The sequence below is a fragment of the Talpa europaea genome (genome assembly GCF_964194135.1).
Source record: "Talpa europaea genome assembly, chromosome: 7".
Classification (NCBI taxonomy): Eukaryota; Metazoa; Chordata; class Mammalia; order Eulipotyphla; family Talpidae; genus Talpa; species Talpa europaea.
The window spans coordinates 62,896,632-62,968,720 of record NC_140074.1 but is presented as its reverse complement, the minus strand read 5'-3'; the positions used below and the strand labels follow the sequence as shown (position 1 = coordinate 62,968,720).

The 72,089-nt window shown below is 36.1% G+C and overlaps 2 protein-coding genes across 5 annotated transcripts; one reads left to right on the top strand and one right to left on the bottom strand.

The window, feature by feature from the left end:
- The first annotated feature begins 19,168 nt into the window (after positions 1–19,168).
- Positions 19,169–70,194, top strand: PTBP3 (polypyrimidine tract binding protein 3). 4 transcript variants are annotated; one of them, XM_084238599.1, is made up of 13 exons: positions 19,169–19,205; positions 34,389–34,558; positions 37,645–37,791; positions 45,763–45,927; positions 51,011–51,121; positions 52,536–52,710; positions 59,819–59,896; positions 62,214–62,353; positions 63,259–63,292; positions 65,784–65,876; positions 66,699–66,915; positions 69,811–69,888; positions 70,044–70,194. In XM_084238599.1, the coding sequence occupies exons 1-13, from the start codon at positions 19,184–19,186 to the stop codon at positions 70,174–70,176; spliced, it is 1,563 nt and encodes a 520-aa protein (XP_084094725.1). In that variant the 5' UTR covers positions 19,169–19,183; the 3' UTR covers positions 70,177–70,194. The 4 variants fall into 4 exon arrangements, with proteins under 4 accessions (XP_084094725.1, XP_084094726.1, XP_084094724.1 ...); XM_084238600.1 differs by having other exon boundaries at positions 19,169–19,214; positions 62,223–62,353; XM_084238598.1 differs by having other exon boundaries at positions 19,169–19,214.
- Positions 24,192–25,145, bottom strand: LOC311173403 (C1GALT1-specific chaperone 1-like; the record flags this gene model as incomplete). Its single annotated transcript, XM_084237339.1, has 1 exon — positions 24,192–25,145. One exon carries the CDS (start codon positions 25,143–25,145, stop codon positions 24,192–24,194), a length of 954 nt encoding a protein of 317 aa, XP_084093465.1.
- Positions 70,195–72,089: the final 1,895 nt, after the last annotated feature.

Genomic DNA, 72,089 nt, shown 5'->3' with positions numbered 1-72,089 from the left:
AGATGTAAGTTTAAGGAAGACTGTAATTGGTTTCTAATAATTATCATGCTTGTCACTTATAGGAAAATACATTTCTGTGTATTTAAATTAATTTTGAAGATCGACTTTGAATTTTTTTGACCCAGGGGTTAGCAAACTACAGCCTATGGACCAAATCCAGTTTGCTGCCTCATTTTGTAAATAGTTTTATTGGCATACAGCCATGCTCCTTCATTTCCATATTGTCTGGCTATTTTCATGATACAATGAAAGAGTTGAGTGGTTGTAACAAAGATCATGTGACCAGAGTACAAAATATTTACTATCTGGTACTTTGCAGAAAGTTTGCCTACTGCTGTGCTTGAACTGTGGGGAAAATAGAAAGCCTTTGTGGAAATTTTTTTTTTCTTTTAATCTGAACTGTAATTTACATATAGGATATGAACAGTCTGAAGGGTGTGATGCAAATAGATTTTGACAAATGTATGCACTTGTGTTTCTTACTTACAAATCAAGACAACAGTACACAACTCCAGAAAATTCCCTACTACCTTTTTCCAGACTTGAGTTAGGCAACTGTTGTGAGTTGCTTCTCCACAGATTAATTTTGCTTGTTTCTAAACCTCATATATACACATACAGAATAAGCTCTCTGATGCCTGACTTTTACCCAGCAAGAGGATTTTTAATTGACCCATGTTGTATGTATCAATAGTTTGTTCCTTTTTATTTCTGAGAGTATTCCATTGTGTGAACACATCACAATATTTTAAAATCTATTCTCTTATTGATGGACATTGGATTCTTCCCATATTTGGGCTGTTATGAATAAAGCTACTATAAATGTTTGTGTATGTTTTGGATTGGATGTATCTTTCATCCTACGTCAGACCTAGAGGTAGAATTAGATATGGATATGTTTAACTCTTGTAAAAAAATCCCTCAAACTGTTTTTGCAAAAAATGTACTGTTTTACACTGACCAGTTTTTCATTAAGGTTCAGCTTGTGTGCTTGCAGCACTTGGTGTTGCCAGTCTTTACTTTTAACCATTCTATTAGAGTAACTCGAATTGCTTGTATCATAGTTTTAATATACTGGGCTGACAGCTAGTGGTGGTGTGTGCCCTTTCATGTGCTTATTAGCTATTCATTCATCAATTTTGTTAAGTGTCTGGTTTTGGTATTTTTTTTTTTTTTTAGTTTTTTTTTTTATAGAGGCATGTTTTTATTTATTTATTTATTTTATTTGTTTGTTTTGTTTATACATGCACTGGGTACAGTCAGAAGTGCGGGAGGGTGAGAGAATTCACCAGAGCCAGAGTGGGGAGCAGAGCAGGCAGAAGGACTGAAGTACACTGCTGAGGGGAGCAGCGGGCGGCAGGAGAGGTCTGCGCGCCATGTGGGACCCTCCTCCGTGGCCTGGGAGCAGCCGGGGATCGAACCGGCGCCGCAGAGGCCGCGGGCAGCTTCACAACCCAGCGCTCAACCGCTGCGCCACCTGGGAGGCCCCTGGTTTTGGTATTTTTTTTATAGTGGGATTCTTATAGATAATATAAGGCTAATTTATTGGTGTTTTTTTTAATCCACTCTGACAAAAGTGCTCTTTTAATTGGTGTATATAATAAACCATTCATACTTCATGGTATGATTAATTTAGCTGGATTAATGTTCATCTTGTTTATAACTGTTTCCTATGCATCAACTTGTTTCTTTTTTCTTCCTTTAATTTTTTGCCTTCTGATTTTATTTTTTTATTTTAAAGATTCATTCACCTATACAAGAACCAGGGTATAGGCCAGATGTGCGGGAGGGTGAGAGGGTTCACCAGAGACAGAGCGGGGAACAGAACAGGCAGACTGATGAAATACACTGCTGAGGGGAGCAGTGGACGAGACAGGAGAGGTCCACCAGGCCATGCGGGCTGCTGCGCGGCTGGCAGGGATCGAACCAGCACTGCAGAGGCTGCGGACAGCTCCACAGCGTGGCGCTCAACCGCCTGCGCCACCAGGGAGGCCCTGATTTTATTTGAGCATTTTATAGGATTCCATTTATTTCCTTTCTTAGCATGTTAATTATTCTCCCTTTAAATTTTTTTTAGTACTTGCAATATAAAATTACAACTCATTTAAATCCACCAACAAAGAAGACAAAAGAAAAAAAAAGAAAGACAAATACACCTTCAGATAACAATATATTGCATCATATGTAGTACAGGTTTTGAGAGAGAGACTACATTTATATAGCTTTTATTATAGCATATAATTGTATCTTATTAGTTATAGTTGTTAATATCTTATTGTGCCTTTTTCATGGGTTTGTATGTTTAGAAAAAACATAGTATGTAGGGGCCTCCCTGGTGGCACAAGGGGTTAAGACAACCTATGAAGCTATCTGCAGCAACTGAAGCACAACTTCGATCCCCAGCCAGGGAGCTACACACATGGGGCAGTAGACCTCTCCTGACTCACCGTTTGCTCCCCTCAGCAGTGTATTTCAGTCAATCTGCCTGTTCTGTTCCTCACTCTGTTTCTGTTGAATCCTCTCACCCCCCCACACCTCTGGCCTGTACCCCAGTTCTTTTATGCATAAATAAATAAATCTTTAAAAAAATAGTATGTATAGGAACTGACACTATCCATCACTTCAGGCATTCACAGGGGTAGGGGGTGTGGATATATCCTCTGCTGAAATAGGGACACCAATTTATTCTGTTGTGAGAATAAAGTCACTAGGTAAAGATGTAAGGAGGTTGTAATATCTGGTCATAAATATTAGGAGATGGGGATCATTGGGGAACATCAGCCATCTACTTATTTCCACACCAGAAGAAAAATTGCTGGGTGTTAGTATAATGCACATGTTCAGTGTTAGAATATAATTCCAGATTACTGTCAGTGTATGAAAGTTACTAATATTACAAATTCTCACCAGTGCTTGGTATTTTGATCTGATATATTTTATTGTAACAATTTAATGCTATAAATTTCCCTCTTGGTATAGCTTTAGCTGTATCACAAGTGTATGATTTGTTCTGTTTTCATTTTTATTTAGAGTAAGGTGAATCCCAAGAAAGTAGAAGGACGGAAATAAGTAATTTATTATTTTTTAAATAATTTTTAAAAGATTTATTTATTTATGCAAGCACTGGGTACAGTCAGAAGCGCGGGAGGGTGAAAGAATTCACCGGAGCCAGAGCTGGGAACAGAGCAGACAGATTGACAAAATACACTGCTGAGGGGAGCAGCAGGCGCAGCAGGAGAGGTCTGTCCTGCCAGGTGGGACCCTCGCTGGAGGCCAGGGATCGAACCGGCGCTGCAGAGGCTGTGGGCAGCTTCACAACCCAGCACTCAACCGTTGCGTCACTGGGGGAGGCCCGAAATAACTAATTTAGATGAAATGTCCAAATTCCTTTGACAGGGTATTAGGTGACCAAAACTGACATGAATTGGAAAGTATTGCCTCCCCCTTTTATTATGTTTTTTTTTTCCATTTACTTTCACCTCACCCCCCCCATTTTAATTGTATTAACTATGGTTTACAATATTGTCTAAGATTTAAGGGACTAGAATCATGCCTCCTCAGATATAGATCACCACATTTAGCACCAAAGCACGCATCGTCCTTTGTGCTTTACTCTTTATGTAGACCACTAGGCCCCTTCCATCGTTTCTTCCCAACTCTCCCCTTTCTCCTCCTTTAAAAAAAAAAAGATTATATAAGATTGGTATTAGTTCTTCATTAAACGTTTGATAGAATTCATCAGTATTGCTATTTGTAGGTGCATATTTTTTGTGGGAAGATTTTTAATTATGAAATGCTGGGGTGTTTTTTTTTTTCACTCTGGTCAAAATTCTAATCTTTCTGTGATTTCTCTTTTGACCCATGATTATTTATAAGTGCGTGACTTAATTTCTTATTATTTTGGGTTGTTTCAGTTATCTTTTGTTACTATTTTTTTTTTAATAGAGGCATGCTTTATTTTTTTATTTATTTGTTTGTTTTTTTGTTTATACATGCACTGGGTACAGTCAGAAGCGCAGGAGGGTGAGAGAATTCACCAGAGCCAGAGTGGGGAGCAGAGCAGGCAGAAGGACCAAAGTACACTGCTGAGGGGAGCAGCGGGCGGCAGGAGAGGTCGCCATGTGGGACCCTCCTCCGGTGGCCTGGGAGCAGCCGGGGGATCAAACCAGCACCACAGATGCTGCGGGCAGCTTCGCAACCCAGCGCTCAACTGCTGCGCCACCGGGGAGGCCCTTTTGTTACTATTTTTTAAGGAAACATACTTTGTATCATTTCAGTTCTTTTATACTTCCTGAGATTTTTAAAAGTTTTTTTTATTTATGCATACAAGAGCCAGGGGTACAGGCCTGAGGTGCGGGGGATGAGAGGATTCACCAGAGACAGGATGAGAAACAGAATGGGCAGATCAACTGAATTACACTGCTGAGGGGAGCAGTGGGAGAGACAGGAGAGGTCTGCTGAGCCATGTGGGTTGCTCCCTGACCGGTCCGGGATAGAACTCATGCTGCAGAGGCTGTGGACAGCATCACAGGCTGCGTCTTAACCCCTTGTGCCATCAGGGAGCCCCTGGTAAAATCCATTTTTAATATTTTGAGAAACCTCTATAATGTTTTCCACAGAGACTGGACAGTGCACATTCCCACCAACAGTGTACAAGGGTTCCTTTTTTCCACATCCTTGCCAACACTTGCTGGCTTTGGTCTTTTTTTTGATATGAACCATTTTCACAGGTATGAGGTGGTTATCATTGTGCTTTTGATTTTCATTTCCTTCATGATAAGTCATGTTAGTATTTATTAAAATGCCTGTTGGCCTTCCGTTGTCTTCTTAGAAGTGCCTGTTTAGCTCCTCTGCCCATTTTTGATTGGTTTGGGATTTTTTGGTTGAATTTTATGGGTCTTATATATTAGCTCCTTGTCGAATATAATTTGTGCAAATACTTTTATTCAGTAGGGAATCTGTTTCAGTGATAGTTTCTTTTACTGTGCAGAAGCTTTTTAGTTTTATGTTACCTCAATTGTTTATGTTCTCTTGCTTTCCTCACTATTGGAGATGAAGCCACAATGACATCTCTGATGCCTGTTGTGGAGTATTTTGCCTATATTTTCTTCCATGTGTTTTATGGTTCCTGGTCTTATAGGGACTGATATTTTAAAAATCTGTAAGTCTGCAAAGACTTTGAGTATCCACTCCTTCATAACTAGATTTAGGTTGTATAATTTGGGCAGGAATAACAGAAGTAGATGCTGTCTTCTCAGTATATTTTATCAGAAGGCAAAAGATGTTTATTTGTCTTGATACGTGTAGATTAACTTTGATCACTTGGTTAGAGTTGTGCTTTTCAGGTTCTCCACAGTAAATTTACTTTTTTCCCCTTTTAATAAGTATTTTGTGGAGTTATACTTTGAAAGCATGTTAATACTATTTTAATTCTCAAATTTTTACCTATTAGTTTTAGTGTCCATTAATGAGTCTTGCCACAATTAGTTAACTATTATGATAGCTGCAAAGTGGTGAATTTCTGGATTTGTTTGTGGCATCCACATTAATCTCTTAAAATGATTTCAGTAGCTCCTTATTTTCTTGTTTTTTTAAAAAAAAGATTTATTTATTTATGCATACAAGAACTGAGTGAGGTACAGGCCAGAGGTGTGGGGGTGAGAGAATTCACCAGAGACAGAAAGAGGAGCAGAACAAGAGGGTCTACTGAAATGCACTGCTGAGGGGAGCAAAGGGTGAGTCAGGAGGGTCTTCTGCGCCATGTGGGTCCCCTCCCTGACTGAAGTGCTATAGTGGCTGCAGGTAGTTTCACAGTGCTGTATCATAACTCCTTGCACCACCAGTGGTTATGATATGTTTTTATATCTCTTTTATTCTCTCTTGGATTTGTTTTTTAATTCATTTGAAAACTTTTTCCCCAAAAAGTCTATAATATGTATCTTTGTGTGTCAAATTTGATGAGACTTTTTATCACTGAGAATATTTTTAGACAAGAATACAATCAGAAGAGATTTCATACACCATATCTCCTTAATGAAACTACTGTATCATCAGTAGCAGTTTGTAGTCACTCACCTACTTCATCCTCCACCCCCCAATATACCAGTTTAGGTTAGCCTTCCACTTTCTTGGGGTTTTTAATCTCAAAATTTTTTTTTAAACTGAAATCTATATTCTAGCTTCTATAGTTCCTTCATGGTTGATTTTGGAGATAGGCGCTTACAATTCATGTTACTTTTCAGGTTCCATACCAATCTATGTATTACCTTGAACACTGAGTACAAAATACCATCACCTGTTGTGTTATTGTGAAATTTTAAAATTCCATGGATGAAGAGATTATTCTGAAAGTTTCCAGGGAAGGAAAAAAACAAGTAAACATCAAAGAAATGAATGTCAGACTGGCATCTTAAGTAGTTCATCTATGTGGTAGATGAAAAAGAGACAGTGTTTATAATTTTCTGAGGAAAAAGTCCTTAACCCAGAATTCTTTACTAAGTCAAATGATCACTTTTGAGAGTGCAATTATGAGGATAGAATTTTCAGACATGTATGAACCCAGAAAATTTATCTCTGTTTATCATACTTAGGTAGTTATTTAAGGATGTAATCTAAGGAAGGACTCAGATGACAGAAATTCAAGAAAACGCTGAGTCAACCTCAAAGAAGAATGAAAAGAAAACTCAGGTTAACAACTGTTTGAAAGGTGCTTTAGAGAGCAGTTGTTCTAGATTTATAGAGTATAGTAAAGAATTCATTTGATCTCGATTCTTTCAGTAGTCTTTTTCACAGCATGGTCCTAAGATTGTGACATAAATCTATAGAGTAAAAAGAGAAGTGTGTCAGAATCAGGTTTCCTTGAGCAATATTTGCATAGTCATAAAAATATAAAACCTGTTTATTGATTTTCAACTTGGAGTCAACCTTTGGATATTTCATGAATGGACAATGCTTAGACTGCAGTTGTTGCAGGGCAGAATGTAACAACTATAACAAAAAAAAGTGAAACTAGCAGAGGAAAGGAGGAAAGAGGAGATAAGTATCACTAATAGTTTTCAAAATGGATAATCGAGAGGTAATGTTAAATTGACAAAATAGTGGAACAATGAAGATATATGTATAGTATTTAAAGTTCAAAGACACTTATATAAGAAGTAAAATCAATACAGATTTCAAACTGAGGGCAGAAGAAGGAAGTGTAAGATAAATTATTGTTTTCATGTTAGAGGTCAGTGGGCTTGTGGGGACAACTGTTAGAATAACTAACGACTACTTATTTTTTGAAAGATTTATTTATTTATTTATTTATTTATTTATTTATACATACATACATACATACATACATACATACATACATACAAGAACTGGGGTACAGGCCAGAGGAGCAGGGAGTGAGAGGATTCACCAGAGACAGAGTGGGGAGCAGAACAGGCAGAATGAGTGAAACACACTGCTGAGGGGAGCAGCGGGTGAGTCAGGAGAGGTCTGCTGTGCCATGTGGGTGGCTCCCTGGCTGGGGATCCAACCTTTGCTGCAGTGGCTGTGGATAGCTTCATTAGTACTGTGTCTTAACCCCTTGCGCACCAGGGAGGCCCAACTAACAACTATTTAAAGATTATGTCTGGGGTGGAGAGATTTGCTTTTATCATATGACACCCTTTGTTGGATTTGTTAAAGTACATGTATTTGATAAAAATAAAAGTTTAATCCATAAAGAGAAGTTAAAATAATAGAAGTAATTCAACAAAAAATAAATTCAGTTATATGTTATAGAAAATCCATTTATGGTAGTGTTCTCCTTCATGTATTTCTCCCTGTGGTAACAATTTTATTAGTTTTGTGTCATTTTTATGCAACTATACATAATTATTTCTCTTCTTATACAAAATGCAGCATAATTATATGCAAGTTATGCATTTTGATTTTTTTACCCAATTATAGGACACTTTCCTTCAAGTCCCCCATTCTGTTTTTTTTTTTAATAGCTGCAAAATATTTTGTGAGCATATAAGTCATTTATTAGGCCCTCTGTTGATGGACTCATGTTATTTCAAACATTGTGCTCTAATAAATAGCACCTAATAAATAACACGTATCTGTGTAATTTCATGTGTATGCAGGTGAACCTATGCAGTAGAGTTCAGACATGAGATTGCTATGTGAGAGGTTAAATGTATCTCCAAGTAAATAATATCTGATTCATCTCTATTGGGGTTGTATTTTTTTGCACAACCCAAATCTTGGTGAGAATTGTTAACTCAACTTTTAGTTGTATGTTTTGATATATCTAAGGACCATTTTATCCCCTTTCTTTGGGATACTGTTCTTCTATTGATGACTCAGTCTTTTTCTTCTCATCTTTTAGAAGCTTTTATAAATTAGGAGCTAAATCTTTTGTCTAGAATGAATTAAAAATAATCACTTTAGAGTATTTCAAAATTCAAATGATTTAATTTATGTACATGTGTATTTTTTAGTATACCTCTGGATTTTGACTTATAGATAGGCACTCTTTATTAGAGTAATAAAGTAATTCATGAATGTTTTCTTCTAATACTTATATGACCGTTGATTTAATTGAGTTCATCCTAGTGTGAGATATGAGATATGGAGTCAACTTTATATTTTCCAAATGACTACTCAGTTTCCCACGTACCATTTCTTCTTGTTTTACAGAGATTTCTTTCACAAGCAGTTTATAGAGGTTTATGGTTTCAAAAGTTTAGCTCTAATATGTCATTAATTATCACTTGAAAAAAATGAGGCAATTAAAAGAAGGTCAAAACAAAATGTGGCAAGGAAAAGCTAAAACTAGTATGTTTAAACAAATGGGTTATGGGGATTATATTTTCAACCAATATTGGTTACCATAATAGTACTCAATGCTTAGCATTTTGTGAGAATTTGGTATTTCATTGATTCTGGGGCAACATTTTTTGATAATATTTTTGACATATGGTGTACTGTAAAGTTGATAGCATATTATAACTTAGTTGGCAACACCTTTTCTTTGAATATGTTAGATAATGTTATGGGGGATCTTAACATCATAGGCTTCTTAGATTAGATGAAATATGTATGATTAAGTGCATAGAACAGTATCTGGCACATACTAAGGAATCAGGAAGTTTTGTTTTTCTGTGACATCCTGAGGTAATGTTGGCTTACATCACTGCATATGATATGAGGGAATAGACCCATACCTCTTCAGGTGTGTTGCTGCACCCATAGTCCATTGGACCCTGTCCTCCTTTGCTCTCCACTGCATCTTCTAGTAGCCTCAGTGCTGCAGTTGTATATTAGGGTTTGTTTTGTTTTTGTTTTGTTATGGTATTTGTCTTTTCTCCTTTTGGCTTCTTCCACTTACTATAACCCCCTCTAGTTCCATCCATGTTGTTGCAAACATCAAGATTTCATGTCTCTTTCATAGCTGAGTAGTATTCCATAGTGTGTGTGTGCATTTATACACACACACACACTATGCCTTCACTGTCAGTCACCTGTTGGGCAGTTAGCTTGTTTCCATAACTTGACTATTGTAAGAGTGCTGCAGTGTACATAGGAGTGCATATAACCCTTCAAATTAGTGTTTTTACATTTTTGGAGTAAATACTAAGGACTGGAAATGCTGGCTAATGTGGTATATTTACTTTTATTATTTTGAGGAACATCCATACTCTTCCATGGAGCAGTCAGTAAATACTATTCTTATATTTTATTTTGTTCTTATAAAGGGTGATTAAATATCTTCACATACAGTTATCAAAGGCTTGGCATAACGTATTGAGGGGACATGTCTTTACTAAAGAGACAAAGGTATATGGGATGAAAAAACAAACCTGGCCTATGTCAAATAATATAACCTACACAATTCCTGTGTCTTACTTGGTCTGTGAACTGACTATAGGACAGAATATTTTATACTGAGGCCCATTTGGGACAACCAGGACATTTTTTTACCTGTTTTCCCTTCTACCCCATGTCTTAATTCATTAGTAAATCTAAGCATCTTCAAACCTCTAAGTATTTTCAGCTACTCTCCAGTTACTGCTACTCTCCTTTTCCCTCATCTTGATTGTCATCAGAGTGTAATAACTAGCGTCTCAGCTTAACTCCTTGTCTTACTGCAGACTATTCACAACTCAGAGGTCAAATGGTCCTTCAAAAAAGAGTCAGACAGTGTCATTCTTCAGAACTCTTTGTCCTTGTTTCAAGCGTTAACATTTTTTGGAATGGCCTTCAAGGTCTCACATTCTTATACACCACCCTAATCTTTAGCTCTATTCTCTCCTTGTTCACTCTTTCAGTCACAATGGCTTCTTCATTGTTTTCTAGAATGTCCAAGCCATCTCAGTTTACTCTGCCTATCATGTTCATCCCTCAAATATATTCCTTATATCCTTAAGACTGCGTAGAGGGCCTCCCAGGTGGCGCAGCGGTTGAGCTCTGGGTTGCAAAGCTGCCCGCGGCTGCGGCGCTGGTTCGATCCCCGGCTGCTCCCCGGCCACCAGAGGAGGGTCCCACATGGCGCACAGACCTCTCCTGCCGCCCGCTGCTCCCCTCAGCAGTGTGCTTCGGTCCTTCCGCCTGCTCTGCTCCCCGCTCTGACTCTGGTGAATTCTCTCACCCTCCCGTGCTTCTGACTGTACCCAGTGCATGTATAAACAAAACAAACAAACTAACTAAATAAATAAATTAAAAAAAAATGCCTCTATTAAAAAAAAAAAAAAAAAAGACTGCGTAGAGCCTCCCTGGTGGCACAAGGGGTTAAGTCTCAGCACTGTCAGGTTCTTGGTAGCCACTGTAGCACGGGTTTGATCCCCTGCCAGGAAGTAAGCCAACATGGCGCAGCTGACCTCTCCTGACTTGCTGGCTGCTCCCCTCAGCAGTGTATTTGCGTGTCCTGCTCCCCACTCTGTTTCTGGTGTATCCTCTACCGACCCCCTCCACCTCTGGCCTGTACCCCAGTTCTTGTATTCATAGATAAATAAAAATAAGTCTTCAAAAAGGACTGTGCTTAAATGTCATTTTCTCTTAAATATTTTCTTGGGCTTCCCCGGTGACACTGGTTAAGTCTCAGAGTTGTCATGCTGTCACCTCTTTGACCTGAGTTTGATTCCCTCTCCAGGGAGCTAACCCACATACGGTGTAGCAGACCTCTCCTGTCTCACCCACTGCTCCTCTTAAATGTATTTCAGTAGTTCTGCCTCTTCTGTCTCTGGTGAATCCTCTTAAGTACCTCCCCTCCCCACTTTATTTAAAAAATCACAATTCTCTTTACCTTGACTGCTCCTTGTTCTGTTTTTTTAAAACATACTACATAGTTTTCTTATATTTGATTATCTATTTCTTTTTTATTGGTTGTAAATTCCATAAGATAAGGAGGAGGGATTTTTGTCTATCACTAGAATTTTCTCCAGCTGTTAAAGACCTTACACTTAGTTTGTTGTTCAGTAAATATTTATTGGATTTGTTACATGAATCTAGTAAGAATTTGGTGTAAACACTCAAACTTACCTAAGATTCATACTGTCGTAGCATGATGATTGTTAATTATATATACCAAATTCGTTATGTATGGATTGTTTATATAGTAGAAGCCAAAATGCTAAAAGAATGGCATTTTTTTTTAAAGATTTATTTATTTATTATTTATACAAGCACTGGGTACAGTCAGAAGCGCGGGAGGGTGAGAGAATTCACCAGAGCCAGAGCGGGGAACAGAACAGGCAGAAGGGCCGAAGAACACTGCTGAGGGGAGCAGCGGGCAGCAGGAGAGGTCTGCACACCATGTGGGACCCTCCTCTGGTGGCTGGGGAGCAGCTGGGGATCGAACCGGTGCTGCAGAGGCCGCAGGCAGCTTCGCAACCCAGCGCTCAACCGCTGCGCCACCAGGGAGGCCCAAGAATGGCATTTTGATTGTATGTCAAATGCCAGACTTCTGGAGGAATAATTTGCTAGTCATTACCAAAAAAAGTGCTATTACTGTATTGCTCAGATAACCTGTATAAAATCAAGGCAGGGGCCTCCCCTGGTGGCGCAGCGGTTGATCGCTGCGCTGCCCGCAGCCTCTGCAGCGCAGGTTCCCACATGATGCGTCACACCTCTCCTGCCGCGCCCCCTGCTCCCCTCAGCAGTGTGCTTCATCAGTCTGCCTGTTCTGTTCCCCACTCTTGCTCTGGTGAATTCTCTCACCCTCCCATGCTTCTGACTGTACCCAGTGCTTGTATAAATAAATAAATAAATCTTTAAAAAAAATAAATTCAAGGCAGTCAAAATAATTTTATTGAAACTGTCATACATAGGCGATTTTGAACAATTCCATAACTACTCTACATTTGAAGAATTTACCCCATCCCTAACTACTTTTACATTCTCACTGTTCTAAAATCTCAGCAGTGGCAACCATGTGAAGAAAAATGTCAGAAATGAATGATTTGGTAACTCTTTTTGAGGGTTACTTTTTTAGGAAATGTTCAGGTATAATCACACTCATTTAGTAGATGAGGAATGTTGATGGAACAATTGTTTGTGGGAACATGAGCTTCAAGTCATCTGCAAGGCTAGAGCTATCAATTGTACCTTTGGATTTTTTGGGTTTTATATTTTTTATTGAGGTGACATTGGTTTACAACATTGTATATGATTTAGCAGTATAGCATCACCCCCTTAAGATGTTGTAACCACACCCATAGTCCATTGTGCTCCCTCCCTCTTAGTCTTATAGCTTAGATTTCTAGGGTTTATTACTGTTTTGCTTTATTGAACCTTCTGTTTTGTTTCTTTAAATTCCACATTAAGTGACAGGACTATGAAAGGGTTAAAGTTAGCAAAAAGTTAAATGTTAAAGGAAACTTAGAGTTACCATATACTTCCTCAGAATGAATCTGAAACCTTCCCTGAACATTCAGCTTATTCCCCTATCTTTACAGTTATTGATATTTTTGTTTTTAAGGAAAAAATGTCTGAATATAGATTACATTAAAAACATTATAGTAAGCTCTGTGGAGTGAGATAAAAGGCCAGTAATGAGATTATAATAATCAAAAAGTATATTTAGTATGGTCACATTCTACTTAGATGACTTTTATTTCTGCTTTTGGAAAAACAAAGGAACAGAGCAGGAATAACATGAGCTTTCTGTTCTGGAAGTGTTCACAAAGGGCCACTAGACCATCTGCTAGAAATTTTATAGAGGTTGTTACCTTGGTACTAAGTAAGGAGTTGGCTATTAATTTCAATATTTAAGCTTATTTTACTAAAAAAAAAAGTTCTAGGATTGTGGAAAATTTGATTTTTTGATAGCCCCCCCTTTTATGGTCATAATGTCTTTTTTTTTTTTAGATTGATTTATTTATACAAGCACTGGGTACAGTCAGAAGTGTGGGAGGGTGAGAGAATTCACCAGAGCCAGAGCGGAGAGCAGACAGAGCAGGCAGACTGATGAAATACACTGCTGAGGGGAGCAGCGGGCAGCAGAAGAGGTCTGTGCGCCATGTGGGACCCTCGTCCAGTGGCCAGGGATGGAACTGGCGCTGCAGAGGCTGCGGGCAGCTTCGCAACCCAGCACTCAACTGCTGCACCACCGGGGAAGCCCCTGGTTATAATATCTTTATACACTAAAATAAAAATTATTTTTGAATATCATATGCACTTCAGGTATTATATGAAGTTTAATTATAGTTAATGGTTTATTTTCAGACTCTTACATGTTATTTTAAACTGACTGTTTATCAGTTGTGAGGATTTCCTTTATCATATTAATAATTCACTTTAATGCTAAATGAGACCACTTTCTATCAAATTTAATAATGACATATTTTATTTGTGCTGTTTAATTATAGTATTCTTTACTTTGTTGGCCCTGTATATTTAATTATTTTTCATCAGAAGAGAGCTTCAATAATTGATACTTGAGGCAGTGAAACTGGCTGGTGTATTGACTTAGCCATAGAGCTAACAAGTCCACAGAACTGCCACACTTAAGTAAATTTACTGTGTGTTCCTAAGGAAACTGTTGATCCAGTGTTGCCCCCACCCCCAATGATATCATAATTTGGCCTTCTTGTATAAGGTTAATTTCTCTACCTGTAGTATAATCTTTTCTCTCCAAACATGTTCTCCTTCATCTTTTATAAGTCTTTTTTCCTCCTTATCTTCCAACCATAATCTCTTATAGCAGTCAGACCTTACAAGAGAGAGTGTCAATTTTACTAAGGTTTGTATTTCTCTTGACTAGTGGAAAATGTTTTTCATACCCTTAGGATATAAATATTAAGTGTAATTTTGAGAAATATTATTTTGTTTAGTACTGAAATCTGTAATTATAGTTAGTGATGTTCTGTCAGAAGAAAGAATTTATGTGTAGGAAAGAATTTTTTTTTAAGGGAATATTTAAAGTAATACAGAACTATTTTTCTCATCTTTTACAGAATTGAAGAGTAATATCCGTGGATTTGAGCTTTATAATATAAAAAGGTCTTTGTTTTCTGTTATTTGAAAATGAATTCTTGGGTAGAAAAACTTGGCCATTACATTGTGATAATCAGAATTTTTTGTGATTACATTTTCAAACTTAAGTTCCTTTTGCTCTTTTTGTCCTTTGTTTATCATATCCTCAAAATATATAAGGACAGAAAGTTACCAGTTTTTTAAAAATATCATAATTTTTCAATAAATTTGTTATTCTCTATGATGAATGATAAAAATATTTCTAGATATGAAACAATGCTCAAATATTTTTTAAGTTTTCCTATCATGTACTAAGGCAATAAAAACAGTCATTTCAACATTTTACTAGATATTGAAGGGCTTGCTTATTTTTTTATTTGCTTAGGGCTTATTTTAGGCATTCTTTTAAAAAAGCTTTTATTAGTATTGATAGATTCAGTAGAATTATCAGACTTAGTGGTTTTGTTATGAATGCTGTGCAGTGCTTACCATTTCCTTATAATAATTTAGATTTTATGTAGATGCATTGAATGTGACAGTTAAGATATTGCATTCATTCATTTAAGATGTCATGTAAATTTAATTTTTCCTTGCTTCTCTTTACTTGAATATTAATCACATTTTTATTTTTTATTTTTAAAGAGTTTTATTTATGCATGCATGCAAGTACCAGGGTACAGGCCAAATGTGTGGGAGGGTGAGAGGATTCACCAGAGACAGAATGGGGAATAGGACAGGCAGACTGAATGAAATACACTGCTGGGGGAGCAGTGGGCGAGACAGGAGAGTTCTGCCGTGCCATGTGGTATCTCCTTGGCCAGCCAGGATCGAACCCATGCTGCAGAGACTGCAACAGCTTCACAGCGCTCTATTCAATTGCCTGTGCCACCAGGGAGTCCCAATCACATTTTTAGACTAGATCTGGCTTTTACAGTTAGAAACCCAAAAGGATAATGTTTTTAAAACAATCTGTTAAATGACTTATTCTGTTATATCTGCTCTTGAGTCATCATTTTACCTTGAGTACAGTTAGGTCAGTTCTGAAGTTGGGAGGTACAGTCCCTCTTCTTCAAGTTTTTGAGAGTTTAAGAATGTACATAAATTTTTCTTTGGAGATTTGGTAAAATTCGTTAGCAAAGGATATTATCCTGGACTTTCTCTCTCTCTCTCTTTTTTTTTTTAAAAGATTTATTTATTTATGCGTACAAGAGCTGGGGAACAAGTCAGAGATGTGGGGGTTGAGAGGATCCACCAGAGACAGAGTGGGGCACAGAACAGGCAGATCTACTGAAATACACTGGTGAGGGGAGCAGCGGGTGAGACATGAGAGGTCTGCCTTGCCATGTGGGTTTCTCCCTGGCTGGCTAGGGATCAAACTCGTGCTGCAGAGGCTGTGGATTGCTTCGTACTGTTGTGCTTAACCCCTTGTGCCACCAGGGAGGCCCGACTTTCTTGTTTTGGTGGACAGTGTTTATTACTGTTTCAGTTTTCTTAATTGTGATTGTTCTATTCAAGTTTTTCATTTTTTCCTGGTTTAGTCTTTGTAGGCTTGCCATTGCCAGTCTTTGGACTGTGCTAGTATTTCATTGTGCTATTAATTTTATTTCTCTGGTGACTGATGAGGTTGAATATCTATTCTATGTATATTGAAAATGGTCTTAGTCATTTAAGTATGGCTTAAAACAACATTTATTTCTTGTTTAACACAATAGTGGTAGTTGTTACAGAGCTAGATGTGTTCTTTTTCTGGAAGCCTGAAAGGGAAGCCACTATTTGGGATATGCCCTTTAGTTTTGTTACTGGGCTAGATGAAGGGCACTCCAAGACCCCCAAACTTGCCTGCTCTAAATAGGTTCTGCTACCTGCCACATAAAGACAAAACATACTCTAGTGCATAAGGCCTTTAATAGAAAGGAACTTTGATAACACTTAGTATGCTATAAAGACAAGAAAAGAGAAAGAGTAGATAAAATAGTTTTTAAATCAAGCACCCCAAGTTACCCTTCCCCTCAATGGTAAATTGCCCAGCCATACAGGCTTGGCCCAAAAGCTTGCTACAAGTCTAAGGCACCTTCTGGTGGGGACCCTTAAGGAAGAGGCATAGAGGGCGTGGCAAGTCTGGGATATGGAAGTTGCAAAATCAAATTCAAGATAAAAGGTGACATAGTTGACCTTCCCACAGGTCTCTCACCCATGGCTGTTTCAGGTGTCTCCTTTCTTGTCCCCCAAGTCCCTGTACCAGTCCAAGGCTGAGAAGCAAGCGCAACTTCTTCACATTTCTCTCTGTTCCATGTGCCTTCCGCAGGTCTCCTTGTTCTTTTTCCTCTTCCTTCCTTCTCCCAGTCTCCTCTGCATCTTCTCTTCCTCCCTGCTCAGGTCTACCCCTTCCTTGAGTAGGGCAGGGAACCTGGATCCTCCCCTTTCCCTAGGGACCACCCAGTTACAGAGTCAGAGGGAAAGAAGGGAAAAGCTGGCAGAAACTACTCTGCTAGCTGGATTAGTGTAGGTCATGTCTGTTCATATTCCATAAGCCAAAGTATATCACACAACTATATTCCTTGTGGGTAGGGAAGGGAGCTATCCTGCAGGAGGCATTACAAGTCATGTTTATAGGGATGTGTCCTCCTTGTGGGTAAAAGGAGGGAACGAGAACTTGGGAACAGTAATATGATTTACCAAGTTATTTGTTAGATGCTTCTTTAGGGCTCTTGTCATTTACTTTTATCTTGACTTTTTAAAAATTGATCCTAGTTTGTTTGTTTCCTTTTTGAATTCTAGGTATAGGTTATTTATTGGTTATAGATATTGCAAATATTTTCTCCTATTTTATAAGCGCCTTTTTAATTTTCTAATGATGTTTTTGTTAATTCCATTTTAGTGTTGCCTAATATATCGATATTTTTCTTTTTTAATATAGTTTTTTTTAATTTCTTGTTAAAGGTATCTTTTCTACTTACAAAATCTGAAGATACTCTCTGTTACTTTTTAGAGTCTTTATCATTTTGCCTTTAACAGCTCAGTATTCAGTCTAATTAGAATTAATATTTACCTGACTTTTTAACACATTCCTAGAGTCTAGAGAGCTCAAGTAATGTCTGAGTGGTTTCTAAGGTCAAATTAACTGTTTACTCATATAAACGTCAATACTGAACTCATATATGTAGAAGAACTACTAGTAGTATATATTTTACCAAATTCTCAAATATAAAAATGTTGGGCACATTTAGAAATTCACTACAGTTAGTTAAAACTGCAAAAATTCACCATTTTCACTTTTGTGGGTAGTCAACAAAGTGGTGTATCTTTAGCTACCAATATCTGTATTTCAGGACTATCTATGCTTTAAATATTGTTCTTTTTGGAAGTTGAGATTTTCAGTTTTATTTCATCTTACATACTTTTTTGGTTCTTTCCTGTTAACCAAACCTGTTCTGTAAGCTTCTAGTGCAAAAACTAAAGAACGTAGTATCTGAATGTTTAGATCAAGAATTACTTAAATAATTGAAATTCTATAATGCAAGCACATTGGTGGTTTACCTTTCTTCATTAATGACTGAAGTTGTTTCCTACAGAAGTGTTACTTACAGCTAAACATTACGTATCTGTTGGAGCACTGTTGGTATTCTACTGTTTTCAGGAGTTTGAAGATTAAATTTTATCTAGTAAATCAAAAATTTTTTATTAAAAATTTACTAAGTTAAACAATTAGTAACATTTGATATAGGTTGGTTTTAACTTTATACATGGTATTTATTGTCCTTCCTTCAATGTAATCTTTTTTTTAAAGATTTCTTTATTTGTGCATGCAAGAGCTGGGGTGTAGGCCAGAGGTATGGGAGGGGGTGAGAGCATTCATGAGAGATAGAGCAGGGAGCAGAATAGGTGTATCTACTGAAATACACAGCTGAGGGGAGCAGCGGGCAAGACAGGAGAGGTCTGCTGCACCACGTGGGTTAGCTCCTGGCTGGGCTACTAATAGCTTCATAGTGCTGAAACTTAATCCCTGTACCACCAGGGAGACCCTCTAAATGTAAATGTTTTAATAATTGTAATAGAATTATTTAATATTTAACCTTGTCTGACCCTTGTCTTTTCCCATTGATAGTTTGTTTAGCTTTGGAATTGATGAAAACTCTTACCTAAGATAAAGAGTAAATAACTTAAACAGTAGTTACTTTACATATAGTACACATTAGAGATAATTTTGAAGATAAATGTATGAAAAATCACTGGTTATGAAGAACTTGGTCAGTGTAGAAATAAATTGCATCTTTTTGTTAAACTTAAGAAAATACATACTGAGAAGAATGGTACATTTTTGTTTTACAAATTATGTGTGGATAACGACAACAAAAACAATGTCTTCATAGAACCCCTAAATACAGTTTCTGGCATTTGAGCTGTAGCATCTCAGAAGACTGGAATTAAGCAAAGGAGGTTGTAGGATTATGCCCCAATTATGAATGGCAGTTCCATTTTTTAATAGCTAGCAATCTTGGGAATGTGCAGTAGTTTTTTTGCTTCCAACCTTTATATTTTGTGATTCTGAAGAACTTCCCCTCTTAAGTACCTTTATATTCAGATAAATTAGTACTACTGGTTTTCACTATTTTTAGCATAAATACAGACCATTATCTAAGAGTTGTCTTATTAATAGAATGTTGCTCTTGCTGTTTTTCAGCGGGGATCTGATGAGCTTCTTTCTTCTGGCATCATTAACGGACCTTTTACCATGAACAATTCTACTTCTGCAGGTGTGTATGGTGAGTTTTCATTTTTTTCAAAGTCTGAATTATTTGCTCTGCATGGGTTTCAATTCTTTCTTAACATTGCTCTTAGTTTATTTATTTTCTTATGAGGATTTGTTCAAGTGCCACTATTTATAACAAAAACAAATTTATTGCAGTAATGTTCTTGTAGAATAAATTACTTACTATAGCTCTCTTAAGTTTTAAAGATTAATATGAATTCAATAATTCTTTTTTCATTGATGTTCTTTGTGTTACATATTTGGGATAAAACTATCATTAAGTTAGTTATGCACAACTGGGTGAAAGAGCTAGATTTAACATCTTGTTTTGATGGATTTATAACAATAAAATTATTAAAACTATAAAATCACATTTTTAAAAAATTGAAGCATAATTCACATCCCATTAGGTTCCACAATTTGAAAAATGAATGTCTCTGAAATTTTTAAAATGAATTGGAGGAGTACAGTACTGGAGGGAGAGAGAACAGTTACAAGAGTTGCTGTATAGGCTATCCTGTATCCTATTGGATATGAACTAGTAACGGATGGTAATTTGTACTATAGCAGTAGCAGTGGTGTTGGAAAGAAGTAGAGAACTTACAGAAGATGAAATTGATAGTAATTGTTAATTAATTGAACATATGAATAAGGGATTCCATGATGATTTCCAAGTTTTAGATATATATAATTGGATAGATGAAGAGTGGTGCCATTCGATTGTATCAGAAAATATTGGAAGAACAGGCTTGAAAAATACTACAGGTTCAGATTTTTTATGTTGAGCTTGAGGTTCCTTGGGAACATCCAAATGGAAGTGTAGATAGGCAGTGAGTTCTTATAGTCTCAATATCACAAGAGAAATTTGGATGTCAGTTGATAACTGAAGCCACAAGAGTGAAAAATCTCAGAAAAGGTGTGATTTTTCATTCATATTTTTTCGCTATTATAGGAAGTTAGTGGACCTCCTTTTCTAGACCCAGAGCTACATGATGATTGGGAAAATGAACAGCCTTTATATGAGGACTCTGAGAAGCGGCTAGGCTCAGTGAAGGCAAAGATGGAAAGGAAATTCAATGACGAGGTTAAGATAATATGTGGCAGTTGGTCAGTCATGTCCTTCACTTTGGAGGACTACATGGAAAGATTTTTTTAGGAATGGCAGAAGCAGGGCATTTGTTCAAGTGGGAAGTGTGAACAAAGAAATATGGGCAAACTTTGAGCTAACATCTGAAATACCTGGGTAACTTGCTAAAGCATAGTTGCTGAATTCATTCCCAGCATTTTATAATTTAATAGCTATGGGGCGGGCAGATCTTGAAAATTTGCATCTTCACAAGCCCCCAGGTAGTCACGATGCTGCCATTTGAGAAACCATTTTAAAAACTGCTGGCTGGAGGAATGACTAGAATGTGAAGTTTCTAAACCTGATTATCCTCTTGATCTAGTAGGAAAAATTTCTACCCTTACTTCCCAGAGTTGCCGAACATCTGGGGTAATTCTTATTTTTGTTTGGTTAGTCATATTTACCAACTTCTGGGAATGACTAGATGGGTTTATATCCTGGTTGATTACTAAGAAAAAGAAAAAAGTATGAGATGTGAGTTTAATAGACAACAGCATTTTGCTGTTTCCTTTTTATGTTTTGGATTTCTTTTTGTATCCCATTCTAATCTAGGTTCAGTATTTCTCTTCCAGAAGCACATCCTTTATCCTTTTTAGTGACTATTTCAGCAAAGCCCTATAAATATAGGTAGCCTCCTAGATTTTGACTAAAGTATCTATACTATGAAATGTTGATTGGCCCTTTTTATTATTTTATTTTATTATTTATTTATTTATTTTTTTTTAAAGATTCATTTATTTATGCATACAAGAGCTGGGGCACAGGCCAGCGGTATGGGGGTGAGAGGACTCACCAGAGACAGAATGGGGAACAGAACAGGCAGACTGATCAAAGTACACTGCTGAGGGGAGCAGCAGGTGAGTCAGGAGAGGTCTGCTGTGCCATGTGGGTTTCTCCCTGGCCGGCCAGGGGATCAAACTTGTGCTGCAGAAGCTGCGGACAGCTTCATAGGTTGCATCTTAACCCCTTGCGCCACCACAGAGGCCCGATTGGACCTTTTTAGCATCATTTAGTATAACGAATATTACAGTGTAGTAGTAGTATTTCAAATAAATCATAGAAATTCAGAGTCAGGGGACTTCCTGGTGGTGCAAGGGGTTCAGGTGTCAGTGTTACGAAGCTATTGCCAGTCACTGTAGCGTGAGTTCGATCGCTGACCAGGGAGCTGACCCACCTGGCACAGCAGACCTCTACTATCTCACTTGCTGCTCCCCTCAGCAGTGTATTTCAGTCAGTCTGCCCGTTCTGCTCCCCATTCTGTCTCTGGTGAATCCTCCTCTGGGCTTACACCCCAGTTCTTATGTGCATAACTAAATAAAATAGAAAGAAATTCAGAGTCAGAAAGGATTTCCATTGTATGTTTTAAAATATTCTGATGAAAATTTAGAAACTACTAATTTCTCACTAATCATACATTTATTCTATTTGCATGTTTTCTTTTTCTTCCCTTGTAGAGTAAGATGGAATGAAATGACTCTACTGGGATTTATTATTCCATTACTTAGTCTCTTCTCTTTCCTGAATCTAAGTGTTTTCTCTCCTCCTAGTATATAACAGTTCTCAAATATAGCTCATCTTAAGAAGAAAAAAAAATATCCTGTGATTTCTTACATCTTCCTCTGGTTGTTACTCAGTTATATAACTATGTTGTTACGTAGTCAAAATCTTTTCAGGTTGTGTGCATTCAATTTTGGTTTTTTGTTTTTGTTTTTATGAGTGATTAATAAAGAGGTTTTAATACTTTTCAAAATGGATGACCCTTCACCTTAACCCAAAGCCTCAATAAATTAAAACAAGAGTTTAAACACTACTCTTATGATCAGTTTGAAGCCTGAGGCCCTCATGATGGAATTCTTTTTTCGGTTTGCAAAAGCTGTGAGAAAACAATGTACAGAAAATACTGATCCCTAAAATGTCATGGTCTCATACCCTATGAGGCTTAGAGAGCTGACTTAGTATAGCATACGCAGGCCAGCTTATAGGGCAAGCCACTTCCAAGTATTTCATGCATTCGTAAGCACAGGGACTATCATATCCACCAATGGATAAAGTCTATGGGTAGCTACTGAAATTTGACAAATGATATGCTAGATATGCTAATACAATGATGTGGTTAAGGCCTCTCTACCACAAACAGTTGGATATGGTTATAACCAATGATGGGGGAAGGGGGCATTCAGAATTTTATTTTATTTTTTTTTTTTAAAGATTTATTTATTTATTTATACAAGCACTGGGTACAGTCAGAAACGCGGGAGGGTGAGAGAAATCACCAGAGCCAGAGCAGGGAGCAGAGCAGGCAGAAGGACCGAAGTACACTGCTGAGGGGAGCAGCGGGCGGCAGGAGAGGTCTGCGCGCCATGTGGGACCCTCCTCCCATGGCCGGGGAGCAGCCGGGGATCGAACTGGCACTGCAGAGGCTGCGGGCAGCTTTGCAACCCAGCGCTCAACTGCTGCACCACCGGGGAGGCCCGGCATTCAGAATTTTAACAAATAAGAAAAGCTAGGATAAACTGAATGCAAATAGATGGCCAGATTACCAAAACAAGTTCTTTTTTTTTTTTTTTTTTAAGATTGATTGATACATACAAGCACTGGGTACAGTCAGAAGCATGGGAGGATGAGAGAATTCACCAGAGCCAGAGTGGGGAGCAGAGCAGGCAGAAGGACCGAAGTACACTGCTGAGGGGAGCAGCGGGCGGCAGGAGAGGTCTGCGTGCCATGTGGGGCCCGCCTCCGGTGGCCGGGGAGCAGCCGGGGATTGAACCGGCACTCCAGAGGCCATGCGCAGCTTCGCAGCCCAGCGCTCAACCGCTGCGCCACTGGGGAGGCCCCCAAAACAAGTTCTTGAGAAGAAACTGGCACAGAATTCATTTCCTCAGCAGGAGTAAATAAATCTTGGGATACATTTTTATCCAAGCCATAGTTGAGAGTTTAACTGGGAAAAGATATAGCTCTATGACATTTCATTCTTCATAGTCACCACTCCAATATCAGTATTTGTATAGACAAAAATAAAAAGAGTTATACTGAAAATGTGCCTGCTGAGGAATGCTACTAAATTAGCTCCCAGGAAATGTATTAACCTATGTATAAGTCAATTTCACTTTTACTCTCAGGAATAGATTTCAGCTTTCACTGTAACATTGATTAGGATCATTTCTTTTGTTGCTTATTTTGAGAAAGCAAATTTATTGGTACTGGGGACGCTTAGAATATTAGCCAACATTAGTAGTAAAGGAAACACATAGCTAAGTTTTACTTTAAAGATTTATTTATTAATACAAGAAGCGGGGTACAGGCCAGATGCGTGGGAGGGTGAGAGGATTCACTAGAGACAGAGCGGGGAACAGAACAGACAGACTAAATACACTGCTGAGGGGAGCAGCGGGCGAGACAGGAGAGGTCTGCTGCGCCATGTGGGACCCTTGCCACCCAGCCAGCATCTAACCAGTGCTGCAGAGGCTGCAGACAGCTTCACAGCGTGGCGCTCAACTGCCTGCGCCACCAGGGGAGGCCCTAAGTTTTACTTTAATCAGAAATTTACAACTTGAGATTTTATTTGCGTATCTTAGAAAGCTGAAAAAACATGTTAAATTTTTTGACCCATCAGCAAAAAACATGCCACACAGATTTTTAATGTTCATAAATATGTCCTTTATTTGCAAAATTACTACTTTTAAAACATTTTCTCCAATATGTTTGAAATTTTCCTGTGTTTTGAGGGGAAGAATCCACTCTATTTAAAAATACACTACTAAACTTGATCATACAACTAAAGAAGAAAAAAAATATATGTTGTATTGGGTATGTAGTTATTAAAGTAATGACAACACATGTCCTATACATGCACATTCCACTTTCTCAGTCATTGTCAGAGTCATTTGGAGGTAAGAAAACCAATGCATCATTGAAAATATGCCCAAACGCCCTAAGACGGTACACCCCATACATCATCACATGCATCTCATTAGGACTCAGTCCATTAAAAGTAACAGCCATATCTGAACAACAGCCTTCTACCACTTTGGTGTGATTTATCAATCCCTCTTTAATAAAAAGCCCAACAGTTTGAGTATTAAATACATCTTTTCCTTGAGAATCTTCTGCATTTTCTGCAAATACTCCAGCATATTTCAGGCATACTGCCAACTGCTTATCTTCAGACAGCTTCCAAATTAACCCTTCCTGTTCAGGACACTTTTCTGGGACACTGAGAAGGTGTTTAAGTCTTTTCATTGATTCTAGACTTAAGACAATTCCTCCTTCCACACTCACATACTCAAGGTCACCAGATTTTACAGTGTGGCCTAGGTAGAAAGGTTGTAATGGATCCTTTTTAAACAAAAAATACTTTAAGTTTTCAATGATAGCAAATGTAGTGGGTCGAGCCAGGAAGAACCAGTTGTATTGGTCTTTATATTTATCAAAGACGTATTTGTAAGCTTTTCTCATCATTAACCACATGTCATTTGTTTCCAAGTTAACTGACTCAAACACTTTAGCATTTTCAGAAGTGAAGAACTCTGCTTTGTCACAGTGCTTGGTCCAAGTTTCCTTCACTGCAGCCCAGAGCGCCACATCTTTGAGTGTTACGTGGATCATACAGTACACCCGTAAGCTCTTACCGAGCTCCATGCTTTCATGCTTTAAAATCCTTAAGTTACCTTCTTTACTAAGAGCTCGTAGGTGATGATGCTGGTGGTGGTGCATTCTATTTCCAGGACCAGTTCCACTGTGTCGTAGCATAGTAATCATGGCACAGAATATACTTCCAAGCAACACACCCTTCAAAAATGAACTGCCTTCAGAAAGCATTTTTACCACAGGTCCAACGGCTCAGGGGCGGGCAGGCGCAGCCGCACACGCTGCTTCTGGTTAACGCGGTGTGCACTCCTGGTTGGCTGTTCTAGGCGCAGGCGGTGTCTTCTCGTTGGTGTCGCGGGCGGTGGGAGAACCAGGAAGTGGATGCTGCGTCGAGGAGGCTGCGTTCAGTTTTTGTATCACACATCCAGTTTTCTCTACGACTCTGTATCCGTTCGCTCTTTTTCCTAATTTCCCCTATGATAGTTTCTCATATTTTTTTATGAGCCCACCCTCTTTATTTCTAGAAATTTTAGTACTTTCTATGATAAACATTTGGTACTTTATCAAAACACCAATAAATTTAGTATGCTCTTTTGCTTTTGCAAAATAGTTGTTTTTTTCTTAATGACTTCTTAAAATTTCTATCAAGTCAAACGTTCGCTTATTTTTTTTTAAAGATTTATTTATTTATGCATAGGAGAACTGAGGTACAGGCCGGAGGTGTGGGATGGGGTGGGAGGATTCACCAGACACACAGTGGGGAGCAGAACAGGCGGATCCACTGAAATACACTGCTGAGGGGAGCAGCAGGAGAGACTGGAGAGGTCTGCTGCACCATGTGGTTGGCGGTAGCTTGAGAATGCTGAGACTTTAACCCCTGAGCCACCAGGAAGGCCCCATTTTTGTTTGCTTTCTGTTACTTTTCACACAGCTACTGCTAGTTGCTGAGCAGGCTCAGAATGGAGTTTCTTTCGACAGGTTGCGTTCTCTAATATTCTAATTCCACAATTGCACTAGTTTATCTGTCCAGTTAATTCTCATACTTGGCTTTTGATAGCAAGAAATACATTCAAATTCCTGTAAATAAAATTGTATGAAGAACTGTAAACACTAATCCCCAAATATGATAGATAATTCTTAAATTTATCAAAAATTAAAGCAATACCTTAAATTGCCTCTGAGAAATCATAAAATTTAAGCAAAATTCTCATAAAGTCTTCATGAACCCTGTAACTTTTGTCATTTCAACTTTGTCCTTTATGATTTAAAGTAAAATCTGTATACTTCTGCTATCACCTTAATGAGGTAACTGAGACTGGACTTAATTGTCTCAGAGTGTATATAGCAAGAATATAAGGCAGGGCCTCCCTGGCGGCACAGCGGTTGAGCGCTGGGTTGCAAAGCTGCCTGCAGCCTCTGCAGCGCCGGTTGGATCCCCGCCTGCTCCCCAGCCACTGGAGGAGGGTCCCACATGGCGCGCAGACCTCTCCTGCCGCCCGCTGCTCCCCTCAGCAGTGTACTTTGGTCCTTCTGCCTGCTCTGCTCCCCGCTCTGGCTCTGGTGAATTCTCTCACCCTCCTGCACTTCTGACTGTACCCAGTGCTTGTATAATTAAATAAAAATAAGTATGGGGAATATAAAAATAAAATTTAATTAAAAAAAATGTAAATGTTAAAAAAATAAATATTAAAAAAAAGAATATAAGGCAGTTTTTTTTAAAAGATTTATTTATGCATGTAAGAGCTGGGGTATAGGCCAGAGATGCGGGGGGTGAGAGGATCCACAAGAGACAGAGTGGGGAACAGAATAGGCAGATTGACTGAAACACACTGCTGAGGGGAGCAGTGGGTGAGACAGGAGAGGTCTGCCATGCCATGTGGGTTTCTCCCTGGCCAGCCAGGGATCGAACTTGTGCTGCAGAGGCTTTGGATTGCTTCATAGTGTGGTGCTTAACCCCTTGGGGCACCAGGGAGGCCCAACATAAGGCACTTTTTATGGAAAATAGGTAAAGTGTGACTGTGGCGTCAGGGAGAGGTGAACAAATGAAGTTAACCCAAGCAAACATGGCACAAGTGCTGAGCTGAAGAGATGCGGACCTGAGTTTAAGAAGGCTTAGGTGGAGGGTTTAAGAGAGAGTGTGGGAGAGAAAGGAGCTGCATGAGTAAGTGTTCTAGAAATTTGCTTTTAAATGGATTGCTCATTAAGCCACAAATGAACAGGATGAAGCTATGAATTAAAGCAAAGAAGAACCAGTCTAAGGAGCTATAAACTGAACTTTACAGGATCCATACGGGACTGAGAGTCATTCAAGTGGTACCCAACTAGAATAGCCTGTTCTCATCGAAAATCTGGTGCATATTTAAGCACATGTGACACCAGAGGAGCTGTGTCTTAACAGGAAGGCTGAACCAGCTCTCACATAACGATTATGCTAAAGTCCCTCTAGAAATCTTAAAAACAAGCTTCAAAACCTGATCTGAAGGTAATTTAACTTTTTTCAGAAATAAAATTACCTGTAATCCTCACTGTGTCAGGCATTTAGTCAGACATTGCTTAGAACCACAAAATTGTCACCTGAAACCAGGAAGAAAAATCAGCCCACAGAAACAGACCTATAAAATGATAGATGATGAAATTAGTTGATTTGGATTTTAAAATGTTTATTCAAAGATTTAAAGGAAAATATCCATGTAACGGAGAAAATTGTATATAAAAATCAAATGGAGCTCATGTAGATAAAAATATGATACCTGGCCATTAACATATCATATTCTCTGAAGAAATGGATCTGTGAATTTGAGTACAGCATTGAAAAGTAAAGTACACAGACAAACCTGAAAAAGAAATGACAGCATCTTAGTAACCTGTAGTACAAATAAGTATCTATAATTAAACATATAATTGAAGTCCCAGAAGAAAAGATGGTGGTGGGGAATGCAGAAATACTCAGTGTATCTGAAGAAATAATACCTGAATATATTCCAAATGTGGTACATAATGTTAAGCATACATAGCCAAGAAGGTCAGTGAGTCACAAGCAAGATAAACACAACAAAAACCACACTGAGGCTCATAATCAAATTGCAGATTGCAAATAACCAGGAATGCAGAACAAATATTAAAAGTAGTCAGAGGGAAAAAAAATGGCACGTTTTATTCAGAGGCGCAAAAATAAGAATGGCTAGAGTTTTTTTGCCTGGAACTCTGCACAACAAAAGACAATAGAGCAAAAGCTTTCAAGTGCTAAAAATAGCACAATCAATTGGAATTCAATATCCATTTAAAAGTTTTCAAAATGAAGTTGAAAGAAAGCTTTCTATGAGGCATTATAGAGCCCAGAGCATTTGTTAGGAATAGACATACATTTTATGAAATTATAAAATTTTTTAGAATGATGCCATCTTCACAAAGTTGTAAATATGTGGGTATATCACTGTTACTGCATTTTGGGGGTGAATTTAAAAAATGAAGGAGGATTATGGGAAGTTGTCAGAATAGTAGCAGGAATCTGTGTCCCCACCGGGACAAAAAAATTGCACTGGCAATCTGTCTGCACCCAATTTGGATCTCTGGAATCTATTGAATGTCTACAAATTCCAAGTGAAGACTTGGTAGGTAAATTGTGTCAATTTCAGTTCTTACCGCAGTAGCAATTACCTAACTCCCACCCTCAGTCATATGCTGGCAACTGTGTACATATTCCAGGAGCAGCTTACAGTTTTGGGGCAGCCAGGGTGGGCAAAAAGATCTTGTCCTCCAGCTTTTGTGATCTGTGCTCTGACTGCTAATTGCTCCTTTTTGCAAAGGGGCAGGCAGCCATTGTACTTGTATCTCCTTTTATTGTTTCAAGCTATAGAAATGAGATAACATCTCCTCCCCATCTCAGCAGTTACTGTACAGGGATTTGAAGGGCTATTAGTCTCTATGTGTAGGAAGTAATTCTTAAAATTTGTGTTCAGTGCTTTAGAATTTCCTTGTTTCCTGTTCCTTTTATGAAATCATGGCCATATGATTGCTTTTATATACTTCCCATTTTCAAATTATCATTTTGATTGGGTCTTTAGATATAACCTTTCTTGGGTCTTTTAATTGAATAGTAGATTTCATAAAATAATACAATTTTCAATTTTGAGCAATTTTAACACCAAAAAAAGTAGAAAGAACATGTTTTTAGGTAAACAGTCTTCAGGAAAATCTAGACATGTATTATTATTTTTTAATATTTTATTTTATATAATTCTTACATCATTTTTCATTTTTGCACAATGTATGCATTTTCATTTTGGTTATATTCCGCATACAATTGCACCCCCCCCCCATTTTTACCCTAATCCTTCCTCTACCCACCTCTTCCCCCACCCCCACCCCCCATAGTGTGTCTCTGGTCCATAGTTGCTTGTTGATTTTGATTTTTACTTTGTATTAATTAGTCTTTTTCCTGGTCCCTTATTTAGGTTTTCTAAATTCCTGCTATGAGTGAGACCATCCGGTATTTTTCTTTTTCTTTCTGACTTATTTTGCTGAGCATGATCCCTTCTAGCTCCATCCATGTTGCTGCAAACTGCATGTGTTCATCTTTTTTGATTGCTGAGTAATATTCCATTGGGTATATGTACCACATCGTCTTGATCCAGTCATCTATTTTTGGGCACTTGGGTTGTTTCCATAGCTTAGCTATTGTAAATAGTGCTGCTATAAACATAGGGGTGCAGGTGCCCTTTGGAATTACTGTTTCTGTGTCCTTTGGGTAAATACCTAGGAGTGGAATTGCTGGATCATATGGAAGCTCTATGTTTAGTAGGTCCAGAAATCTCCACACAGCTCTCCATAGTGGTTGGACCAGTTTGCACTCCCACCAGCAATGCGGGAGAGCTCCTTTTTCTCCACATCCTCGCCAACATTTATTGTTGCTAGTGTTTTTAATATGTGCCATTCTCACTGGTCTAAGATGGTATCTCATTGTAGTTTTGATTTGCATTTTCCCTGATTACAAGTGATGTTGAACATTTTTTCATATGCCTGTTGGCCATTTGCATTTCCTCTTTGGAGAAGTGTCTTTTTAGCTTTTCTACCCACTTTTTTACTGGATTATTTTCTTTGTTTTTGTTGAGTCTCATCAGCTCTTTGTAGATTTTTGTGATCAGTCCTTTATCATTAGTGTTGTGTGTAAAAATTTTCTCCTAGTCGGTAGGGTTTCTCTTTGTTTTGGTTATTGTCTCTTTTGCTGTGCAGAAGCTCTTTAATTTGATGTAGTCCCAGCTGTTTGTCTTTGCCTTCACTATCACTGCTTTGGGTGATGTATCTGTAAAGATGTCTTTGATGTGCATATCATGTAGTGTTTCGCCTATATTTCCTTCTATATATTTTACAGTTTCAGGTCTTATGTCTAGTTCTTCAATCCATTTTGAGTTTGTTTTTATGCATGGTGTGAGGTAGTAGTCAAGCTTCATTCTTTTGCATGTAGCTACCCAGTTTTCCCAGCACCATTTACTGACCAGACTTTCTTTGCTCCAGTGCATATTCTTTGTTCCTTTGTCAAAGATTAGTTGACCATAAATCTGTGGATTTATTTCTGGATTTTCTATTTGATTCCATTGGTCCGTGTATCTGTTCTTGCTCCAATACCATGCAGTTTTGATGATTATGCCTTTATAGTGTAGTTTGAAGTCTAGGAGTGTGATGCCTCCATTCCCTTTTTTTTTTTTTTTTTTTTTTCAGGAGAGCTTTGGCTATTTGGGGTTTTTGGTGGCTCCATATGAATTTCATCAATATTCTATTTGTTTGAAGAATGTCATTGAAATTTTTATTGGAATAGCATTGAATCTGTAAATTGCTTTCAGTAGGATGGCCATTTTGATAATGTTAATTCTTCCAATCCATGAGCAGGGGATGTCTTTCCATTTCTTTGTATCTTCTTCTATTTCTTTTAACAGTGTTTTATAGTTTTCTTTGTATAGCTCCATTACCTCTTTTGTTACGTTCATTCCCAAGTATTTGATTTTTTTTTCAATAATAAAAGGGATGGTTTTTTTGATTTCTTCTTCAGATTTATTGTTTGTGTATAGAAAGGCTACTGGTTTTTGCATGTTGATTTTGTATCCTGCCACTTTACTAAACTGATTGATTAGTTGAATTAGTTTTTCTGTGGAGTTTTTGGGGTTCTCTGTGTATATCATCATATCGGTGAATAGTGATAATTTAACTTCTTCTTTTCCTATTTGGATTCCTCGTATGTCTTTCTCTTGTATTATTGCTCTGGCTAGCTCTTCCAGTATTATATTGAAAAGCAGTGGTGAGAGTGGACATCCTTGTCTTGTTCCAAATCTTAATGGAAATGCTTTCAGCTTTTTGCCATTGAGAATTATACTGGCTATGGGTTTGTCATATATGGCCTTTATGATGTTGAGGTATGTTCCTTGTATCCTAAGAATTTCTTTTTTTTTTTTTAAGATTTATTTAGTTATTTAGTTATTCATACAAGCACTGGGTACAGTCAGAAGTGCGGGAGGGTGAGAGAATTCACCAGAGTCAGAGCAGGATGCAGAACAGGCAGAAGGACCGAAGTACACTGCTGAGGGGAGCAGCGGGCGGCAGGAGAGGTCTAGCGCGCCATGTGGGACCCTCCTCTGGTGGCCGGGGAACAGCTGGGGATCGAACCGGCACTGCAGAGGCTGTGGGCAGCTTCACAACCTAGCGCTCAACCGCTGCGCCACCGGGGAGGCCCTATCCCAAGAATTTCAAGGGCCTATATCATAAATGGGTGTTGTACTTTGTTGAAAGCTTTCTCAGCATCTATTAATATTATCATATGGTCTTTATATTTCTTTTTGTTGATGTGTTGGATAACACTGATTGATTTTCGGATGTTGAACCATCCTTGTGTCCCTGGAATGAATCCTACTTGGTGTGGTGAATTATCTTATGGATACATTGTTGGATTCTGATAGCTAAAATTTTGTGGAGGATTTTTGCATCTGTGTTCATTAGAGAGATTGGCCTGTAGTTTTCTTTTTTTGTGTTTAGACATGTATTATTAATCACTGTGCTAGGCATTATACCTAGCATTTAATTATATTTTCTTAAGTTTCAAGGAATCTGCTATTATAATAATTTTTTGCAGGAGAAAAATCTGAGGTTCAGTTATGTCAGATAACTTTCCCAGAAGAGAATGCGACCCCATTTTAGTTAATGTGATGTTGTATTGATTTGAAGTGGAGGGTAGTGAGACTAGAGGAAGGCAGTATATTTCAGTCAGTCTGCCTGTTCTGCTCCCACTCTGTCTCTGGTGAACCCGCTCACCCCTTCTCCCCCATACCTCTGGCCTACACCCCAGCTTTTGTGTATGCATGAATAAAATCTTTTAAAAAAATAGGAGAAAGATTCCCTTACATCCCATATTAACTCCCAGTAAATATTGGATTGCCTCTTACTTCCCACAGTTTGACTAGGCATTTGCTGCTTACAGGGACAGACCTGTAAAGACCTCCCTCTAAGAATTGATAATCTTTTGGATTCTTATATGATCCTGTCTTCATTCACGAATATAGAGAATTTGGGAGCATGTGCTGGTTTGGGTATTAAGTTAATCTAGTCACCTGTAATCAAGTTGAGTTCTGTGCCACAGAAATTGGTACAGAATGTTGCATGTAGTTTTTATTTGGTCCTTATGAAGTTTGTTTATTTAGGATTGATTGTAAAGTTGATTGTAAAGTTCTATTAGTGTTTTAGAAAAATGATAAAAATCAGTACTTGGAGAGATTATGTTTTCCTCTTTAGAGTGTTAAGTATTTTAGTATTTTTTTAGTATTAAAAAAAATTGTGAAACTTTTGACTTTCAAGTAATTTGCATTTAGTATGGTAGTGTTTCTGGGAAAAACATTTTGAATCTTATGTATATTAATTTGAGTATTCTTCTTAGGCTCATCAATTCTAGTCTTTGTCAGTGTTAAAATGATAGGACTTAATGAAAATACAAACTTCAAGTCACATTAGAGTCATCGGGAAGGCTCTTTTAAAACACAACTTGACTGGATTGTTTTCTTTGTTTTTGTTGAGTCTCATCAGCTCTTTGTAGATTTTTGTGATCAGTCCTTTATCATTAGTGTTGTGTGCAAAAATGTTCTCCCAGTTGGTGGGGTTTCTCTTTGTTTTGGTTATTGTCTCTTTTGCTATGCAGAAGCTCTTTAATTTGATGTAGTCCCAGCTGTTTATCTTTGCCTTCACTATCACTGCTTTGGGTGATGTATCTGTAAAGATGTCTTTGAGGTGCATGTCATGTAGTATTTCGCCTATATTTTCTTCTACGTATTTTATGGTTTCAGGTCTTATGTCTAGTTCTTCAATCTATTTTGAGTTGGTTTTTGTGCATGGTGTGAGGACTGGATCAAGAAGATGTGGTACATATACCCAATGGAATATTACTCAGCAATCAAAAAAGATAAACACATGCTCAGTGAAATAAGTCAGGAAGAAAAAGAAAAATACCGGATGGTCTCACTCATAGCAGGAATTTAGAAAACCTAAATAAGGGACCAGGAAAAAGACTAATTAATACAAAGTAAAAATCAAAATCAACAAGCAACTATAAACCAGAGATACACTACGGGGTGGGAGGGAATGGGAGAGGAAGGACTAGGGTCAAAATAAGGAGGAGGGGGTGCAGTTGTATGGGGAATATAACCAAAATGAAAATGCATACATTGTGCAAAAATGAAAAATGATGTAAGAATTATATAAAATAAAATACTAATTAAAAAAATAAAGATGTTGATTTCCCTCCAAAAAAAAATAAATAAAACGCAAGTTGCCGAGTCCTCCCTTGCTTCTGATTCAGTAGGTCTGGGTTGGGGCTGCAAATTTACGTTTCCAACAAGGTGATGCTTATGTTAAAAATTACTGTTATATAATAAGAAATATAATTGTCTTAGGAAACCATAATTGAACTTCTAAAAAATTCTTAAAAAATAGATTAGTAAGAAATAGATGTGACACCCAAGAAATAAACTTAATTTTCATAGACGTATGGGTCAAAGACAAATTTGATATCAAATCCAGGATTTGATAGATGTAGAATATATATAGTGTTTCCTAAAAGTTATTGTTCCTTTAATTATTTAGAATATAGCAAATTAGAAAGGTATCCTTAAGAACACATTAAGGACTTTGTAATTATTGTTCTCTAAAACAAAAAAGCTGACCATTGCGAGGCATAATACCTCCAAATAGAAATTCATTTATTTCAGTACTTTTTCCTTTAAGTTAAAAAGCAGACTTCAATTTAAAATAATTTAATGCCTTTTGTGAAAAAGTAAAAAACAAACCAACACTGTCCTTCTCTCATCCCTGTTTACTACTAGCCCCAGAATTCCTTGAATATTAAACTGAAACTCTGGGAGGATGAAATGTGACAATATGGTTAATGTTGTATGTCAACCCAAATTAGTTTCAATAACTTAAAAATATTTTGTTTTTTAGCTAATGGGAATGACAACAAGAAATTTAAAGGAGATAGACCTCCCTGTTCACCTTCTCGCGTTCTCCATCTTCGCAAAATTCCAAGTGATGTCACTGAAGCAGAGGTCATATCATTAGGTCTACCATTTGGCAAAGTAACTAATCTTTTGATGTTGAAAGGAAAAAGCCAGGTATGCAATATTTAAAGATTGACCCACAGTGATTATCTCTGGGTGTTAAAGATGATTTTTATTTTTAACTTTTCTGTATCTTCTAAATTCTGTAAAGTCACTTTTATTTTTTATTTTTTTAAAGATTTATTTATGCATACAAGAACTGGGGTGTAAGCCAAATGTTTGGGGGGGTGGGTGATAGGATTCACCAGAGAGAATGGGGAGTAGAACCGGCAGATCTACTGAAATACACTGCTGAGGGGAGCAGCGGGCTAGACAGGAGAGGACTGCTATGCCATATGGGTTGCTCCCTGGCCTGCTGGGGTTGGAACTTGTGCTGCAGTGGCTCATGATAGCCTGACAGCGCTGTGGCCCTATAAAGTCATTTTTAAATAAATTTTTTGTATGACAGGAATTAACATAAATATTGACACAGGAAACAGTATTGTCTCACTTGTCTTTTTTCCTCCTTAACAGTAAACATATATTATTATTTATAAGATGTTTTATGAAAATATCCTGTGAATATCAAAAGACCCTGACAGAAGATATAAATTATATCTCATTTGGCAAATTAAAAAATTCATTTCAGTTTTCCAAAATCTATACAGACATGTTTGGTATTTTTAGTTTCAAAATTAATATGTAGATTCCTTAATAATTTGAAAGAAAATGTAAAAGTTTCTTCATTTTTGAAGTTAACAGGTTTTTTTCAAGGGCAAATAAATAACCTTGCTTTTATGGTGACAATGACAAAAGTATAATACTTACATTGATTTCAGTGATTGTGTCCTTTCTGTTCTAACTCAGGCCCCACTGGGATGAATTTTTTAGTTTTTTCCTAGTAATTAACGTCCCTGTTTAATTGATAGGAGCTTGTTAAGATCTTGAGAAGTTCAATAACATGTTCTAATATTCAACCCTGTAGTATTTACACATTCCTCTTACATCTTTGGGAAATAGTGCACTTAGCTTTTTATTTTAACACATTTGTCTCTATTGAGAATGTTATAGTTCACATGGTTTGAAAAGAGTCACCGTGGCCATGTCTAATGGCTGTGAGGTGTCTGCCAGTCAAGTATTGTGAACATTATCATGGCTCAGGTAGTGTATTCTGTATATTATGTCAAATGGCTGTGAAAGACAGCAGGTTGTTTCCATTGTCTCCTGTTCGATACGAGTTTATATTTATCTCTAGTGCTAAATAGCTGTTTCATTGTTTGTCTTTTGATCATAATGCTCTTATTAATAATCTAGTCATAATTTCAAGAGATTCTGATGTATCTAGAACTACCTGTAGGAGTTAATCTTTTCTAGGTATGTGGAGGTGGAGTGTTGAGGTAAAGTGGGGGTTATTTTCACCAGCCTTTCTCTGGTAGTGGTGTTTGAATTTCTCTCCATCCCACATATTGAAAATTGAACCCTTGAGCTGAATGCTTTGGACAAACAATTCTTTAAAGGATTTCATGTGGAAAAATTTAATTTTACATATGAATTTTTATACTTGCAGGAAAAACATGATAGGAATCATGTGTTTGAAAAACATTAGCTTTTCCTTTATGTGACTGACTTTAGACATTGAATTAGTTCTTAACATTAATGAGTTTGCAGAAGGATATTCTCTCCCCATGTGGTGAATATTATTAGAGTACAATTTAAAATTCTTTGTTGAAAAGATTAATAAAAATCAGAGAATTAGGAAGTATTGCTGTAGTTGTTTTAAGTTGTGTTTATTATTTTTATCCTCTTAGATTAGAAAAAGTGTGTTAATGATACACTGGGATAGTGACTTTAAACTGCATCATAGACACTTATACTTTTTAGATAGTATAAATCACTCAAAGTGTTTTATTTCTTGAAGATAGTGGATTCTTGTTTATTGTGGATTGAGTAAATAGTAATATTTAATCCTTTGGCTAACATCACTGACTCAGAATATTGAATAGTATTCAATAATTAAGTTATAATATTGAATAGAACTTCAGTAGTTCAGTTGAAACATTTAATTGATTTAGTTGAGACATTTGATTGATACAGTTAAGCATCATATTTTACATTTGTCAAGTTAATATTCCTTTCCTGGAATATTTGCCAAATGGAAAGGTTTGACAAGTAAGGCAAGTATAAAGTAAGAAATAGTTTGATTTGTAGATATTTAGCATTTCCTGTGTTCAGTAAATTTTGTTAATGCATATTTTATAAACAAATCATAAATGTTTAATACATAATTTGAAATGGTTACTATATGTTTGCTAATAAAATGCTTTACTATAATTAAAAAAAGAATTATCTAACTAGGAGTTTGCATCAAAGGATCAAATACTCTTCCTGCACATAAATATAACATATTCTCAGAGGTAGTTCTGAGGCCTCAGAATGGTTAGTAAATATCTGTATTTTATCTTCCTAACTAGCCATTAAGGTAGGGTGCACAACCTGCCACTCTAAAGCTCAGTCAGTATAGGAGTCCTGACAGCTAACAAAATCGTACATAGATTAAGACATAACTACCAAGGTGTTACTTCCATCTCAGCAATTGGTGTGTTATTCTTTAAACATCTATTAGTACAATGATTACAGATATCAAAATAATCACTTGAGTGACTCATCAATATTGGTTTAATGTAAAAAGTCCTCCCATTTCTGTACCTGATTGCTCTGTTTAATTGTATACATAAATAACTGAAAGGTAAAGGAAAGCAAATCATTATGTTCCGTCTTGAGAATTTTTTATGAAGGTGTTATTATTAAATCTTAAACCCTGAAAGCATCCATTTACAATAGTGATGTACACATTTATTTTTGCCTTTATAGTTACTTCTAAATTTTATAACAGGAATAAGAGGAAAACCAAAACCACATAAAATCACTTAAGGGAAAGTTTGTCACTCCCAAATCCTTTATTGAACCCAAATTTTCTAATGTGTTTCCAGTTAACATCAGTGATACATTTTAAATAAAGCAAGATTTGTTGTACCCTTCGGGCCAGTGTTATTTCTATAGAGGAACCATGAGTTTAGAGCCAGGCAGAGTGACAAAATAGTTCTTAACTGTTTTTTAAAAAACATGAGTTTTCACTTTACCCTCTTGTGTTTATATTGCAGGCTTTCTTAGAAATGGCTTCTGAGGAAGCTGCTGTTACTATGGTGAATTATTACACTCCTGTTACTCCTCACCTTCGAAGCCAGCCTGTTTTTATTCAGTATTCCAATCACAGAGAACTTAAGACTGATAATCTACCTAATCAAGCTGTAAGTATTAAAGGCACTTTAAAAAGTTACAAGAAAACATAATACAATAATTTAAAACTAGCCTTGTATTTGTCAAAGGGAAAAAAATCATGTTTACCTTCATCTTCGGGTACTTTATTAGTGGATATTGTATATGTGAATTCTTTCCTGTAGGTTTAGGAATAAGAAAGTAGTGACATTTATAAATAAGTTCATGAGAAAAAAGAAATAACTTACATTGTTATATACCTCTTAAAATCTCATATCTAAGAGGAACTTTAAAGCCAATCCTTTCTTTCACAGACTGTATAACATGCATTTATAAGTCAATCCCTTTTTATAGAATATATAATAAAGGCATTAAGTTGAGTGATGTTCAGTTGTGATGTTAACTGAATGAACTTAAGATGTTAATAGGAATTTGTATCGATACGTTGAATGAATGATTTTTCACTCTTCGAGATGATTATGGAGTTGAGAATATCACTTTTTACCCCATCTCCTAATTTTTGTATAATTCATATTGAGGCTTTTGTGTTTCTGCAGGTTGATTTTTCAGTGGTTAAGATAATTTTACAGCTACTTAAGAATAGAAAAAATATATCCACCAAGCTTGTATCTTTTAAGAAAGAGGTTTTTGATTCTGTTAAGAGCATGTTTGGCCCCCATGTGCATGCTCTCTTCAAAAGAACTCATTTAGCTCTTTGATTCTGTTGAAAGTCATTATAATAAGAGCTGCTGAATTTAAATTATAGTTTTCCACATTTTAAAAATAGTGACATTTCCTGCACATAATCCTTACCTTATTTTAAAGAGGTATTAATGGCATAGAATAAGCTATATAAACTTAGAGTATATGATATGTTAGATATTTTAAAATGGTGTGGACCTTTTAAAGTGAAAAATTGGTTTCATAATTTATAAATAGGATACATGCTCATGCAAAACATTCAGACAATCCAGGAAAGTAAAGCCAAAAATAAATAGATAAATAATGATAATCCAATTACCCAAAGATAACTAATAAATAATGTGTATTTTTCAAAAATTTATTTGTTTGTTTGTTTGTTTATTTATTTATTTATTTTTTTATACAAGCACTGGGTACAGTCAGAAGCGTGGAAGGGTGAGAGAATTAACCAGAGCCAGAGCAGGGAACAGAGCAGGCAGAAGGACCGAAGTACACTGCTGAGGGGAGCAGTGGGCGGCAGGAGAGGTCTGCGTGCCATGTGGGATCCTCCTCCAGTGGTCGGGGAACAGCCGGGGATCGAACCGGCACTGCAGAGGCTGAGGGCATCTTCGCAACCCAGTGCTCAACCACTGCGCCACCAGAGGAGGCCCAATAAGTAATATTTTGCTAACATTTTGGTTGTGGCCTTTCTTCTATTAGGTGTATTATCATCTATGTATATATCTTAGCACGTTTGTAACGTTATCTTATTATTTTCCCAACAGCAAAATTGCTGTGAATAAGCATATGCATATTTTTAATTTTGTAAATGTTCCATGATTACTTTCTGTAAAGTTTTTTACAGCTAATTTAGGGTGACATGGTAGTATTATCACAGGCAATTTTCCTGTCTTTGTTAGTGTGTTAGGTGAGAAACTACATTTTATTGTTTCCTTACTTTTATTTGATAATTTGTAAAGAAATTAGTGATATCTGTAAATGAAATTTAGGAATTTAAGTGGCATAGGTACAGTGTACAACCCATCACTTCTGTTACCTTACCAGATAACATTTTTCTAGACTCCCATTAAACCCATTAAACACTAACTTCCCATTCCACCACTATCCTCAGCCCCTGGCAACAACCATTCTCTTTTCTGTCTCTCTGAGTTGTCTGCCAGTATAATTTTTTAAATGTTTTCATATCATAGTCAGGACTCTTAAGATTGTATTATGGTTTCCGACTTTGGTACTGTGCTCAGAAAGATTTAGCATACCAAGGTTAAAAATATTTTTTAATCTAGGGTTTCTTCTTATACTTTTGTGTTTTGATTGTTTTTATTTGAATATTTAAATCTTTGTTTTATTAGGATTATTTTGGGGGTGGGAAGTGAGGGTAGGGTTTTGTTCTTTTTTTAATACCCAGTGACTAGTTTCCCCTTTGTTATTTTTAAAGAACCCATTTTTTTTCAAGATTTATTTTTTATTTTTACAATAGCTGGGGTATAGTCCAGAGGCACAGGAGGGTGAGAGGATTCTCCAGAGACAGAGTGGGGAACAGAACAGGCAGACGGACCAAAATACACTGTTGAGGGGAGTAGCAAGTGCAACAGGAGAGGTCTGCTGTGCCATATGGGAATCACCCTGGCTGGCCGGGAATCGAACCCACGCTGCAGAGGCTACGGACGGATTCACAGCACTGTGCTCAACCTGCTGCACCATCAGGGAGGCCCCTAAATAACCCATTTTTTTATCCACTCATGAAACTGTCCTTTGTCACAATGTTATATCCATGCACATGCCATGCCTATTTACAACATACATAGGTATATATACTTGTTATACTTGCCTCCACTTTCTGTTTGCATGGCCCAAATCTGCCTTCCTGTGTGTGCTGCTAACATGTTTAATCTGTACTGTCTTTCAGATTCCATTCTGTTCCATTCCTATTTCAATGTGCCCTATGGCTTAATGCATTCTTGACAAGACCCCATTCTTTACTCTCTTTTTTTTTTTTCCAGAAAATCACCAGTTAACATATCTTATTTCTCCAGATATATTAGAATTATCTGGGTAACTCTTACCCCCCAAAAGTAGTTGGACTTGGGCTGTTTTTATTGATTAATTTGAAGGTAAGATTTATATTGCTCTCTGATCCATGTGAGAGGAAGTTATATTTTGTTTCTTGTCTCTTGGTAGAGTTTTTAAATTTTGTAAGTAAGTTGTAGTTTTCTCATTAGTGTGATTCCTAGATATGTTAGTATAAATCTTGAAAAAGAATAAACAATTTAATAGAACTCTTAAAGACTGGATTATTCTAAAGGGAAACAGTGAGAAATCCAGTTGCTTGGCAACCAAAACCAGCCCAGATGACCTAGTTTATTCTTAGATAGCCTTGAATCCTTCCTGGTATCCTCTTCACTTTGTTACTTTTGTGCAATTCTTTGCCTTGATGTTTGATAAAATATTTTTTCTATTAAAATATTTTTTCTATTTTAAAAAATAGTCGAGGTAAAAATTGAAAGTACCGATTTGCATATATAAAAATATCAGATATCTTTTTATTCTGAGAGCCCCCAGAAAGTTAGTAAGTTAGTGTTTCATTCTCTTTTTGTTCTCTGAACAGCAAGTTATCCCCAAATGCACACATTACTTCTTTTCCAGCTTCAGGACAACTTTCCCAGGGGGTCAGGTGATTATGAAGTATTTTTGTCACTGGATTTAAAGTGATGTTTTAGCTACAAGATTCAGGTCATATTTTGAGGTTTAGCAGTCAAGAAATAGTTTGTGGGGGCCTCCCTGGTGGCGCAAGGGGTTAAGACGCAACCTATGAAGTAGTCCGCAGTCTCTGTAGCACGAGTTCAATCCCTAGCTGGCCAGGGAGCTACCCACATGGTGCAGCAGACCTCTCCTGACTTGCTGGCTGCTCCCTCAGCAGTGTATTTCGGTCAATCTGACTGTTCTATACCCTACTCTGTCTCTGGTGAATCCTCTAACCCCTCCCACCCCATCTCTGGCCTATACCCCAGCTCTTGTATGCATAAATAAACAAATCTTTAAAAAAAAGAGAGAGAGAGATAGTTTTGTTAATAGTAGTCATGATCTTACACAGTTTTTGACTATATAATTTTATATATCTACAAAGGGATAACCATGTAAGAATTCCCCCCCCCATTGCCCTAAATATCATCAAGCTGAACACTTGAGATTTATGAATTTTATTTACATTCATTTACATTTTGACTTTAGAAATGTTCTCTTCACATTATTCAGGCATGTTTCAATTTCCCATCAAGTGTGTCTCCCTCCCCCATCACAATTAATTATTTGTTGGTTTCCTGACCATACTGCTGCTACGTCCTTCATTAATAATTACTATAACCATTCCTGAGAGTTTGTTGCTGAAACATTTATAAATGATGTCCCATAATAGGAATTCTGCTGTCTCATAATTTGTTGACTCCGATGTACAGGTTATATTATAAATCTTTTTTTTCTGGTGTTACTTTCTCAGAATTTCATTTTCTAAAGCATTTTTTGCATGCCTGCTATACTTTTATACTCAGTGCTCTGTGAAGTACTAAAGCAGCGTATGCTGACAATTCTAGAAAGATTAGAACAATACACACCATGGCTTCCCATATTTCTTCACTGTGGTATTCCTTCTGCCTTCAAGGAAGGGGTGGAGGAAGAGGAACAACAATGGCAGTAGCAATAATAGAACCAGAAGCAGCATACATTTACTTAGAATTGTTTAATAAAAAAAATCGATAGAATGATAAGATGATGAAGTAAAGTTTATTTTTGGTTGTATAGGCTTAGTTTTGATAAGATTTAGTCATTCTAAATCGAAGAGGCGAAGGAACCATTATTCCACCTAGAACCTCACTGTGAGGATATCTTTTTCTCAACAGGTCTAGTCTGGTAGCTCTACACATGGCTAAATTTGAATAAATTTAAAAATTACAAATGAGTTCCTCAGTTGAACTGGTTCTATTTCAAGTACTCAGTAGCTACACATTGCTTGTGGCTACTATATCGGGCAATGCAGATAATTGAACGTTTCCATCATTACAGGAAATTCTGTTGGACAACAGGGGCGGTGGGGGTGGACGGGAGGATGAATATAGAGTTATGATATAATATCCTTCTCTGCTAATTCTGACCCCCTTGCAGTTCTGGGTCTCTGTTTATTGAGTCACCTCCCCACCTTATCCTCATCTAATTATAGGCTCTAAGTGAATGTCTGATTCAGTTCTCATACTTCCTAAAGCAGTAGAAACCTTTATTTCAAATAAAATTGTACCCGGGAGCTCAGTGTAAAACAAATGCGATAAACTGCCATTTTTTGAAGTGGGATTGGGGTACTGAGTATTCCATACTTGGTTTTATATAGTTTTAAAAACTAAAGATACAAAATATTCAAATAATTATTCATATATTGTTCTCAAAGATAATGATCCTTTGAAAACTGAATAGTTGGCAATTATGTATTACCCAACACATAAATATCTGTGTATGGTCTGTAAATGCTGTTAAAGTGTTGTGTACAGGGATAAAAAATGTTGCATGTAAGTATGAAAATGGAAGTTTTTCAGTGTTAAGCAGACAGAAAATAAAAAACTGCCAATTTTCAGAAGTCATTTTATTTAATACAATCATTAATGTTATTCATCCTAGTAAAATGTTGGAAATCTACTCATTACATTGAGGGACGATATGATAAAGTATTCACTAAATATTTAAGTTATGAAAACAATGAAATGTTAAAATAACGTACAAAGTACTGTGATCTTTAAAATTACAAGTGAATACAATATGTAAAAATGAAAATAACTACATTAAAGTGGTGGGAATTTTCATTTTATGACACAAACACAAACATTTTACTTAATACCAGTGTGTTTTTTGTTTTTTTTTAAGATTTTATTTATTTATACAAGCACTGGGGTAGAGGCCAGAGGTACAGGAGGGTAAGAAAATTCACCAGAGACAGTGCAGGGAGCAGAACAGGCAGAAGGACTGAATACATTGCTGAGGGGAGCAGCAGACGAGGCTGGAGAGGTCTGCAACACTATGTGGGAATCTCCCTGGCCAGCCGGGAATCGAATGGGCGCTGCAGAGGCTGCAGACAGCATCACATCTCTGCTCAACCTGATTCGCCACCCAGAAAGCCCCTTAATATCAGCATTCTTAAGAAATAAGTATGAAAAAAAAAATTGATGAAAATTTGCATTTGATTTCAATTATCATTCGTCGCATTTCTTTCCTTTAGTTTGCCCTCCTTTTACTTTGTTTTTTAAATCCTTTAACTTTGAGACAGTCACAAAATTAGAAAAGAGTTGTAGATACAGTATAGAGAGCTTTTGATTTCTCAAGGCATTTGGGAATAAAGTGCTAATCAGGCCTGTCTTCATTGTCCAGTACTTTCAGTGTGCATTTTCTACAAACAAGAACATTCTCCTATACAACCAGAATGCAGTAGTCAAAATCAGGAAATTAACATTGATGTGTTATTTCCCTCCATCCTTCAGTCCACATTCAGACATTGCCAGTTGTCCTAATGATGTCCTAAACAAACTTTCAGGGGGCCTCCCTGGTGGCCAAGGGATAAGCACCACACTGTGAAGCAATCCGCAGCCTCTGCAGCAGGAGTTCAGTCCCCCGCCATGGAGCAACCCCCATGGTGCAGCAGACCTCTCTGTCTTGCCCGCTGCTCCCCTCAGCAGTGTATTTCAGTCAGTCTGCCTGTTCTGTTCCCCACTCTGTCTCTGGTGAATCCTCTAACACCCCCCCCCCCACCGCATGTCTGGCCTGCACCCCAGCTCTTGTATGCATATAAATAAATCTTTAAAAAAAAACTTTCAGAATCCCATGTTTGATTTAGAAGTCCTATCTTCTTAGTTTCCTTTAATCTGAAACAGTTCCTCAGTTTGTCTTTGACTTACATGACCTTGATACTTTTGAAAATTATCAGCACCTTATCTTCTAGGATGTTTCTCAGTTGAGTCTGGGATGTTTCTTACGATAAGATTCAGGAATCTTTGACAGATGCATCACAAAAATAATGTTCCTTTTTTCTTGTTGCAACATATAGATGGCACTTGATTTCAGTTCTTGTTGCATAACTTTGATTACTTTATTAGACTGATGTTTGCTAGATTTTGCTGTAAATTTAGGCCGATTGGGTAAAGAAAAATATTTTGGGAGATGTTAGTTTAAGGCATTTTAAACATGGTTTCTTATTAGTTGTCAATTTTTATCAGTATGGGCTTGATTTCCTATTTTATTTATTATTGATGGATTAGTTATTAATCATTATGTTGATTCTCAAATTGTACTAGATTTGGCCATTTGGAAACCCTTTGACATGTTCCCCCTCATTCTTTGCATTCTGGTAAAAAAATAACAGTACCTGCTTGCACTCTGGTGAAAACAATAACCAAAAAACCACAAATACTACATTGTCCTTTCCTTGTACTTGCTCTGTAATTAGACTTTTTTTTTTTTTAGCATGCCCTTGTTTCTTTCATTGGAACATGATTTTTAGAAATGTCTGTCTACCCCTCCTTGGGCTCAAACACTCCATGTCAGCCTCCCCTTCCACCGAATTTCTTCCTTACCCCATTCAGGCCCTCATGAACCTCTTCTTTACTCTGCTCTTGTTCTTTTTACCACATTAGTTCCCTGGACCATGTAGACCCATTCCTGACTCTCTTTGAACTCTGACGCCCCTGTCCAGGCTGTTCTCCTTTTGTTGCCTTCTTACCCTTCTGATGAAACTCAGGTTCTTACAACTATCACTGAGCCACCTCCACACATAGAATCTTCCTTTCATTGTTTGGGGCTTCCTTTCTCCTTGGCAGGCAGCCTTACCTCACAGATATTCTCCTAACCCCACTTTGAATCACCACAGCTCTTTTCCTCCTCCATGTAGCACCCAAAGACTTTAAAACTGAATTGTTCATAAAGGAAAAAGAAGTGAAAGGAGGGGGGGAGAGAAGGAAGAGGTTCTTGATTGATTTTTAAGTTGTCTTTAACATTATTTTAATAATTTTCTTCCATTGTCATTTAAAAAGTAGGGGTAAAAATATGAAAATTTTCCTCTTCATTTGCCATGTATTTTTTTTCCCATCAAGTAAATTTGTATGTCATTGTGGTAAGAAGTCGGGTCTTTTGGCTCTTGACATTATAAATGGAATATGTGCACATCCAGAGTAGATATCGATATTTTTAACTATATTACTTCATATCAGCTAATTTTTAGGGTTTATGTAATGCTTCTATGTAATCAGAAGTTCTTATTTTGGATTGTTATGTAGAGAGTCCAAGCTGCACTGCAGGCTGTCAGTGCTGTCCAGTCTGGAAGTCTGGCCCTTCCTGGAGCTTCTACCAATGAAGGCACAATCTTGCCTGGGCAGAGCCCTGTACTCCGAATAATTATTGAAAACCTCTTTTACCCTGTTACTCTGGAAGTTCTTCATCAGGTAAGGAGGAACACTCTTATGGAAGCAGAGTCAAATGTGACCTTAGTAATTTTTTATGTTTTATGTCTGTAGTTCATTAGAGTGTTGGTTTGATTGATATTTTTGTTTAAATAACAAACAAAAAAAACTCTAGTGTACTGTTTCATACAAGAAATAGTATCAGATTTTTTTTTGATGATTTCCTTTTTCTTCCTCTAATACTTGATATTTTAAATGTACAAGAAGTCTGTATTCAGTGGTTTTGTGCAGAGTGTTCTATAGCTGTCTGCTAGACCCATTTGGTCTAACTCCTCATTTAAAGCTATTGTTTCCTTATGCCGATCTGCCTATTGGTATAAGTGGTGTATGAAAGACTCTCAGTATTGTGTTGTTGCCAGCATTTCTCTTAAGTTCTGTTACTGTCTTTTATATCTCAGTGCTCCATCATTTGATGCATATATATTAATGAGTGGTGTTTCTTATTCTTGTATTATTTCTTTAACTATAATATAGTGTTCTTCTCTATCTGTTATTACCTTCCTTAATTGGAAGTCTGTTGGGTTTTTTTCTTTTTCTTTGGTTCTCTTCTGCTTGTATAACTGTCTTCTAGCTTTTAACTATAAGGCTGTGCTTGTCTTTGTTGGTAAGGTCAGTTTCTTGTAAATAACAAAAGGTTGGGCTTTGTTTTGAAATCTTTTCAGCCACTCTCTATCTTTTGACTAGTGAATGTAGGCCCTTTAGGTTTGAGGTGTTTATTGAGACCGATGTGCTCATTACCATCTTGTTGTTTTTTGGTTGGTTGGTTGGTTACTGGTTGTTGTTTTTTTGTTTTTTGTTTTTTATTTATTTTGTTTTTTGTTTTTGAGGGCTTTGTATTATTTTTAAGTTTCAGTTCTGTTGTCTTAGGTACTAAGTTCTATTAATTTTTGTTTGAGGGGTCTACTGAGGTTAGTAAATGATGGACTATTTGTGTGACACATTTGATAGTCTGGTCCCTGATTTCTTCTAATGGACCACATTATTAATCTCCTCCTCTTCTCCTTTGGCATGTTAATGATTTGGGTGTTTTTTGCCTGTTTATTTGTTGTTCTGTTGCTTTACAATACACCCTTAGAATTTCTTCCATGTGTGACTTGGTATTTATAAATTCTTTTAATTTTTGCTTTTCAGTGATGTGTCTTACTCTTCCTTCTATTTTGAATGTTAATCTTGCTGGGTAAAGTATTCTGGACTGGAAACCTTTTTCTTTAAGTACTTGCAATATTTCCTTTCACTTCCTTCATGCTTATAATGTTTCTACTGAGAAATCTGACAGTCTCACAGATGTCCCCTTATAGGTTACCCTTTTTTTCCTTTTGATAAATACTCTGTCCTTGTCATCCGTTTTCAACAGCTTTATTATAATGCATCTTGATGGGTGCTTGTCTGGCATTATTTTGTTTGGGCCTCTGATCACTCTCAGATCACAGTGTCTGACTGACTTCCCAGATTGAAGTTTTCAGCAGTTATTTCTTTGACTAAATTTTCTATGCCTCTCTCTTCTGTGATCCCTATAGATATTATTTCTCTAAAGTTATCACAGAGGACTCTTACACTATTTTCACTTTTCAAAAAACTTTTTCTGGGTTCTATTCTCAAATGTATCTTTGAATACAGTGATTCTTTTCATGCTTCTGTTTGTCTGCTGTTGAGATCCTCAATTGTATTTTTTTTAAAGATTTATTTATTTATTTGTTTATTTGTTTATTTATTTATTTATTTATTTATGCAAGCACTGGGTACAGTCAGAAGTGCGGGAGGGTGAGAGAATTCACCAGAGACAGAGCGGGGAGCAGAACAGGCAGACTGATGAAATACACTGCTGAGGGGAGCAGCGGGCACAGCAGGAAAGGTCTGCACGCCATGTGGGACCCTCGCTGGTAGCGGCGCTGTAGAGGCTGCGGGCAGTTTCACAGCCCAGCACTCAACCGCTACACCACCAGGGAGGCCCATCAATTGTATTTTTTAAATCAACTGTAGTGTCGGTTGGCTCCATTATTATTTTTTTTTTAAAGACTTATTTATTTATACAAGAACTGGAGTACAGGCCAGAGGCACGGGAGGTGTGAGGATTCACCAGAGACAGAGCGGGGAGCAGAAGCAGATGACCGAAAACACTGCTGAGGGGAGCAGCGAGAGAGACAGGAAAGGTCTGCTGCCCCATGTGGGTATCTCCCTGGATGGCTGGGAATCTACCCACGCTGCAGAGGCTGCGCAGCTTCAAGCACTGTGCTCAACCCGCTGTGCCACCGGGGAGGCCCTTGCTCCATTATTTCTAACTGTAACTGCCTCATATTTTCTTTATCTTTATTTTGTTGTTATTTTATATCCTCCATTGTTTGTTTGTTTTAAATTTAATAAGCATTGTTAGTACTGTTGCCTTGAACTGCACTTCTGTTATGTTCTGCAGTTCTGCTGGGTTGGGTTTCCTTTCAGGGTTATTTTTGCTCCAGCATTTGTGATATGTTCTTCTATCTCCTCACTTTAAATTTTTTATGGTTGTTGTAATAGGGGTAGGTTTTTAGACTATTGTTTTTGCGCCTGTTGAAATTATCTGAGGACTGATACCATGAGGTATAGTAGTTAAAAATGAAAAGTGGGCAGTCGAGCATCAGACTCACCACCAGTAATCTCAGGAATTTGATCTTCCTACTGTGCTGTGATGCCAGAGTTGTGTGGTGGAGGACCCACAGTGGTCCCTTCAGGATCCTCTAAGCCAGATCCTCAGTCTTAAGGACTCTGAGAGTGTCATCTCCATGTCCACTGAGGGCTGTTTTTGAGTACTAAATTCATTACTGGGCTTGGATTGTAGTTGATACCGTGTCACAGACCGGGAGTTTTTCCTGTACAGAGCCATATCAGAGGGTATTTGCTCTTTTTATTGACAGATTCTTGAGCTCTAGTTTGTCCAAGCATTTCTTTGATTTAGTTTTAGCCCTGGGATGGGGGAGTGGCCAGTGTTTTGAAAAGCACAAGTTGGACTTAAAGTAGTAGCCTCTTCTATGAGGAGACCCAGGTGCTCTGACCTGCTTCTCCCTCTCCTTCTCTAACTGTTCTTTGTCAGGAAACTCAGGCGCAAACCAGTAAACCTCATTCTGTGCCCTCACCTCTGAAGCTCTCCAACAGTGTCGCCTCTGTCCTGGGTATCAGCTCGTGTGCCCCCTTATCCAATAAAGTGTGTGCATCCATTTGTCCCTCTGACTTTTTGGCTTTGTTTTGCTGCAGTCTAGTTATGCTTATCTGGAGGAGGTAGTCCCCGATATCTTCACTCCACTGCCATCTTGCTGGATCCTGTAGCTATTCTTTAAGTAAACACAGTCCAGGCCCTCTAAAGATTTATCCATTTATAGTCTCTTAGCAGATTCAGATAAAAATCACATAGCCAAGCAGTTGTCATTGAGGATGTGCTTCAGGTTGTTTATGTTAAATGAAATAAAAAATCTAAACATTAACAAATCTGAAAGTTAAGAGGAAATTAACTAGTTTCTGTAGCATCATTTAGTATTATTGATATTGTTCCCCAAATTATAGCAAATTACTTTATTGAACAGATATTTTATATCAAGTATGTTTATGATTTACAAAATTACATATTACCATAATTCTCCAATCCAACCTTCTCAGAGTATAATTCAGTATTGTGAATAGTGTTGCTATAAACATGAATGTTTTTGTTAGTGAGTTGTAAGAGTTCTTTATACATTCTGGAACTTAATGTTATTTCAGGTGGATGATTTGTCTCTAATTTTGTGGGTTGCCTTTTCATTCTTTTGATAGTATCTTGTAACATACAAAAGTTTTAAATTTTGATATAATTGACTGTATCCTTTTGTTCTCTGTGTTTTAGGGTAGTTATTCTTCAGTATTCTTTCTGATATTTAAAAAAATGGGTGTTTTTGTCTATTAAGGACATTCATACATAGTACTTGATAATGGCAAAATCTTACTAGCATAGGGAATCTTATCTTTTTATTCTCTGAAGTAGAAGGACAAGTTTTATACTCATAAGATCCAAACTTAAAATGGAGTGTCCAAGGAAAACAAAATGTTTTATAGTAACCCTGACCGTGAAACTTTGTGTTACTGTGTTAGAACAAGTGTTGTAAGAGCGTTGGTAACCCAGGATCAGTCAGAAAACCTTATCCATACTTTCTTTACTCCTCTTTTCAAAAGATGCTTCAGAGAGGCTTTCCCTAACTGTTCTTTATTTGTCAGCTTGCACTCTGGTTCATTTTCACCCCTTCTTTTTATGACTAGATATTGCTACTTATTTGTTTACCAACTGTTTTTCTTCATAAGGCCAGGGACTCTTGTCTCTGTTTTTACTCACTGTTGACTTTCCAGTGCTTCGAACAGTATTCTGTGAATATTTGGTGAATCATTAGCAGCTTCTATTTCAGTATCTTCTGGTTATTTTTTCTATAAAAATCTCAAGTAAATGTTGATTCTCAGGGTGAATTTGCTGATCCATATGACTTCTACTTCCATTCATTTGGCTTGTAAAACCATTATATTTTTGACATGGTATAAAATAAGTTAAATAGTTGAGTGCCTATTGTGTGTCAGATGCTGTTTTAAATCAGGCATGAATATTGAAAGATTAACGCTTTTGTTTTTAAGATTAACATCTTAATTCTTAATTTAAATGATTTTGGTACTATAATTGTAATAGAGGAAATTATTTCCATTTAAAAATGGGATTCATGAATCAAGTTGTATTCATAAAAATTTGTTAGTTTAATTTTTTACTTGAGGGCCTCCCTGGTGGCGCCAGAGGTTAAGACAGCAACCTGTGAGGCAGTCCACAGCCACTGAAGCACAGGTTCAATCCCCGGGCAGGGAGTAGCCCACATGGCACAGCAGACCTCTCCTGACTTGCCCGCTACTCCCCTTGGCAGTGTGTTTCAGTCAATCTGCCTGTTCTGCTCCCCACTCTGTCTCTGGTGAATCCTCTCACACCCCTGGCCCCCATGCCTCTGGCCTGCACCCCAGTTCTTGTATGTATAAATAAATCTTTAAAAAAAAAATTTTACTGGAATTTAACATAATGTGAACTTTTTTCCAGATATTTTCTAAATTTGGCACAGTCTTGAAGATTATCACCTTTACAAAGAATAATCAGTTTCAAGCCTTGCTTCAGTATGCTGACCCATTGAATGCACATTATGCCAAAATGGTAATTATGGTCTTTTCTTCATTTTTTAATTCTTAATCGGTCACTTTAGTGACACCTAAAGGAAGTGATCATGTTGTTTTCATTAGTCCAATTTACAATGTATTTTTTCAATTGTAGTAAAAAATATATAACATGAAATTTACCACTTTTAAATGTACCAGTTCATGTGCTCTTTCTTTATAACAACCAAAAAAATTTGCTTATTTCTTCACATGAAGTGGTTTCAAATCTCCTATCATTTCTCAGACCTCTGGGACTCATTTCCTCTTTTCATAGTTAAAGTTTATGTTGAGCACAATGCTTTTGATATAATCTGACTAATAAAGTAGAATTATCTTTATCCTCTTGTCTTCATTTACTTCTATCAAATTAGTCTAAGATTGATTGAATACTACTTTTACAGCTATATTCACTGTTGAATCCTGTTGAGCTCTGAATTGAAGACATTAAGTCTTCAAAAATATGCTGCTGTCAATTCATGTTGTCTTTTTTATCCATGCACCTTACATTCTATTTGTCTTCTCTTTTATTAAGCTCTAGCCCTAATTTAATTCTGTTATGTATCATAATCTTAATTATTTCTAATTTCTTTTTAAAGATAGGAACTAAGGTTTATAATACTTTTGTGTGACATACTGTAGTACCTGGTTGTTTATTAGGAGCATAGCCTTTCTGTTCACTGCACCCTCTGCCTTTATACCTTTTTGAAGATATATGTCAGTTACTGTCATAAGTCAGCGTATTTTTTTATTTGTGCTTTGTTATATTTTTAGTATTTTAGTTTCTGGCACCTGTTCTTAATAAATTTAAGAATTTGTAGAAGTCATAAGTGGCCGCAAGTACCCTTTGGTAAATTTTTATTTGAATAGAAGGAATTAATATTTTGCCTTATATTTGAACTGACTCCAAATTTCCTCAACTTACTGTTCAAAGTATTATAAATTTACAAGAGAAGAAAAATAGGTGGTAGATAGTATTTCATATATTGTGGTTCTAACAAGTACCATGTACAAAGATTTTATTGCATTCTAACCTATATGAGTTATACTAAAAAGAATTAGGATGAAATGTGCAATTAAAATAGCTTTGAATAGTTGCTGTGGACAAAATAATTATAATTGCTAGTACAATAATATATCATTGTTTTCTAAGCCTTTACATTTCTCCTCTTTCATTTGATCATACCACAGACAAGATAAGGGATTATTATTCTTATTTTACAGATGAAAATATTGAGAGTTAGCAATTTTCTTTTTCTCTCTTAGGCTCACTTAGCTAAAATACTGGTCTTTTCTCTTCCAGTCCAGTGCTCTCTGCTTTACACCTGATTGCCACTCTGTGTCAAAGTAGAGGCTACTTAAATTATCAGTGTTGTTGTCTTGCAAAACATCAGTCCCTTTCTTACATGCTTTAGGCTCTGGATGGCCAGAATATCTATAATGCATGCTGCACTCTGCGCATTGACTTCTCCAAGCTCACCAGCCTTAATGTGAAATATAATAATGACAAAAGCAGAGACTTCACTCGCTTAGACCTTCCTACTGGTGATGGCCAGCCATCCCTTGAACCCCCTATGGCTGCTGCTTTTGGTGAGTAGTTCTGTTTTGAATCACAAAGCAAGTTTTCTGAAGTTTTAAGTTTCATTTATTAATCCATGTATGCCCGTTAGCCTTTTTTTTCTTGGATCTTAGGATTTCTAAAGGAAAGCAAGAATCATGGAACAAAATGTGCCCATTAATTAAATCTTAATAGATTATATTAGTTGGCAAAACAAGTGTATACCTGAAATTGACTTCGAGGTTTATTTTCTAACATTAATATTGTTCATTCTTTATAAGACCTATATCCATTCTCTTCAAGTAGATAGTCTCACATATTAACATTAATTTAAATATGTTGCTTTATAGCCGACAAAATATTGGCATAAGAGCTCTTGAGAAATATTTGCTCCTTTTTAAGTAGTGATATTTTTAAAACACTAATGGGTAAATGTTCTTTATCCAAAGAAGAGGATTTTTAAATATTTTTTAGACCTCAGAACTTCCATCTTGAAGTTTGTGTAAATTGTATTTTTTCATTAATGAAGTATAGCCTAAATTGTCTCTGCAAATACTGCTTTGAAGACTTAATTTTATTTAAAGTTCTCACATATTTATATCAATAGTTTAAAAATAAATCTTTATGTAAAGATAGAAGTAGTGGATGGCCTAATTTGATATGTCATTAGGTTAATATTATGCTACTTCTTAGTTTTGCAGCTCTCAAAAGTGTGTTTTATTACTTAAATAGTATTAAATTTTATTACCGTTTGTGATTGATTTTCCTTTCCCAATGACATAATAAAGTATTGCTACTTTAGACTTTCAAATGAGCAAAAAAAAACCCCTTGCAAAATCGTCCAGAATTTTCTATAAATCAGTTTGTAACTTTATTTCAAAGAAAAGGCTTTATGTTATTTGTTGAAATTTTAATTTTTTCAGATCAAGTTGTTATATTTGTTACTGGCTCCTAATTTATATCTTTTGATTTGTTGGAGCCACAAGTATTTGCAATTACCATCTCAATAACAAATGGTTGAAATTGGGCTATCATTCAGGTTTGCCAAAACTTGGCTATCAAATACAGAATTGCACTTATTGTAATAATTGAATTTATTCTGTTGGTGTAATTAGTGTTCCACACTGTGAGAAAACATTAAGAAATTAGTAAGAATGTTGATTTCTAATATAAGATATTAGAATATTAACATCTTTTTTTCATTGCAAAGTACTGTTTATGATTAAGATAAGTGATTCATCAGAGAACAATACTTATTGTATTTTGTGAAAGTTTACTGTCTTTACTAATATTTAACACAGTTCACTGTTCCCTCTTTCATTTCTCTTGGCTTCTGAAACACCACTCTCTCCTGACTCTTTTTCTATCTTACTGGCTCTTTCTCTTTTTAAAGGTTGTTCTTTAAAGTTCATAGGGTTAAGTCTTAAGCACTCTATCTCTGTTCTTAGTGATTATTACACCTATAGAAAAGTTTGACAAACATGTAAAAATATTTTAAAACACCCATATTTATTACCATCCACAAGATACTCCAGATCTCCTTTACCATCTCTGCCTTAGACCTGCAATCAGCCATTTCTCCGATGACCTCAGGTTCCTTTTAGTGGGAAATGGAATTTAGAAATCAGTAGCTAAACATTAGATGTACTCATTGCTAATAGGGAGTCATTGCTTCTAGGCACTTTAAGTAGACATGACTAGGATATTTGTGTGCATGTGTGCTTCATAGATAAATTTCTCTGTGTGTTAAAAAAAATCATGAGATTTAATTGATAACCACCGATTCTAATCCACTACCCTTTTCTCATTCAGAATGAGAAATCTGATTTTCATTATCCTCTCCTTATTTACTCAGTCCTAGAATACACAGAAAGTAGTTCCAGAATTACTAATACATACCATTAACTTAAAATTAATATTTACTTAGGTTGTTTTCTGGGCATTGTTCCATTGGTCTATTTGTCTTTCCTTTTGTCATCAGTGCAAGTCTCAGTATCTGATAGAGTAAGCCTTTCCCTTCAACAGTGTATTGGCAATTCCTGGCCATTTACAATTACAGATTTTAGGATCAGACTCTCATGTCCCCCTACCCCCCCCAAAAAAAAACCTACTCTTGGGGTTTTGATCAGATTACATTGACTTTTTAAGCCTCTTAGGAGTTAATTGACATCTTTACAATAGTTTGTTAGTGTTTGAACATTGTACATTTCTCCACTCATTGCTTTTCCTTAGTGTCTTTCAGGAAAGGTTGGTGACTTTTTCCTATCAAGGTTTGCATGGCTTTGTTGGATTTATTTATAAGAACCAGTCTTTATAGGTTTTGATCTGGACCTGTTATTCATGATCTGTGCGCCCTTGGACAGATTGCTTAATTGCTCTGTACTTTTATTTCTTCATATGCAGAATGAGTGTAATAATAATACTGGTAGGGTAGTGGACATTAAATGTATATAAAGAGTTTAGAATGCTGCTTAGAATAAATGCAGTGTAACTTTGGGCTATTGTTATTTTGTTTTTTTCTATGACTAAATCAGAAATGCAGTGTTTCTTGATTTTGTATTCAGCAACCTTGATAAACTGCTTTATTTCATTAATTTTTTCCTTAAATATCAATATTTTCTTCTTTAATAAAGTGGACCAAATTTCTAAAATTTAGCAGAAATGGAAAAAAATAACTAGAATAGTCAAAGGAATTACAAATAATTTTCCTAATTGTAAGACCTAACATAAAGCTACAATAACTAAACCAGTTTGGTAGACAGAAAGATAGAGCAGAATAGGGTCTAGAAAAGTAGAACATGTGTAAGTAGTCAGTTGACTTTCAACAAAATAGCCAATATAAAATTTGATGGAGGAAGGAAAATCGCTTAAGAGGTAGTTTTTGTATGTCTTGGAAAAAAGAAATATTGACCTGAATCTCACATCACATTACATTTTTTTAAATATATATATTTAAAGAACAGATTTATTAGGGAAAGGGACAGAAGAATAAAGGAAACTTGCATAGACACAAGCAGGCAGGAAGAGCTGCCCTGACAAGGGATAGGTTTGCTGAGAAAGGCCAGCATGGTTGCAGGCAGGTGGCCTGGAGGAGAGCTGCCTCCGCTGAGGGAGGTCGGTAAAGAGAAGTCCTGGCATGGTACAGGTCACGGGCAGGCAGGGAGGCTGCTGCCCTGCAGAGGAGAGAGTTGGTGAGAAGAAGCACCTGCATAGTCACAGGTGAGCAATGGGATTGCTGCCTCACACCACACTACACATTACCTTGATATAGATCCTAGATCTAAAGATACCATCCAAAAAAACCCAAAAGGCAAACTTCATAAACTTGAAAAAAAAAATTTGCCATACATATATCAGACAAATTAGTTATGATTATATGAAGAACTTCATAGTTCAGTAATAAACAAAGAAATGAATAAAAATGGGCAAAAGATTTGAAGTGGAAGTTTGCAGATGATGAATGTGAATGGCAAAAAGTACATAAAAACATACTCAATATCTTTAGTCATCAGGGAAACGAAAATTAAAGTCACTGTCAGGTAAGTACTACATGCTCATTAAAGAGGTTTACTGTGCTGCAGATATGGGGTGTCATCACTAATCTGCTATGGTGGTGGCGAGAGAAAATGAAAAAGTTCAGCAGTTTTTAAAAAGTTAAATGCACACCCACAATATGACCTAGTCATTCTTCTAGGTATTTCCCCAGAAGTGAAAGTTTATGTCCTCACAATTAATTGCACACACAAATGTTTGTAGCAGTTTTATTTGTAATGGCCTAAATTCTAGAAATGCACTATTATAGGTGAATGGAAAAGGACTAAATTGATAAGGATAACAGGGTTATGATGAATGGAAAAAAAAAAAAGCCAGTCAAAACATTATGATGAAAAAAGATGAGACAAAAAGGAACATCATACCTTGTGAGTCTGTTTATGTATAGGTCTATAAGATGAAAATGATCAGTTGTGACATAAAAGCAAATCAGTACTTGTTTGGAGACAGGGTTTACAGAAATGGATTGCAGAGGAACATAAGGAATATTTTTTAGAGTAATGGAAATATTTGTTACCTTGATTTTGATGACAATTTCACATTTTAAATACACATTAAATCTTGACATAGTACCTTGTACATATGCCTGTTTTATTATATATAAATTGGAATAGAAAAAAGTCATATTTCAATCTAATGCTGATGGTCCTCCATAGGCTCCCATTTCTTTCAAAGTAAATGAAATCCTCACATTGGATTACAAGATCCTTATAGCATCTGGTTCAGTTTTACTTTTTTTCGTGTAATCTCCTTTGACACTTCCCTCCCTTCTATTGTCCACCAAATAGACATTCCTATTGTTTCTAAAACATGTTACATATGTTCCCGCTTGAGGATTGTGTCACCAGTTGTTCCCTCCATCTAGAGTGCTTTTCTCCCAGATACCTCAAGACAGATTTTGCTTGTGCTGCATTCTTTTCTTTGACTTACCCTGTCCAGCCCCTCTCATAACTTCCTGATTTTTCAATTTTTAAAAGGTATTTTTCACCTTCTGTATTAAGTTAATCATGGAAACTTTTTCCTTAAAGGTTTGCACAATCTTTTCATAAAGATACCTAACTCATTATGTAACAGGTTACATTACTAAAGTGTTACTGTATCTTTTTATTTGGGTAATAGCAAATACTTGGGAAGAGTGTTTTAGATTTTGGTCCTGGTAATTGTTTGACAATTTTGATAATATCACCAATATTTTTCTCATTTCTCTAAAATCTGCTAGTCTAACTTAAACTCCTTCCCACCCCTTCTATAACCATCTCTGTTGGTCTCTTTGTTTAAAAAAAGTGCCTCTCTTGGGGCCCCCCTAGTGTTGCAGAGGTTAAAGTCTCAGCATTATCAGGCTATTGCCAGCTACTGCAGCATGAGTTGGCTCGCAGGCACGTGTTGTTTCCTGGCCAGGGAGCTGACCCATATGGCACAGCAGACCTCACCTGTCTTACCTACTGCTCCCCTCAGCAGTGTATTTCAGTCATTCCACCTGTTCTACTACCCACTCTGTCTCTGGTGAATCCTCTCACCCCCTGCACCTCTGGCCTGCACCCCAGTTTTTTTATGCATAAATAAATTAAAAAATCAATCTTAAAAAAAAAAGTACTTTTTCTTACCCTCTCCTAAATCTGAATGGTTTAGAGCAATTAACATGTCTCTCATATGACTAACATTTAGGCAACTGTGTTTACAGCCCCTTCTTCACATGTCTTTTTGATCTAAGGTCCAGGTGCCAAGGTATCGCTCTTCTTTGAGTGGCAGAAAGTAAAAAATAAGAGAGCTAATGTTAACGTAATGCCTCTTGAAGCGTCTGTGTAGAAGTGGTATATGTTTTTTCTGTCTTTGTATTCTTACTTGATAAAACTTGATCACACATAGGCCAATGCAAGTCACATGACTCACCAATTATATGGAAGAGGCAAGTGAAGTGGCAGCAGTATATAATCTATATCTTTTTTATGTTTAATGAATTAGAATTTATAGTGTAAATTTTCATAACTATAAACTATATTGAAGTCTCTTTGTTAAATCTTTTTTTATGCCTTTCACAAAGTTCATTTCTGTTGTACAAATGAATCGTTTTAGCTGTGAGCTTGAGCAATCCTGAATGCAAGTTTAGCAAGAATGGAGATTCTTGTCTGGATGGTTCCGTGTTTCCTCAGCACTAGAAGAATGCTTGACTCGTGCTTTCAGTAGGAGTTAAATGGGTTTTACTTTCCCTTATTTCATTCGTTATTCTCGTTTTTGTATCTAGTTGTCTCTGCTGGTAGCTATCTCTGCAGTCTCCTAATGACTTATTTTCTTGAATTATTATAATAAACCACAGCTACATAGTTAAAAATTCTGGTACTTAATTCCCTTCAGTGAAGAAAATAAACATCTATGAACTTTCAAACTCCTGGAAAATATCGCCTACATAATTCTTTCTATAAATATGTTTATCATTTAAAATAACCCCTTTCTTTGACTTTTGCTCTTTAACTTTTTGCTATTGCTGAGAGTATTCCTTACCTTCATTTTTCATTCTCTTTGACCTCTGTTGAAGGTCTCCCCTCACCCCCACTTCCGTTACTTTGGATTGTGAGGGACTGCTTATATAATACTACATATAATTGATTGTAGTTGTTTCCTGTTTCCAAAGTGGGTGGTGTTTTTGTTTGTTTGTTTGTTTGTTTGTTTGTTTGGATTTTTCCTTTTGCTTTTCAGAATATTCCTTTTTCCTTTCTGTTCCACATAGGTATACATTAGTACTCCCAGATTCTATTTCTATCTCTCCATTTCATGTCTTTTTCCCTTTTTAGTGGAACTCCCATTCATATGATTTTCATGTTTATTTCTACATAGACAATTTATAAATATTTGTCTTATAATAGTTATTCTGAGTTTGTTTCCTTCTTTTGGCTAATGGCCATTTCTCTTCAAATGTCTTACCATAACCTCAATCTCAGCATGTCCACAACCAAATTGTTTTTCTACTAATACCCACTTCCCCTTTGGAAATAATACTTTTTTTGTTGTTGTTGATGGTGCAGTCATTCCTTAAAAGAAGGGGAAGTACTGTGTTTTCAAATATATAATGTCTAGCTCAAGTTTTACCCCCTGAGAAACCTTCTCCAACCAATCACCGTGAGTCTTCTATAATCCTTTGTTAGAAGTGCAGTACATTTATCTTTAAACCACTAGGTCCTCAGCATATAAATCTTCTGCGATTCATACTTTTACTTTGTAAACCTCTCAATAACAAGGATTTTTATCTCATGTTTCTTTTTATCAACCAGTATCTCATAGTCACAGTAAAATTTAGTAAGTACTTGATGACTTTAACATAGAAACAAAACTGTTTAGACAGGAATCTCAACCTAGTTCAAAACTAAATAACAGCTAAATTGCATTATTTACCTTGAACACAATTGAAAGGGGTTAGCCTCTGGAAGTGGCAGGAGCTCTTTCCTTACACATTCAGGGTCACCTGTTGAACAACTTGTTACTCCATAACAGAATCTCTATCAGTAATACACTCTCATATAGCTATTTTATATTGCTTGGATGACCATATTTATAGAAGGTAGTGTATTTATTTTAGCTTCTCTTCCCCATTAGGTGCGCCAGGTATAATTTCCTCACCATATGCTGGGGCTGCTGGATTTGCCCCAGCCATTGGATTTCCTCAAGCTACAGGTGACTCTTTTAAAGTTGAATTTGAAATGATTTCTAATGATGTTTTATACTTTGTAAAAACTAACCAAGGTGGAAAATATTACAATATTTGAAGATATTACAATAAAAGCTTTATGTGTATCAGCCATTGAATGATGCACAGATTCTTTATATTTATAAATAATTCTCAGTAATTCCATTTCAACCCCAATAATTTCACTATGTCTGTATCATTTATACTTCACACAGGCTGACTATATAAGTAACCTTAGGTTTGTTTTTTCAGTATCAGTAACTTTTGAACAAATCTTCTTTACTCAGTGTCTTTCATAGCATCCAGTACACAGTATTAAATCAATAAATTTTTGGATTAATTTTCCTGTCATTCTTGTCCTTCATGGGTTTAGAAGATTACTGTAGAGATTAGTAATGTAGGCTATTTAAGGAATATTTTTCTCTCTAGCTAAAAGAGATATTTAAGAGCTAGCAGTTAATTAATACTTTGATGATGGCTCTCTTTTCTAAATAGTAAACAGAATTAATTTGAACATAAGTTAAGAAGTTGTAAAAAATTACTTGATGGTTTATCTCTGGTGTGTGTATTGAAGAAAACACTGGGGGTGGTGATTAAGAGAGTGACTCTAGTATTAATAAACTGAGTCTGTGTGTTACATTTGCAGCAGTTGTAATTGTAATTGCAGCAGTTCGTGATTGTAACAAAAATTTCAAAAATTGCAATGTAGCTGTATTTTGGTAGTGATCTTTTTATCCTGTCCTTCTGATTCTGGGAATTTTAACTACTCTTTGATGGAGAGGATGGCATTTAAAAAAAAAAAAAAGTAATCAGAACATTGAGGTTTAAGTTTTGGTGTTTTGAAGACATTTTAACATGTGACTGTTGTACCTATTCCATTATAATAGATACAGAAAACTTTACACATAATTTCTACTTATTTGAAGTCTCCCCCAGCTTAATTGATACATACTTGGAAGTAGTATTATATAGTATTGATATGTATGAAATACTGTAGTAGCTGTTAAGAGAAAAATGTACATAGGAGTTCCTGAGTTAACTTTTCAGGTCAACTGGGGAATATATATATATATATATATATATATATATATATATATATATATATACACACACACACACAAACACATAAACCTGTACACACCCTACAGTGTAGCTAAGATGTACTCATTGTGGTATAGCCTAGACCTACAAGTTATCCCAAAGTGGTAGGTTTATATAGAAATATGTATTCTTTTTTTAATTTTTGGAAAACACAGGATTTCTCCCCTCGGGTGTGGTCACCATAGTTCTCTCACCACCAAAACATCCATAGCTAAAGTTGTAGGATTGATAGGAAGGGCTTGGGAAGAGGTCATGTGACAGATTACTAAGCATAGATTTCATAAGAAAGTTTCCAGCCTGAGAAGGTGATCTTGTACATTTTTTAAACTTAGCAGCATGAAGTGATGGTAGTCATGACCTTAGATTGTCACACAAAGTACACTGGATGTAAATGATATTTTGGTTCAATTACATGATTTGTGGTAAAGTTTCCATGTACTTGTCTATTATAAGGAATGTGAGCATGAAGAGTAAATTAGAGAGCTGGGTCATTTTACACAAACCAGAGATTTTAATTTAGATAATTTTTAAGCTGAGAACACAAAGAATGGGACCTCCCAGATACTTTCTTGTTTTAATTAGAGTATATAGTGTCAGATTTTTGTATTCTAGAACTTGGAGTAGTTCTGGAATGTGTAGAAAAATAGAGACTCCGAAAAATCTTGCTACAAAAAAAAAAAAGAAATTCTATAAATCTATTATTTGTGGTAATGATGTTTATATAACATTTTACAAGGTTACACAATGCTTTTCCCAAACAGAATATTCTGTTATACCCCATTTCCACCTAGCATGCATATTTGTGACTTCTGCTAAGACTTTTTGTAATAGCTAATTTTATGGTAGAAGTTGCTGTGAAAATTACAACTGCTTTATAAAGGCATGCTGGAACATATCTATTTCAAGAAATAGGGGTTCTTGTAGTTGATAACCCTCCAAAAAAGCCTAATGGCTTTTAAGATCAGTGAATTGCGTTATTCTGTACAGTACTGTATAATAATATCAAGTAAGAGTATGTGAAAGAAAAAGGAGCTTGACCCCAAACAAACTCTAGTGCAGAAAACTGGCCCTTGGTAGTCTTACAATAGCTTCGACATGCTTTCTTCCCTATTGCTTTTGTCTTCATTTATCTACTTACATTACATGTGGTGTTACAATTCTTCAGATAACTGGAATATGAAATGCTTTTGATGTTTTTAAAAGGTCTGTCAGTCCCAACTGTTCCTGGAGGTCTTGGTCCTCTCACACTCACCTCTTCTGCTGTCACTGGAAGGATGGCCATTCCTGGGGCTGGTGGTATACCCGGAAATTCTGTCCTACTTGTCACCAATCTCAATCCTGATGTGAGTTGCAATGTATTATGTGTAAATAGTCTTTCAGGAATAGGCATAATAGCTTTTGATTTAGGCTTGTCTTCAAATGAAATGTTTTAATTTGTTGTTAAGGATTTGTGTTTATCACATTTATCACTGGTATATGCAGCGGGCCCACTGTGCCCACAGGTTCCTCTTTGACAGTTCAACCAGCCGTAGATGGAAAATATGTGCTGTATAGTTAAGCTGTAGGCTTTTCCCCCCTTGTCATTGTTCTCTGAATAATGTGGTATAACAGCTATTAAGTAGTACTTACATTGTATTATGTATTATAAGTAATCGAAACAGTATTTAAAGTATACAGGACTACGTGTATAGGTTATATGCAAATACTGTGCCCTTTTATATAAAAGACTTGAGTTTCCCTGGATTATGGTATCTGCAGAAGTTCTAGAACCAATTCGCTGAGGACACCAAGGGGAATGATATATGGATGAAGCATCTAAATCCTTACTTTAAACAAAGTCAGCTGCCATTATTACATTATAAGTTAACTTAGTTTAAATTTTTATTTAAATTAATCAAACAGGGGGGCCTTCCTGGTGTCACAGGAGTTAAAGTCTCAGCACTATCAAGCTAACGCCAGCCACTGCAGCATGAGTTCAATCCCTGGCCAGGGAACAACCCACATGGCACAGCAGACCTCTCCTGTCTCTCCCGCTGCTCCCCTCGGCATTGTATTTTCAGTAAATCTGCCCATTCTGCTCCCTACTCTGTCTCTGGTGAATCCTTTCTGACACTGTCACACACATACACACACACCCCTGCACCTCTGGCCTGCACCCCAGTCTTGTATGCATAAATAAATAAAAATAAATCTTAAAAATAAATAAATTAGACAAACACTTACATTTTGTGTTTTGCTTTTCAAACAGCTTATTACACCACATGGACTTTTTATCCTATTTGGTAAGTTCTTTTTTTCCCTGTGATGTGGAGTGAGTATATTTCATCATTCAGTGATATTTATTATCTCTGTGTGCCAAGTAATTGGTTTGACACTAAGGAGGAAGTGGCAAATAAGACTTAGTAAGTAATTACAATTACAATGAAATGTTTAAAATAGAGCTTATCATTTGAGTATGTGGAAGAGGGACCTAATCTAGCTGAGGAAATCATTGATGATGTACCAGTGGAAATGACTGTGAAGCTGACTTGTAAAAAATGAGTAAAAGTTAGCCAGGCAGAAAGGGAGGGCAAATGTCCTCTACCAGATAACTGTCAGTGAGAGAGGGAGTTCCTGGATCGTGGAAGTAAAGGGAGCCCAATGGAGAGTGAATGGAAAGACATACTGAAAGTGGACAGAAGGATTAGAAGCATGATCATGAAGAGCTTTGTAAGCTATATTAAACTTTTTTTTAACTTAAAAATAATGGGAAACTTTGAGTAGTTTAAGGAGGAAAGGGCCATAATGAGATCTACATTTTTAAAAGTCTACAGATTACTTACTAGTAGTGTTTCTCTCAGTTAAAAAAAATATTGCCGTGTATTCCTAATATATATATATTATTAATTCATAAAGTTCATCCATCTTTTACTGTATTCATTATGTATGGATATGTACAAGCAAGTATAAGAACAGTGGAAGTATAGTAATATTTCAAAGGTTTTAAAATTAAATGGTGTGACTTTTTATAAAATATATTAACATTTAATGAGAAATGTGATTTAATATGCTTTATTATTTTTAAAGGTCTTTTTCATTTTCATTTTGGTATTCAGGTTCTAATTCTAATTTTACTTTAAGTTTGGCGCTTAATCTTAATGGTTGGCATAACTGAAAAAGATAACTCATAAGGATATAAGATATAAATGGAAGTATTTCATTGTTACTGTACCTAATTAATTATGATACTTATTTTTTAGTCTAATCCACTAGTTTTGTGGTACTTTTTTTGTTTAATTCTGCCTTAAAAAGTTTCATTTTTCCTTTTGTTATGTCACTTGATCTTGGAAACTGTTGAATTAAAATATTTTAGAAATTGGGTTAAAATGTACAGGTACCCTTCATTAGGAAGAATTTTTATAGAGAATTATTTTAAAATTGTGTATTACAATTTTTTTCCAATAATTTTTGAAGTATAATTTACAGCTATACAATTCTCCTGCCTTTGGTAGGCAACTCAATGACTTTATTAATAAATTTATAGACTTTGGTGGCCATTACCATAGTCCAATTTTAGAATATTTCCATCACCCACAGAGAGCCTTTATACTCATTTGTAGTTATTGTGCTAGGTTTATTCAGGACACATGTAACTTTCAGTAACAAAATCATACATAGCCAAAGTGCTTTTCTTTCTAAAGCAGTTTCTCACTCATTTAAAGAAGAATCACTGTAAGCTTGAAGAGCAAATTGTATGTATTTTATTTGCAAGAAATATCTATTTCAACCACTTGTCATTTGTGGGGGAGAAAACTGCAAATGCAAAATCCTATCTTTTGTTTTTTAATTTTAAAAGTACTGTAAGTCTCTGAGTTCAGTTGCTCTTATGTGCTTGACCACTAGATTACCAGCACTTCTTTTTTTTTTAATGTGCCTGGAAGATTTTTGTAGTCATTCTCTTAGCAATTCATAAAATGTGGAATATGGTAATGATGCTGCTATTTAAAGGTCTTATTTTTATAATATTGGTGATATCCTATAGCACATAAATTGCAATATATTTTAATACACTGAATAAAAAAGAATGAGAGGATGCCCTTATAGTATTATCCTTAAAATTTCATGTATATTCTAAAAATTGATAAAATACAACTTTTCATGTTGGTTTATAAAAACAAATTAGTATGAATAAGAAGTTGACTGTTTTCTTCCCCTACACCCAATGATTTATTTTGCCTGTCCTTTGGGGTCTGGGACCCATTTTGCAGAACACTAGTGTAGAAAAGTGGGATTAATAAGATCAATTAAGAGCTTGTTATGGTAGTCCAGTATGAAATGGTGATGGTAGTTTTGATGGTAGTGTGACTATGGGGATAAGTGACCAAATGTGAAAGATATTTAGGCCATAGAAGCAATGATGTTGATGACTGATTATAAGAGTTTAAGGAAAGGGAAAAGTCAAAAGATGACTCCAGAGTGTCTTACTAGCAGATATGTGGGTCCTGGTACTGTTTACCAACAGAGTTCCAGTCAACACTGGAAAAGGGGAAAGGAAAGAGAAAATGAATCAGCTTGGGATATTGAATTTGAAGTTTTTATAGCACATCCAAGTACAAAAGGATGAGGAGATTGATGCATCTGAAATATAGAACAGATTTGAATTTGGGAGCATATGTATGAAATCACCCAGGAAGAGTATATAGTTTGAGGGGGAAGAGGCTTCTTTAAATATATTAGTAAACTCAATCAAACATTACACAATTAGCTTCAAACGTGTTTTGTCTTTTTAATTAGGAGTGTATGGCGATGTACATCGAGTGAAGATTATGTTTAATAAAAAAGAAAATGCCTTGGTTCAGATGGCAGATGCAAATCAAGCTCAACTAGGTATTAATGATTAACAGTGATGATAACTTGCCCTCTTGTATATTGATTTTCCTATAAAATAACCAGACTTATAGCTAATAGAAATAAAATTTTACTGAAGAGTATCCTTTTATGCTAATGTCTTCATTATTATTTGGGTCTGCTTAGATTTTAAGATTAAAAAATATTTGTTACTTTTTGATAATTCATTTATCTACATGAACATATTGTTGGTTTTTCCATTAAGTCTAAATTAATAAGCATGACTTCTTTTGTTCTGTTTATTTTATTTTGTTTATTTGCTTTCCATCCAAGTTTTCTAGAACTATTGTATGTTGTATAGCTTAAAAGTTTATACAAACTTCATACTGATGGTGCAAGATAATGTCTTTCTATGGTCTCAATGGTCATTATTATAGTGACTTAAAATATTACTAATTTTTTTATAAGAAATACTTTGTTTGAGATTAAACTAATTCAATAACCATTTCCTGAACATTGTTATGTTCCAGGTATTTGAACTTCCTGAGAAGATAGTTAATTTTTCTTTTTTTTTCCTTTTTTTTTTTTGTTTTAACATTTATCATTTTTTTAATTTTTTAGACAATATTTAGAAGATAGTTAATTTTTCTTTGGCTGCTTTTCTTTCATTATAGTAAAATGTCATTTTTAAAGCTGTTTCGTTTGTAAAAGTTTTTGGGCTTAAAATAATTTTAACCTTTAAATTGACATTTATATTAATTATAAAATTATAATTTTAGATGAATAAATAAAAAGAATTCATTTTAATTTGGACAAATATTGCATAGACCCTAATACCCAAACTTTCTTTCTGTGCAACAGCAATGAACCATCTGAGTGGTCAAAGACTTTATGGAAAAGTGCTTCGTGCTACGCTGTCCAAACACCAGGCAGTTCAGCTTCCTCGAGAAGGACAAGAAGACCAAGGTCTGACTAAGGATTTTAGCAATAGTCCTTTGCATCGCTTTAAAAAACCTGGCTCTAAGAACTTCCAGAATATTTTTCCACCATCAGCCACTCTGCATCTTTCCAACATCCCGTATGTACTTAATTTGTTATTATTCAATTTGGTGATAAATAGTCTACAGTATATAGATTGGGAAAGGTTAAAACTCTGAAATTCTAATTGAATCTGTCCTGGTCACTGATTTCTTGTGAGATGATTTGTATGAAAGATAGCAGTATTTTGAAATTATCTTTCCAAATAATTAGTAAATCGATACCTTTTAGTTATAAAAGGAAAAAGATAAGTTTATATAGAAATATTCTATTAAGGGCCTCCCTGGTGGCATAAGGGGTTAAGTCTCAGCACTATGAAGCTGTCAGTAGCCACTGCAGCAGGAATTCTATCCCTGGCCAAGGAGCTAACCCACATGGTGCAGCAGACCTCTCCTGTCTCACCCGCTGCTCCCCTCAGCAATGTATTTCAGTGGATCTGCCTGTTCTGCTCCCCACTCTGTCTCTGGTGATTCATCTCACCACCACCACCACCACTAGCCCCCTGCAACTCTGGCCTACACCCCAGCTCTTGTATGAATAAAATAAATCTTAAAAAAAAAATTCCATTGACGCATACTTGTTCAATGGAATTGAAGACTCTTAAGTAACCAAAATAACAAAGTCAAATAATTTTTTTATCTAAGAATTTGGTAAAAATTATTTTTCTTTTATCTACAGGCTGTGAAACCATATATATGTTAATATAAAGCTTAAAATTACTCCTTATGGCCGCTTTACATTAACTAGTATTGTAACAGTCTAGGGCCTGATCAATTACAGTCTGTGCCAAATCCCTCTGTTTTTGTATGACGCATGAGCTAAGATTGATTTCTATATTTTCAAATAGTCGGGGGAAAGTAAAAGAAACATTTTGTGATTTGAAAAAAATAATTACCTTCCGTATTTTATATGGCTGCTTTTGAGCTGTAACAGCAAAGCTGAATAGTTGCTACATACTGTATGACTATCAAAGCCTAAGATATTTACTAGATGGCCCTTAAAAAAAAAAATCTGGCAGTCCCTCTTCCTACTAAAATCATTTACCTTCAAAGATGGCAATTTTTGAATTTAATACATGAAAGGGGATAGGTTTTGGAAAGGGAGGGGTGAAAGCTATAGATATGGTGCATGTATATATGTGTGTGAAAATTTATGGAATTTGGATTATGGAGTTTAAGTGACAATTGAAAGAATGGAGAAGGATAATGTTCTGGAACATAATTGTGAGTGAGAATGAAAACTGAAAGGAATAGAAAATAATCAACTTAAATGTTTTGAATACACACTCCTAGCTCATCTCCATTGAGGCTACATGGAGAAACCTTAAATCTTAAGATTTCTTAATAGTGGCTCAAACCTCATGACAACTAGGAAATATTCTTAAGAAAAAGATTTAGACAATGTGGCTCTGGAAATTTTGTAGCTCATCACTATCAAGTCAGGTAAAGAGGACTATATATGAGAGGAGGCAGGCTCCTGCTGGTGTTACCTTTTTAAATACAATACATTTACAGGAACTGGCCTCAAGTTGGAACCTACACGGAACATGTAGGTAGAAGAGAGAAAGAACAATATTTTTTGAACCATCTACCAAGTTCTGGGCACTTTGCTGGTATTTTATATGTGTTACCTCATTTAATCTCCATAGTAACCTTTTTTTTAAATTGTGATAAAATATACATAATAAAATGTGCCATTTTAACTTTTTGAGTGTGCATTCACTGTACATTATTGAGTGTACATTCACATTAAGTACATATTGTGCAGCCATCACTTCTCTCCATCTGTAGCTCTTTGTCATCATTGAAAACTGAGCTTCTATAACCATTAAATGATACTCATTTTCCTATATCCTCTTGTCCCTGGTAACCACTAGCTACATCATTATCAATTTATCCCTAATAATCTTTGCACTAATGAGAAACTCTGGTTGACTAACTTACTCAAGGTGATCTACCAAATGAATGAGAAATAAAATGTCAACTCAGATTTGCCTCCCTGCAGGGTCAGTTGTTCTTCTGCCTCACTGTTTTTGCTGGCAGTCATGAAATAAGGAAGGGTCTACTTGTAGTCAGTTGACTTTCATATTAATTATCTACTGCTAGATTATAGGTCACCCCAAACTTAACAGCTCATCACAATAGTAACTGTTCATTATCTAACACCATTATTTTGAGTCGGAATCCAAAGGGAACTAACTAGGTGTTTCTGACTGAGAATCTCTAGTAAGATTAAATCTGCCCTGGAGCTAAAGGTTCCACTTCCAGAGTGGCTGACTCCAGTGATTACTTGTGGATGGGATGCCTCAGTTCTTTGTCACAGAGACCTCTCCTTGTAGCTATTTGAGTGTTCTCATGAAATAGCAGCTGGTTTCTTCCAAAAAGAGGCCACAGTTGACATCATGATGACTCTTGGCCTCAGAAGTCACCACCTGTCATTGCTGCAATAACCTTAGGGTTACAGAGAAAACATTCCTGTTAAATATAGGAGGGTACTGCCCTGAATAGTAGGAGACATGAGTAACTGGCAGCCATGTAAGAGCCTAGTTGTCACATGACAATTCATAATTATTTTGAAAGCCGTCGAAATGTAGAACTGTGGACTAAGTAGACAGGTGAGATCTAGAAAAATAGCTTTAGAGGTACTTGAGCTAATTACTGAGGCCAGTGTACAGAAAATAATCCCTTTAAAAGAAAGTAGTATTAAAAGAATGTTCTTGCTCACATCCTAATGCAAAGATTTGATTGTTGAAGGACATGTTTCTATCAGCCTTGAACATCTTTCAGGGTACTTCCAAATCATGTCTTCATTGCATGATGTGATGATTATTTTTGAAATGAGATATTCTAGAGATTTGACAATTGTAAGAGTTAATCTTTGCCTCATTTGAGAATTAAGGCTAAGATAGTTAACACTCTCTCTGATGTTTTCATAGCCCTTCTGTTACAGTGGATGATCTGAAGAACCTTTTCACAGAAGCTGGATGTTCAGTAAAGGCTTTTAAATTCTTTCAGTAAGTTCTTGCTTTCAAAAACTACATTAACATTAGTTAATATAATATGCAAACTTTTTAAGGTAATTCAATGAAGTCTTCTGGGGTAGGGAATGGACTTTGTTGGCAAAATTAATTCTATATACTTTCTCATGTTTTTTTGATACCACTTTCAGAAAAGATCGCAAAATGGCACTCATTCAATTGGGATCAGTGGAAGAAGCGATTCAGGCACTCATTGAACTTCATAACCATGACCTGGGAGAAAATCACCACCTCAGAGTTTCCTTCTCAAAATCTACCATCTGACTTTTCTGTGAAAGTTTTCTTCTAAGACTGGACCATGATTTCAGAAAACCTTCAGACATAAACTGAAGCAGCTCAAGACCAATTCTGCCTCTTTCACAAAAACAGCTCTTTCTGAGTTTAATATTTCAAGTATATTTTAAAAAAAATCAAAGGATATTCTTTTTTCCCTCTTGTCAATTTGTGATCAAAGGTTTTCCCTTTGTACCATAGTTTCTATGAAAATAATCTTAAGGCAAAATTTTTCTTAGTAATTCATTTCCCTATATTAAATTGCATTTCTGGAGGACAGACTTTTTTTTAATTTGGGTCCAAATCAGTCTTATATGATATTTCTAAACGCCTTTGTACTTTGAAAAATTTAAACATAGATTTTTTTAAATTACAACCAAGGTTTTACTTTATGATTCAAAAGTTTGACCCCATGACAAATTATGTTCACTTGTAAATTACATCAATTATTTGGCATGTATTGATAGTTATTATACATGAGCAAATTGAGTTTTAGCGGAAGCAAATTTTATGTACTTGCATGTTTTCTTTCAATCACTATAAGACACTCCTTTGAATGACACTTAACTTTTTAAAACTATTTGGAGAAATAAAGTGTTTCAGATGTCCCCAGGGAAATTAAGTGGACTCCAGCTAGGATCTACTATTAAGGTGTCAGAGTAATAATTGTATTTAAAAAATCATGCTTAAAGTTCAAAATGACACTTACTTGCTGAATAATGCAGTGATCTTGGAAAATTTAAAATGAAAATCCTACTTAAAAACTTTTTTATAATTGTTTTCAGGAAAAAAGTTTACAGTCTTAAGGAAAATATTCAGGTCTATCATATGGTTTGACAGATTTTTTAAAAGTTATTTTTGGTAAGGTCTTCTTTTAGAAAAAATTAATCTCAAGGGTTTTTTGTACCACTATAATCTCTAATACTCAGAATTACTGTGTATTTACTTAATTTCTTATTATGTGCCTTATTATGTGCTTATGATACAATAGGTTAGATTTTTATCTAAGTATCTAGAAAGCTATATTGTGGACTTGGTGAGCGTTTATTTTTCTTTCCCTGGTTTGATAAGGATTTTAAAATAATTTCATTGCAATTTTAAGTGATTTTCAATAAGTAATAGTTTCTATTCAAATTTTTGGTGCTTCAGTACAATGATGGGGTGGGGAAGGGTAAATGGTTTTGGGAATACTCAGTGCACACCTGTAGGCCTCTTCAGATTATGACCCTTAGTGGTCATTGCCATTTATAGCATACCGATTTGGGGCTATAAAATGCAATCTCAGTTTCTGGATCTTGTCTAATCCTATGACTCATTAGAATTTGTCTCAGGATTACTTGGTTTTTCTCAGTACTCACAATGGGAACATTGCTTTTCTTTGTTAATGTAATAACTTCATTACTGAGCACCCACATGTGGAGTATGAGAAGTTGGATTTTTTTCTCATATTCTCTCCCAGTCTCTTTTTGGTTGAATGTAAAGAGTACATTTTAATGTTGCTTCTGTGATTGTGTAATGTAAAATTGTTTATTCTTAAGGAGAAACTTGGTTTTGTTAATTCTGTCAATGTTTGATCAGGTTTTTTTAAAAGCAGAATTTGTCAAAATGGTCATTTTTATCCACTTATCTTACATTTTTCAGAATCTTAGAGTAGCTCATCTCATCTTTTAAGAGAGTATCTCAATATCTTTGCTATATTCCAGACATTAATTTGAAAAGAGAAAGATGTTTTACAAAAAAATTATACAAATAACTCAACACTGAATAGCAGTTGGTAGAATAGGAAGGCCGATAATAAATTGAGAACTTAATGGATCAATTTTTAATATTGACTAAATTGACAAATTATCATTTATCTAGTTTTTATTTTTTTACTTATGAAATATATTTTCACCAAAACAATA

Coding starts and splice junctions, on each gene's coding strand:
- PTBP3 (XM_084238598.1), top strand. CDS start 19,184: ATGAACAATTCTACTTCTGCAGGTGTGTATG. Junction 63,293..65,783: donor TGGACTTTTTATCCTATTTG/GTAAGTTCTTTT, acceptor CTTTTTAATTAG/GAGTGTATGGCGATGTACAT. Junction 69,889..70,043: donor AAGGCTTTTAAATTCTTTCA/GTAAGTTCTTGC, acceptor TACCACTTTCAG/AAAAGATCGCAAAATGGCAC.